General features: G+C 40.6%; 4 protein-coding genes across 7 annotated transcripts in view; 1 reads left to right on the top strand and 3 right to left on the bottom strand.

Annotated features, from left to right (window-relative positions):
• Positions 1–15,362, bottom strand: part of cpt1a2b (carnitine palmitoyltransferase 1A2b) — a 56,143-nt gene extending 40,781 nt beyond the window's left edge. The window contains exons 1-2 of the mRNA XM_082530025.1: positions 15,249–15,362; positions 7,438–7,580 (exon numbers count right to left, since the gene is read on the bottom strand). Coding sequence (XP_082386151.1) covers positions 7,438–7,578 — 141 coding nt within the window. The 5' untranslated portion in view covers positions 7,579–7,580; positions 15,249–15,362. The remainder of the gene's footprint in view (positions 1–7,437; positions 7,581–15,248) is intronic.
• A 1,009-nt stretch (positions 15,363–16,371) lies between these two features.
• LOC309705130 (uncharacterized protein) lies at positions 16,372–22,608 on the top strand. Of its 3 annotated transcripts, none has more exons than XM_082530742.1 (13): positions 16,372–16,831; positions 17,590–17,750; positions 18,439–18,859; positions 19,008–19,040; positions 19,137–19,226; positions 19,638–19,906; positions 20,019–20,121; positions 20,384–20,486; positions 20,566–20,618; positions 20,726–20,804; positions 21,025–21,521; positions 21,721–21,914; positions 22,023–22,608. In XM_082530742.1, the coding sequence occupies exons 3-13, from the start codon at positions 18,647–18,649 to the stop codon at positions 22,165–22,167; spliced, it is 1,779 nt and encodes a 592-aa protein (XP_082386868.1). In that variant the 5' UTR covers positions 16,372–16,831; positions 17,590–17,750; positions 18,439–18,646; the 3' UTR covers positions 22,168–22,608. The 3 variants fall into 3 exon arrangements, with proteins under 3 accessions (XP_082386868.1, XP_082386870.1, XP_082386869.1); XM_082530744.1 differs by lacking the exon at positions 16,372–16,831 and having other exon boundaries at positions 17,505–17,750; positions 18,439–18,464; positions 18,774–18,859; XM_082530743.1 differs by lacking the exon at positions 16,372–16,831 and having other exon boundaries at positions 17,506–17,750; positions 19,638–19,709; positions 19,818–19,906.
• A 1,851-nt stretch (positions 22,609–24,459) lies between these two features.
• LOC309705605 (uncharacterized protein) lies at positions 24,460–28,706 on the bottom strand (the record flags this gene model as incomplete). Its single annotated transcript, XM_082531517.1, has 7 exons — positions 28,489–28,706; positions 26,825–27,734; positions 26,460–26,556; positions 25,976–26,086; positions 25,361–25,527; positions 24,738–25,054; positions 24,460–24,470 (listed from the first exon to the last, which is right to left on the bottom strand). The coding sequence occupies exons 2-7, from the start codon at positions 27,061–27,063 to the stop codon at positions 24,460–24,462; spliced, it is 942 nt and encodes a 313-aa protein (XP_082387643.1). The 5' UTR covers positions 27,064–27,734; positions 28,489–28,706.
• Positions 28,707–36,261: 7,555 nt separating this feature from the next.
• LOC309705129 (serine/threonine-protein kinase BRSK1-like) lies at positions 36,262–70,806 on the bottom strand. Of its 2 annotated transcripts, none has more exons than XM_082530740.1 (20): positions 69,395–70,806; positions 68,921–69,015; positions 65,532–65,617; positions 65,184–65,324; positions 63,515–63,631; positions 63,101–63,134; positions 62,954–63,022; positions 61,646–61,792; positions 56,943–56,974; positions 56,109–56,273; positions 53,985–54,082; positions 53,674–53,824; positions 53,487–53,547; positions 51,587–52,193; positions 51,292–51,340; positions 48,819–48,942; positions 48,593–48,694; positions 43,085–43,193; positions 39,400–39,489; positions 36,262–39,307 (listed from the first exon to the last, which is right to left on the bottom strand). In XM_082530740.1, the coding sequence occupies exons 1-20, from the start codon at positions 69,480–69,482 to the stop codon at positions 39,093–39,095; spliced, it is 2,580 nt and encodes an 859-aa protein (XP_082386866.1). In that variant the 5' UTR covers positions 69,483–70,806; the 3' UTR covers positions 36,262–39,092. The 2 variants fall into 2 exon arrangements, with proteins under 2 accessions (XP_082386866.1, XP_082386867.1); XM_082530741.1 differs by having other exon boundaries at positions 51,587–51,857.
• Positions 70,807–71,652: the final 846 nt, after the last annotated feature.

Raw genomic sequence — 71,652 nt, 5'->3', positions numbered from 1 at the left:
CAGTGAAAAGTAATAATTTTGAAAAACAGACATTATGACAGGACAATTAACAACATTTAACCTGTTTGTTTGCATTACTGATGAAGCTCAACACACACAGGCCTTCTCTGGATTTTGGTTGCTGAACAAAAGCTTAAAACTGAATCAGTCGATATCATTACAGCGGTGGTGCTGCCAGCAGGGAAGCTGCAAACTCTGCAACATCAAACCCAACATGGTTGAACGGCGTTTCTCCCGTTTCTGCTTTCCTTTTCGTTTTCATTTATTGGCTGATATAAACGCCAATACCAATATATCTGCAAATAGCTAACATTGATAGATGTTTTGGCCCAGCTGATAAATCCATCAGGCACAAATCAGTAGAGATACTGGATCGGATATCGGAGAGAAATAAAAAATGTAATCCGATCCATTAAATATCAAAAAAGCACCTCACAAAACTTTCGACACGGCGTAACTCAGCTCGTAGCACGTCGGAGCAGTGTGCTCACGTGATAGAGCGGCTGTGGCATGCAAGACCTGTTGTCTGGTTGAGTATTTGTAGCCTCGCTACCAACCCGGCATTTCATCTCCGAGGAAGTGATCCCAGAGAGAAGTAAAGCAAGTGTGTAAGTTCATCTCTGAATGTTTGTAAAGCATTCCCGCGCTAAGCTTAACAACCGATATATGGAGCGACTGCCTCTTCTTGCTGCTACTTCAATCATGAAACTTATCAATGATCAGCTGATCAGCTTTTTTGTCACGAGTCCATCTCTCTTGTTTGTTTTTGGCCCACTTTGCACCAGAAAGAGGAAACCAGCGGCTGAACAACAGCAGCACGTTTAAGCTTGATCAGCTGTTGTTAGAATGTATTTAATATTACTTTCTACTCCAGGATCTTTTTCTACGTAGCTGACGCTGGTAACTGTGCAGGGGCGGATCTAGCAAAGTTTAGCCAGGGGGGCTGATAGGGCATGAACAGGGAAAAGGGGGCACAAAGACATACTTTTCTTTCTTATTCTCATTTAAAATGTCGAGCTTTTAATAAATAATTATCTGAATCTTACACCCAAAGTTTTAATCTGATGTGAAATGTATAGAAGTCCATTACTGTATATAGTAACTGTTAAGTCTAAGGCTACGTTCACACTGCAGGCGAAAGCGCATCAAATCTGATTTTTTTGACCCTATGCGACCGTGGCTCAGGGGTTTGGGAATCGCATCTGTAACCGGAAGGTCGCGGTTCGATCCCCGGGCTCTCTGTCCTGGTCGTTGTGTCCTTGGGCAAGATACTTTACCCTAGAGTCTGCCCCAGGGCAGCTGTGGCTACAACTGTAGCTGCCTCCACCAGTGTGTGAATGTTAGAGTGAATGAATAGTGGCATTGTAAAGCGCTTTGGGTGCCTTGAAAAGCGTTATATAAATGCAATCCATTATTATTATTATTCATATCCGATCATGCTATGACAGTGTGAACGGCGCAAATCCGATATTTTCAAATCCGATCTGGGTCACTTTCGTATGTGGTACTGAATCCGATACATATCCGATGTTTTAGAAAGCGACGGTTTGAACGGTCATGTCGCATTAAATCCATTTTTTACGTCACCGACACAAGACTGAAGCCAATTATCAGCGCTGGAGAAGACATCATGAACGCTTCCTGGCCATCCAGTGTAGATGTTAGTGAAACTGTTGGGAAGACAACGTAAACATTTTATTTGTACTGTATAATCTGCAGAGTCTGACAGAAATCTGCAGCTATCCTTTGAAGCAGCGCTCCTCTAAAACATCAATAAGGGTCATTATTAGGTTATTTACATTATTATGTAAATAACAAAATAACTTAAAGCAAAAATTGGGAAACGTGAAGTCCGAAGTCTTTATATTAACGGCCATCAGTCAAACAATATAGTTTGTTCTGGGTCTAAACAGAGCGCGTTGTGTGTGACGTCTTCTTTTGCGCATGCGGCCGCTTTGAGCGTTCACACTAGAGCGCGTTTGCTGTCGCATTTTATTTGTAGTGTGAACGAGCAGACAAAAAAAAATCGGATTTGATCAAAAAATCGGAATTGAGCATCAAGACCTGCAGTGTGAACGTAGCCTCATATACCCTAGTAAGCTATAGTACTTTTTCCTTTGGGAACCATCTGTGCAGTCTGCAATTCTGTTGAAGAAAGATGTTGACTCCACCGTAATTGTCGGGCTATAAGCCGCTACTTTTTGCACAAGCTTTGAACCCTGCGGCTTTTAGTCAGGTGCGGCTTTTCTATGGATTGTCCATGATTTTTGTCATATCGTAAGATTTGTTCCGCTGTTGTACAGCACTACATTGCCTGGCGGAAGGGCATGTGATCAGACACACAGTATCGGGGTTCAAGAGTGGTGTGTTGGTCACATGTCCATCCGCCAGGAAACATAGTGCCATACAAGTAGCGCGAAAAACAAACTTCAAAGCAGCGCTACGCGTTCAGCGGGAGACGTGGATGACGAGCGGCGATAAACTTGCGAAAAGCAAGTTATGCTCAACTCCACCGGTGGATTCTGACAGCGTGGAAAAGTGTGCAAACATCCACGATCACCAACGGATTTCGAAGGGCTGGACTGCTGCATGATGGAGAGGAGGACACCGCCACGGCCCTTCAGAGGGTGTTTGACTCTGACTCTGACAACGAGGATTTCTTTGGTTGGTTTTGAAAGTGACAACGAAGGAGAGAAGCGGAGAGTGGATGACGTATCCACCCTGAGCCTGTTCGTTTCCGACACTGGAGGAGAGGACTTTGGTGGTTTTAGTGCAGGAAGAAGAGAAAGATGGTGGTGAAGGACTGACTTTTCTTCTTGTTGAAGCCGTGTCACTGCACCTGAGCCTAAAAGGTAGTCTGAATCTATTTTTCTGGTGTGCTGTAGGTTACTGTTATGTACTACATTTGTTACTCATTTATGAAGCACAGTACATGTTTCGTACTTGTAATTACCGCTACTTGTACATATACCTAAAAAGTTATGCAAATATGTACCCATAACTTGTTTTTCACAATATTAATAAAAGTGATTTCTCCAAACAGCCGTCTCTTTCTTGACAATTCCCTTTGTGCATATTCTCTTACATATGATGAGTCAACATTGAAACACCTGCGGCTTTTAGTCAGGTGCGGCTAATGTATGTACAAAACAGGATTTTCCCCTGATTTTAGCTTGTGCGGCTAATATTCAGGTGCGCTTCGTAGTCCGGGAAATACGGTACTTAATTATTCTTGAAAAATAATTTATTTTTTTGCATTTTTTTTTAACTGCATCAAATTAAAGTTGATTACGTTGATTAAGCATCATGAGGTGGGGGTGGTTCCCTGTTTTTTTTGTTTTGCTGGGAGTTTGCAACCCTATTAGTTAGGTTGCTTACTCTTTAAAATACCAGAATAGGGAGGATGGAGCAGGTTTAAGTTTTTTAGATTGATCAGTGATGAACTATGAAATATTTTGGGTGCAGTGTATTTTTTGCATACAGGTATAAAAGAATAGCTTAAGTGTTTTTTTAAACTTCAGTTTGAACTTATACAAAATGCAGCAAGATGTTTAAAAAAAAACTGTTTTATTGATTAAAAAACACTATATCGGATTCAGATCGGGATCGGCCGGTATCCAAATTTATGATATCGGTATCGAACATAAAAAAGTGGTATTGTGCCATCTCTAGGTGATTTAACCACGATCACAGTGACAGCATGTGCCTATGGAGCGCCAGGACTGCAATAATGAATTAATTAAATACACCATTAAATAATTAATTAAATGTGGCAATAATTAATTAAAATTGGAATTAATTCATTAAATAAATAGTTATGACACATGTAATTAATTAATTATTGACACATTTAATTAATTAATTATTGACACATTTAATTAATCATTTAATGATATATTTAGTTATTTCATTTTGGCAGTCCTGGCGCCTGGCTCTCATCATGAAATAATTTTATCTGTCAGCCTCACCCATCAAACTCAGGGGGCGGGGTTAACGCTGATCGAGTCAAAACCATTGCTTTGGCCTGGTGGCCATTGTTTCTAGCACACAACAGAAAGCTAACAGAACTGAGCTTTGAAAAACCCTGTTTGTGTGTTACCAAATACCGTTTTAATATTTTTTTAGCCGAGAATGTAGTGGTTTAATCTTCATGTGTCTGGTCGGTTTGTCAAGATACAGCCTCTTTGCAAAAGTGTTTCGATGATTTCGGAGATGTCGTCCCAGTCTCACGGCAAAGCGTGGGATAGACCCGCTCGCCACGCAAGCAATCCCACCGACAAAGCGCAGGCCCCGGTACACAGCTGTAGTAACCCCCGCTGACTTCTTTTACTGAGGTTATATTTATCGGTGTTTTATTTCCTGATGTTCTTATGTGTCCTACGTGTTTCAGTCGCCAATTCTGAATTATAACTAACATTAAAAACATGTTTAAGGAGGAGAGAGAGCAAATAAACCTGTTTAACATCTGATCTTTGGGTTTTTGTTCAGTAATCAGCGTGACCTGTGTATAAAAGAGATAACGTTGGTGTTTCCGTCATGTAGTAACTGCTGGCTTTAACTGTACAAAGGTTGTTCGACACTGTGAAACACATACAGACTTCATGATGTTCGGCTAATATTTTTATTGTGAATATTAATCATGCTGACCTCGCTCTGTACACCACGCAGCGAGGTCAGCATATCCACGATATCCTCAGCTCCATGAGTTAACACAGAGTTTCCCAGCTGACTATCTAACTTCCAACTATTCCAGAGACGTGAAAATATACAGCATAAAGAAAAGTGTAAGAGACTCAGCAGCAGATTAGAATAACATTTATACATTTAATAAATCACCAAATGAATCCAAGAAACGAGCAAACCTGTTCCGACAGTTTGAGTTTGTATTCCCTCAGCTGCAGACTCGCTGCTGTTTAAATGTTTGAAAAGGAAGATTAGATATAAAAAACGTCAAACATAGACTCAGTCTGCCTTCACATTTGATATGAGGCCAGCACGTATAGTGGCTGTGTCCTGTTTTAAGATCATACATGTAAAATTGTTGTCTGACCTCCGTCGATCCAGCCGCTCAGAGTCCGTGGTTACCATGGTTACTGCATAAGCAGCTATAATGTTAACAGCTGGCACTGAGGAAACCTACCGGCAGCATGGGTGTTTATGTTTTTCATTGCAAAAGAACCGTCTGAATGGTCAACTGAAGTTAACTTGGATAAATTATAGTTAAGGAGTATCACAGATAACGCCTACGTGAGCTGTGCGACTGTTCACCACTACACTGAAATCAGCAGGCTATTACTGAAATACACGTGCTATATCATAAACTATGATATAAATAGGGAGGTCCTATTAACATGTTTAGTTTTACAGGACACCTTCCTGCCTTTAGTCTCCTTCATGAGCAGTATTAGTTTTCTTCTAACATCCAGAAGTCTGCACCATGTGTTTCATAGTTTGTAACAAGCCTTTGACAGGTAAACATAACATGACCGAAAAAGCAAAAAAAAAAAAAAGAGAGAGAGAGAGTGTTGACATAAGAAGAGAAAATGCTCTCAATTATGGAGACAGGCAAATGGTTCATTTATGTTTGATGTGTGGTTCACATTTGTGTGGCTGTTAATAAAGTCAGTGCGCTCTAGGGAGCGTATGCGTTCATCAAAATGGCCGAAGGCTGATGTGTGTTTATTCCTCCCTAAATATTGTCGGTGAAGTTTGCCATGCACGTCAGATTTTCCTGTGCATTTTTATACCTCTGCCAACAGAGAGAGAGAAAAAAATCACATTCTAACAGACAGCTGGTGCTTAGAATACAGTTGAATAACTATTAAAAAACAGATGATATAATATTTCTGTCCAGGTTGCAGACTTCATGATGAACATGCTGTTGCAAACTCTGCTCCTCTCGGTGGAAATGTGCCTTCTCTTTGTATAAAAACATTTTAAAAGTCAGTTTAATCTCAGAATTCACTGTTAAATCCAAAACACACCAGATAAAGAAAAACGAATAGTTCAGTCTAACACATGTGCCAGTGAACCATTAAACGTCTGTGAAACTATGCAGTTATGAAACGTAACTTTAACCTCAGCCAAACCGATTTGCTCAGTTGTAAATAAAACAGCGAAGTAAACGTGACCCGACAGACAGAACCTGAGTGAATGAAGTCCTAAAGCTAAAACTCAGCTGAGGTTTCAAAGCTGTGTGCCGGTGATTGGACATCAGCCGCTGATGAAGCTGTTCGCCTATAAAGTGCTCTGTAAGGAAACAAGCTCCAGCAGCTCTGCGCTCGGGGAAAACACTATATTTACTTATCTTGTGCAGAAAAATGCGCTGACATTGCTTTATATTGAGCACCGGCTGCCCAGTTAAACTGTGACTATCACCAGGTAACGTAGGCGTGTTTCTTGAATTAGCAGCAGGTGTTAAACAGCTGACAGATGAGGAGGAGGATGCATGCAGGTAAACTGAGGGTCTGTTGAGCTGATCGCTGGTTTCGTGAGAAAAATGTCAGCTCGTTCTTTATGTTACAGAAGCACAGAGACACAAGACCAGGCGGAAAGAGACGATCGTTCGGTGAAAATGAGAATCTGCGAATGCAACATGTGGAACACGGAGAGTGGAATATGTAAACAAACCGGTTAACGTAACCCCCTGGGTGCACTCTGCATGCTAACTGTTAGCAGAGCTAGTGAAATCTCTGAAAACATCTGAGCACTTTTGCAAACATGTTCTATGTTGACAACCTGACCAGACATACGTCGCGACATTCGCGGCTAAAACACTGTTAAAAGTGTAGCTGGTGACAGAAAAACGGGGTATTTTAAAACTACACCACCACCATTGCTGCTTGTGATTTGATCTGCATTCTGGGATACCTGGCTGCCCCAAGTCTACACAAGCAATCGATTATCTAGGATCGACCTGTTTGGACTTACTTTGCACGGCAACCAATCAAATGTTAGAGAAGCTGCATGGGCAGCGTTAACCCCGCCTCCTGAGTTTGATGGGTGAGGCTGACAGATAAAATTATTTCATGACGAGAGCCAGGCGCCAGGACTGCCAAAATGAAATAAATAAATATATCATTAAATAATTAATTAAATGTGTCAATAATTAATTAATTACATGTGTCATAACTATTTATTTAATTAATTAATTCCAATTTTAATTAACTATTGCCACATTTAATTAATTATTTAATGGTGTATTTAATTAATTCATTATGGCAGTCCTGGCGTTCTATATGTGCCACCCATTCCACCTGGAGTCTCCTCCAAGCATTAAACATTTATGGGATTCTCATACCTTTGTCCCCCCCCCACTAGTACAATTTTGCATTTTGAACATTCTAATGAAATAAATGCTTTAAATGAACAGTAAACAACTTTTTTTTTTAAAATAAATCGTACACAGCCTGATTAGTCTGGGGTTGTGATGCTCACCCTCACGCGGCTGACTCGCTTCTTCCAGGATCGTACTCCAGACAGGTAGATCTGGTTCAGCGCCTGGTAGGACAGCTGCAGATCGATGCCCTCTGGTGTTATGGTGAACTGGAATGCCACTGCCTGGTGGGCCTCTGCCATTTCTATGGAAACACAAGCACAAATGTGAACACCAAGAGGAAGCGGTGTTTTGTTTACTTCTTATCTGATCCAAAACTAAACTCGATCTCTGCAGCCAGGAAACCATCATGACTTTGACTGTGATTGTGGAGAAGAATGTGAGCGATTTCAGATAAGATTTCATAACCTGTAAATTTTTGGCTTGCTTTATGAATGAACAGCCAATTTGATAAGCCTCAACGTAGCTCTCTGCACGATATTGTTACACTAATTTAATGAATCATTGGAATGTCGTTGTCTCACGGCAGCCCCATGCACACAGAGTACATGCTGCTTGCTGTTTGACTAAACCTGCAGTTGCACAGTCTGTTTCAACACTGAACTGTGTAAACAGCAGCCACCACGCCGACACGTCTCATCCTCAGTGAGCTCCACGCAACACATTTAATAACTTCAGTGGCATTTCTGGAACAAGCTAGATTTTGGCTTGTATAATTGCATATAACTCATCCTTTTTCCTATCAGACTTAAATTTCTGACCAGGATTTGGCAAGTCTGAGCAAATACCATCGTGCCTTCAGCAGCAGACAGATAGACCAGGTTTAACTGGAGGAACACGAGTCTGACAGGCAGTTTCACTGGAGGACTGACTAAATACTCTGAGTCACCGCTGCTCCTTGTTAGCGGAACATTGAATGACATCACTGGTTTCTCTGATGTTTTTTTGGAGTAAGGGTTCCGTTGAGGGGCAGGAGAAGAGCCTAGAGGGGCCACATGCAGACTAACAAAGTTTCAAGTAAAAGATGGTGATCCAACACCCATGAAGTTACAGAAAGCAGGCAACACACAATCTTTGAAGTCACGTTGCAGGGAGCGTGTTTGTGTTATTGCTTCCTCTTCTCGCTGCGCAGCCAAGCAACTGATTGCCACACATTTCTCACTTCCAACAACTATTTCTCTGCTGGTGTGTGTGAACGTGGGAGGGGTGGATGTGGACAAGCAGACACTGTCTCACAATGAACGCAGTTGCTGAAACTTTGCCCGAGGACACAGAACTGTTGTGTTCTCGGGAGGACGGATGAATGATCTGGATTCCTCCATAACCATAACTTGTGAACCCAAACAAGGTTTAACTGCCTTGTTTAAAAGCCCCACAGTGCTGGATTTCATTAGTACAGAGGTTCAGTCTTGCTTAAATAATAACTTGTGAGAAAAAAATAAATATTGGTAGGTGCTTTAATCTTCAACTGACAATATTTTGTATGTGTATTTGCTGACTAACTTAATAACTTGTCCGATATCGGTTTGTAGCAGCTAGTGTTGGGCGATATGGAAAAAATATTTATCACGATATGAATTATTTTATATCACGATAACGATATATATCACAATATACCACCTGACCTGTGGTCATATGGAAAGTATGCAGTCTGTAAACAGCGAGCGCAGAGGGTGGAGTCATTGTTAATGAAATGGATGGTTATGCTCATGTAGGACTGCGCATCTCTGCTCGTCCATAGGTCAGTCGTCAAAGCATAATGCACAACACTGCAAACATCCTTCTCTTCTTTGGCCCGGCATGCGTCATATAAGCGAGGCAACTCGACTTTACTGAAGTGCTTATGACCGGGCATAACGTACCTCAGATCAAGGACTTTGACGAGGTCATGAAAGCTGTCCTTCTCAACTACATAAACAGGGGCCATGAATTTACAAATGTAATGCGAGACGGCTCCTGTGGTTTGTTTATGGCGCTTGGACGTTTTCTCATAAGAGCCTTGTGTGAAAGACTGCTATATCTTCGGCTGGCTATAGTTTTTCTTTTCCCAACTTGCTGCAAAAAAACAGCATGTGCATCAAAATAAACGATTTCCAACAGTGTAATTTGAGTTCTAAGCATCCCAGAAATGATACAGAAACGCATAAAGTCAAACATAACTTTTAAAAACACCAGTATAGGCTTATAAGGCCCTGAAGGTAAAAAAAACAAACAAACAAAAAACTACATTTTCCGCGAAAATGACGTCACTTCCGGTTCCGGGCAGGTAATGGCGGACATGCGATAGTTCGCGCTGACCAACAACAACACTTCCAACATAGGAAGTGTTATGAAAAGTTGTTCGGCAAAGCGTGTTTCTGGAATATTATGTTTTTGTTGCTGCAAGTGCTTTTTATGCAATTTTTGCAAAGCTATATGTGGAAGGAAACCGTGACCGAGGACAAGCTGGTAGCATAAGATTTAAATGGTCTGTATTTGTATAGCGCTTTTCTAGTCCCTAAGGACCCCAAAGCACTTTACACATTCAGTCATCCACCCATTCATTCACACACTGGTGATGGCAGCTACATTGTAGCCACAGCCACCCTGGGGCGCACTGACAGAGGCGAGGCTGCCGGACACTGGCGCCACCGGGCCCTCTGACCACCACCAGTAGGCAACGGGTGAAGAGTATTGCCCAAGGACACAACGACCGAGACTGTCCAAGCCGGGGCTCGAACCGGCAACCTTCCAATTACAAGGCGAACTCCACAATCGCCCCAAGATGTAAGTACAACTCCTCCGGTTTCATATGCAAAAAAAATTATTGCCCTAGCTTACATGGTTCCAGTTATACAGGGATTTAAAAATAATTAGGCAAAACGGAGCGTGCCCACTCCGACCGGTTAATGACATATTTTATGTAATAATTTATAAAATTAGGTTAGAAACGATAGAAGACAAATGGCACGATAGACACTTTTCTATCGTCCACACGATATATATCGTCATATCGCCCAGCTCTAAATGGTAATGGTAAATGGCCTGTATTTATATAGCGCTTTACTAGTCCCTAAGGACCCCAAAGCGCTTTACATATCCAGTCATCCACCCATTCATTCACACACTGGTGATGGCAGCTACATTGTAGCCACAGCCACCCTGGGGCGCACTGACAGAGGCGAGGCTGCCGGACACTGGCGCCACCGGGCCCTCTGACCACCACCAGTAGGCAACAGGTGAAGTGTCTTGCCCAAGGACACAACGACCGAGACTGTCCAAGCCAGGGCTCGAACCGGCAACCTTCCGATTACAAGGCGAACTCCTAACTCTTGAGCCAGCTCTAGTAGCAGCTCAGCAGTTCTGGGTCTTCTTTAGTCACCATTTGTCTTTCATGATACTTCAAATGTGAAAAGTCTGGACCGCAAGCCATTCAGCAGCCGGACTAATTTACTAAAATGCCATGCTGTTGTAATAAGTGCAGTGCGTGGTTTAGAAATGTTTTGCTGAAATATGCCAGGCTTTCCCTGTAAATTATGTCATTTGGATGGAAGCAGATGTGCAAGCTGCAAATCACAAATTTTTTTTTTGTGAGCATTCATTTTGTCAGTTCAAACATTTGATGCATTTTCTCTGTTCAACTCCAAATAAAATATGGGTGCATGAAATTTGCAAATCTTTGCAGTCTGTTTTCATTTACATTTTACCCAGTGCACCAACTGTTTTATAACCTTGCACTGTTTTTGTAGTTACACTGTTAAACTGCTTTACTGTCAAGCAGTTACACACTTCACTTGGAATTTCCAGGAAAAACATCACTTGGGATGCTTTTGTGCTTATATTTGACTTATGCTGTGTCACTATAATGCTGCTGCCGGCAACTTGTGGCAATATATTTATACTCTAAACTAGAGATGGACCGATCCGATATTACGTATCGGTCCGAAACTAGCGTAAATCACTGGATCGGATATTGGAGAGAAACAAAAAAATGTAATCCGATCCATTAAATATCAAAAAAGCACCTCACAAAACTTGCGACACAGCATAACTCGGCTCATAACCGTAGCACGTCGGACCAGTGAAAAGGGAAAAGGGGGCACAAAGACATACTTTTCTTTCTTATTCTCATTTAAAATGTCGAGCTTTTAATAAATAATTATCTGAATCTTACACCCAAAGTTTTAATCTGATGTAAAATGTATAGAAGTCCATTACTGTATATAGTAACTATTAGGTCTAATATACACTAGTAAGCTATAGTACTTTTTCCTTTGGGAGGGAACCATCTGTGCAGTCTGCAGTTCTGTTGAAGAAAGATGTTGAATCTATTTAATATTTCTTGAAAAATAATTTATTTCTGTGCTTTTTTTACACACTGCATCAAATTACAGTTGATTACGTCAATTAAGCATCATGAGGTGGAGGGTGGGTGGTTCCCTATTTTATTTTTATTTTTTTTGCTGGGAGTTTTAAAGCCCTATTAGTTAGGTTGCTTACTCTTTAAAATACCAGAATAGGGAGGATGGAGCAGGTTTAAGTTTATTAGGTTGATCAGTTTTGCTGAACTATGAAATATTTTGGCTGCAGTGCATTTTTTTTTTTTTTAAACATACAGGTATAAAAGAATAGCTTTAGTGGGGGTTTTTTAAACTTGAGTATGAACTTATACAAAAAGCAGCAAGATATTTAAAAAAAACTGTTTTATTGATTAAAAAACACTATATTGGATTCATATCGGTATCGGCAGATATCCGAATTTATGATATCGGTATCGGACATAAAAAAGTGGTATCGTGCCATCTATACTCTAAACGAGGTAGTGTGTCATCAGCAGTGTTGGGTAAGTTACTTTAAAATAGTAACTTAGTTACATTACTAGTTACTTCTCTCAAAAGTAACTCAGTTACTTCAAGTTACTCGTTACTTTCAAAGTAACTAGTTACTAGGGAAAGTAACTTTGGTTTTACTCAGAATTCTCTTGTTAATGTGTTGCTTCCATAACTTTGCCAGTCTTCTAGCTTGCTTACTTGCCACAAGTGCACTGTGCCACCTACCAATAGAAAGGATATGATAACGTGCATATTTCCACGAGAGAAATCCCACGCCTGGACCGTCATTGACTGCTGCCATGATTCTAGCCTACGTCACAGAGTCATGTGCGCCTTTTACATCCAACACAAAAACTGCAGTCGTGGTGCTTTCGATTGTACTCAGAACTCAGAAATTCTGCCTTCTGAATAGGAAGATGTAGGTAACACCAGACTGCAGATGAGCTGCATACAGGGCTGGACTGGGACAGAAAATTGGCCCGGGCATTTTGACTAGAAACTGGCCCACCATTATAGGAAAAATCATAAAGCCTTTGAATGAAAACAAACACTGTTGTGACAGTGATGTTCACTGTTTTGATGGTATATATATATGCATCAATCTATCAATCGTTTGTTGTAAGATTCAGATAATTATTTTTTAAAAGCTAGACATTTTAAATGAGAATAAGAAAGTAAAGTATTTCTTTGTGCCCCCCATTCCCTGTTAATGCCCTACATGCCCCCTTGGCCACACTTTGCTAGATCCGCACCTGCACAGTTACCAGCTGTCAGCTACCTAAAAAAGGATCCTGGGGTTATTTGTCTCTCAGAAACAGTTCACTTCCCTTCAACTCATTCATGTCACCTAAAAGGTAAACCTGTTTCTCCATCACCTGCTCAGCTCTGATGATCCAGTAAGGACATCTCCTGGTTTCATCTTCATGTTTCCCTCTCACCAGATAACCAAACCATATCATGACCAGCAGCTTTTTTTTTTTTTACAGCTGTGGCTCCAGCAAACATCAGCTGATACTAGAAATTAATATTAAATAAATTCTAACAACAGCTGATCAAGCTTAAACGTGCTGCTGTTGTTTAGCGCGACATCCGCTGGTTTCCTCTTTCGGCGCAAAGTGGGCGATAAACAAACAAGAGAGAAAAGCCGATCAGCTGATCATTGATCAGTTTTCATGATTGAAGTAGAAACGGGAGAGGGAGGGGGGAGAATGAGAGAAGAAGAGGCAGCTGTGCAGCGTAAAGACAGAATAACTCCAGCTTTGTGCCTTTTTCATTGTAGCTGAATTACGGGACAAACTGTTCCTTTTCACCTCAATAAGAAATAAGTAATATTTTCTCTGAATACCAGACGGGACGGCTGGCAACTCTAATAACTTATGAACAAATTAAGGTTCAACATCATTAACTTCATAGCACCACCCAGCTGTGTAGAAACTCCGTCATGCTAGCTAGCACGCAGTACGGAAAAAGTCAGAATAACGAAAATAAACTCAACCTAAGCTTGGTTTATATCTGACCCAGAGAGACTGCAGGTCAGAACTTCTTACCTGAAGTTCAGTTCACACTTGGACCGGCGGCCGCCTCGGGTCTCTTTTCCTTCTGCGTCCCTTTTCCTTCATCCACCTGCTGCCTCCACCACTTGCTAATGTTACTGAATCTGTGGAAACTCCGCGATGCCACCACACGAAGTAACGAGTAACGACCCTATCTAAATCCCAGTAACGAGTAACGCGTTCCTGATTTTGGCATAATAACTAGTTACCGTGCTCGTTACCACAATAATAACGTAGTTACTGTAACGCGTTACTTAATAACGCGTTAGTCCCAACACTGGTCATCAGTGAAAGCCACGACAGATGTTTTCCACCACTTATGTTTAAACTAAACAACTACACTTCTCCCCCCACCTATGTAACCAGAAACAGGTGAAACGGACACTTGACCTTTCACTGGCTTTGCACACTTCGACTAGCTACAAGCCATTGCACCTTTTCTAAATGACCTCTGTAAATTCCTATAGGATTCCAGTCCTGTGTGAATGAGACGTCGACAGATGTTTTTTTCTTTCTATCGGGTTTGTTTTTCTTTACTCGAAGAGTTTAAATTATTGGTGGAGACAATTCAATAATCGCTGGATATTAGTGGGGACATGTCCCTTCCGTCCATGCCAAATCTACGCCCTTGTGTTCTAGTAGCGTTAGTAAAACTACGAAATGGACTGTCTTGCTGAAGCATCTGAACAACGTAGACAAGCTGGTTTTTCCTGCCGTTGGCGCGCGTGCACACGAGGAGGCGCGCGAGCACACGAAAGCATTAACATACACTACCTTAATGTAACGTATAGCCAGTAGGAAAGCTGTTTCTAGCTTTTTAACACGGAAGTTAAACTAGCACACACCAAACACGGGTGCTTTAAACAGTGGTTTTAAACTCTTACCAGTCTACTTAACTACTATCTTAATTATCTTGCCCACCGATCTTTCAGACTGAGAGTTAGATGCCATAATTAGCTTCGTCAAACTTTGTTTTGGAATGTCTTGCATATTCTTGTTTGTATGTTTCTATATTTACACCCGCCCATGGCACAAGGTCAAGTCCAATGAGTCAGTTCTGTTTGGTGTAAGGGCTTGTCCCAACTCACCAAATCAATACAAGGGAATAATGATAGCAGATTTGAGTATCGGGGAACTTTCCCACCACCAACCCGTCCTGGATACGGCTAAGCTCCTTCCATTCTTGGTAAAGAAAATGCCAACAGTGCAGCCATCCTGCTCACTCGCCATCACTTTGTTTTGTAGTCGCTTCTAAGTGTGGAGCGTGAGCTACCAAACAAAAACAGCTGCCACTAAAACCCCACACCGAGATCACTTGTGTGAACTACACCGTGTTAGTTAGCATATATATATACTGCAAGTGCACATTACTCCCATTTCACTTCAACTTCACAGTGGTCCATTCATGCTCGACACCAGCTTCCACCCCGCGAGATTCACAAAAGCCAAGAGCGCGGAAAATGTCCAGAATAGTTTAAACTGAGAAGTTAGATTTTTCTTTTAAGGTCGCAGTTCAAACAGTGGTCTTCAAAGTTAATCTAAACGTACCTCTGCAGTTTCTCCGTGTGAAGTTTAATACGCAGACGCTGGTACGAACCGCACCTCTTCCAGCAACAGAGTGCACGCCACAGATTGAAAACCCCCAACCGCTCCGCCGTCTGACAGAGATCGTCTCTATGTACAAAGATGCTGCACTCTCACACGCTCATGGGCCTTAATGTGTACGCATAATGGGCATATGGCAAATAACATGAAATTGACACAAAGTTATAAAAATACATAGAAATGAAGTGTGTGTGTGTGTGTGTGTGTGTGGGGGGGGTATTTATGTCACTTTGACATAAATACATCAAAGGCAAATGTATTTATGTCAGAGTGAGACGTCTTTGCTGTAAATTTCTCCTCAAAAAACTACTGTCAGTGTAGGAAAACCCGCCCACTTGTGATTATAATACGCTCCTTTTTCTCATTAATTATAGCTTCTGAATTACATGAACGGGACCCTGGTAAGCAACATCTAGAAAACAAAAAGAAAAGAGTGCGAGACAGTCTTAGTTTGCCTTTATTTTATTTTTATTTTATTTTATTTTATCCCTCTACTGCATGACTTTTTAATTTTGGGGGAAAAAATATTTCTCCCTATTTTGGGGGAGCTTTAGGGTCCCTAATAATATATCAATCATAAATTTGACACCCAGCCCCCCCAAACAGATATTGGTTTGTTGCTTCAAGGCAACACTGTGCGACAAGGGTACTAAAATGCCAAGTTATTCTATAATAAGTTGTATTAGTACAACAAGGATAAACAAATAAATACACAACAAATAAACAATGTAAACATTTCACAGAACAATAAAACACCAAAATGTCCAACATTTGACCCTAACCCCATGCACGCGCACGCACACACACACAAACAGACACCCACACACACACGTTGTGTTTCCATCACTTTTGGGAAATTACATTAACTGACCGTAATTGTCGGGCTATAAGCCGCTACTTTTTGCACAAGCTTTGAACCCTGCGGCTTTTAGTCAGGTGCGGCTTTTCTATGGATTGTCCGTGAGCGGATTTGTTTTGTTTGTTCCGCTGTTGTACGGCACTACGTTGCCTGGCGGAAGGATCGGGGTTCAAGAGTGGTGTGTTGGTCACATGTCCATCCGCCAGGAAACATAGTGCCATACAAGTAGCGCGAAAAACAAACTTCAAAGCAGCGCTACGCGTTCAGCGGGAGACGTGGATGACGAGCGGCGATAAACTTGCGAAAAGCAAGTTATGCTCAACTCCACCGGTGGAATCTGACAGCGTGGAAAAGTGTGAAAACATCCACGATCACCAACGGATTTCGAAGGGCTGGACTGCTGCATGATGGAGAGGAGGACACCGCCACGGCCCTTCAGAGGGTGTTTGACTCTGACTCTGACAACGAGGATTTCTTTGGTTGGTTTTGAAAGTGACAACGAAGGAGAGAAGCGGAGAGTGGATGACGAATCCACCCTGAGCCTGTTCGTTTCCGACACTGGAGGAGAGGACTTTGGTGGTTTTAGTGCAGGAAGAAGAGAAAGATGGTGGTGAAGGACTGACTTTTCTTCTTGTTGAAGCCGTGTCACTGCACCTGAGCCTAAAAGGTAGGCCGAATCTATTTTTCTGGTGTGCTGTAGGTTACTGTTATGTACTACATTTGTTACTCATTTATGAAGCACAGTACATGTTTCGTACTTGTAATTACCGCTACTTGTACATATACCTAAAAAGTTATGCAAATATGTACCCATAACTTGTTTTTCAAAATATTAATAAAAGTGATTTCTCCAAACAGCCATCTCTTTCTTGACAATTCGCTTTGTGCATATTCTCTTACATATGATGAGTCAACATTGAAACACCTGCGGCTTTTAGTCAGGTGCGGCTAATGTATGTACAAAACAGGATTTTCCCCTGATTTTAGCTTGTTCGGCTAATATTCAGGTGCGCTCTGTAGTCCGGGAAATACAGTACATTCATTTCCTGGAGACTTATCCTGACTCTACCCATCACAAGTCCCTGCCTGAACCTTACCCTAACCCTGACTCAAGCCTTCACCGTAAAATTGAATGATTTACCTTGCAATTTGTCCCCATAAAGTAGGCGAGACCTCACAATGTGAGTGTGTAAACAAATTTGTGTCCCTACACCAATAAGTAATACACACACACACACACACACACACACAAACACACACACACACACACACACAAACACACACACACACAGCACACACACACAGCAAAATTGGTATGGCCCGGATCAGGCCCACACAATGTGCTTACACATGGCCCACATACGGACGATCTGATTTCCTCGTGTCAGCATTGTTCCCACATCATCATAATTAATGTTGTTCCAGGTTCAACATTGCAAGTGACCAATCACCTTCTTGTGACGTCATTCCTTTGCGACTTCGAAATACCCGCCTTCGATTATTTCGAAATACAAGTGAAGAAGCGAAAAACCGCCGCCTGTCCGCCGAATTTGAAGTCAATTTAGGATACTTTCCTTTAATAAACGGTAAGCATTATACATATGTTCCTCACTTGGCTTGCTGTTTGTTTGCTAGCGATAGGCTACTTGACAACAGCATTAGCTAACCAGTGTTCTCTAGACCAGCGTTCCCCAACTTTTTGGGTGTTTCGTGGCCCGGGGGTTGGGTCAGGCAAAATTGCAGTAGCTTCCCTGATCATTTTACAAACATAAGTGAAGAGAATCTGGACTAAAAGGCCTAGACTTATGGTTGTGTGCTGAATCTATGACTCAAACTATCACCTGGAAACATAATTAACTGGTCCATAGCTGTGAAACTGGACATGAGTTCTTGATTCTATGGAGATTAACAGTAATCCAGAAATTTACAAATTTGTCCTGGTACATCGCGTAAATGTTGTCCCTGGGACATCGCGTAAATGTTGTCCCTGGGACATCGCGTAAATGTTGTCCCTGGGACATCGTGTAAATGTTGTCCCTGGGACATCGTGTAATTGTTGTCCCTGGGACATCGTGTAAATGTTGACCCAGGGACATCGTGTAGATGTTGTCCCTGGGACATCGTGTAAATGTTGTCCCTGGGACATCGTGTAGATGTTGTCCCTGGGACATCGTGTGATAGCTTGTAAATAATGGAATGAAAATTATTGATTGTTATTAACTTGTGAAAAAGAAGTGTAACAAATCCACATGTTATGTTCTTACACCCTTACAGAAACTGTGACTCCTTCACAATGTCAGGTAAATGTCAACTCATGTTGAATAATCAACCAATCAAGCCTTTTATTATCACATGCAATGTTACACGTACAACTGCAATGAAAATTTCACCCCCTTCTGACCATACATATATTGCTTAAACATCACATTGGGAAGACAGGTCGGAAACAGTTAGGAAGGTCAGAAAACAATTTAATTAATAGATGAGGGGAGAGGAGGAGAAAAAAGAACTACAACCAGACAAAGCTCCTAGAAGACTGAAATGGATGATGGTTGCAGCATGCAAAAAGAAAATGATATCTGTTGACTACAGCATATGCTTTCTCACAGATTACCTTGTGGGAGTAGCTGGACCAAACTCTATTGGTATTTCAAGTTTGAAATCCCTGTTTGACCAGACTAACATTTCAGATGAGGTACCTCTTGACATAAAAATCCTTTTATGTTGTCATAAAACTAATGTTAAATTCTGCTTTAAATACACTTTATTGTACAATTTACTTAATGAATCGTATTCCTTAGTTCTGTTTTTATTTATATGTATTTATTTATTTGTTTTATAAGGTAATAGATGGCCTAATCTATTTGCAGTGTGAGGTATGTTGAAAAGCTTGTTTGATCATAATGACATAGCATGTTTACGTTTTTTGTAATGTATTTGAAAACATAGGTGTATTTATGTTATTTTTATAGAATTTCCCTCACATTTATCCAATACCAAGCCAAATCACTGGAAAAATTTTGGATGGGTCCACAAGAGCACAAAGTGCATACTTTTTGAAGGTATGACTTGGACTGTGGTAACTATGTTCTTATCACAAAGGGTTTATAAGTTGCCACTATAAACAAACAGCATTTTCCAAAATTGAAGCCTTGTCAGAAGAACCTGAAAAATACCTTTCTGAAACCTTTTCTGTGTAAAGACTTGTTCAAAAGCAATGCACACAGATTAAAACATTTCTGTCTTGGCCAACTGATAAAGAACACCAAAAATTGAGTGGTGCGTGTTGAGTCTGTGGTCTTGATTTGTTTTGTACACACTATAGAAATTAATTAATGTAAACAAAAAATGACACTTTCTATATGTTTGTGTATCTGCAGAATTAATTACAAGTCTCACCTGACAAGCTTTTGCAGTTTTGCAGTGTCATTCTTGACAGAAAAACATACTTGTCACATTATTTTTATTTCCAGAAAAACATCTTTCAGATGTATGAGAAATTGATTGGAGCCTGTCTGGAAAACGGCAGCCACTGGACCTTGTTTGTAAGTTGCACAGATTTTGCACTCTCTCTAGTGCATGATACTTTTCAGTGTCCCTCATTAGGAAAGCTCAAGGCCCAAGCCTACCATATCCATCTTTTTACAAAACAGTTTTGTGACATACCCAAGAGGACCATAGTCTATATGAATTCATTTGGCGAGTCGGAGGTCAGAAAAAGTGCGGTGTTGAAAAACTGGAGGTAATTAATTAACATATTTAACATAACATATTTAATTTAATTGAAATCATTACCGAACGTGGTTATTGATTTCTCTATATGCTTTTTATTTGTAATAACTGCGATCTCTCAGCTCATTTGCTTCAGCAAGAGGCTGCGCTGGAGAGTGGACCTTGTCACATGTGAGCCACCCACATCAACACAATGGGAACTCATGTGGAGTGCATGTCATAATGGTACTGAAAACTATAGCTTTAACCTATATAAGTAATGTTTACATTTTTGCCTATTCAGTTTTTAAAGCCTTAGAGGCAGGATGGTAAAATCTCAAATTTTTTTGTAGATTGAACCATTTCAGCAGTAATGCTTCGCTTTGGTTGCTCTGTTTTTGTTTTTTTTTCTCGGGGGGGGGGGGGGGGTTAAAAACAAACAAACATTTCTTTGTTAATCTAATTCTTTTTGTTCTTTCTTTTTTTTTTCTTCTTCGTCAATTATTAGTTTGCCCAATCTCTCATTGACGGTAAAACACATGTGGAGGAGTACAACACTGAAATCACAAAGCTCAGGTCCCGACTTTGCCACTACTTATTTTCCTCAATAGGTAAAGATAAAATTAGCTGCCTTCTTTTTCTCTAACATTGGAAAATGTAACTTGTACTTAAACAAATTATATTTTGCAGATCGAACTAGGAAGTGCAGTCAGTGCTGGTGTGTGATTGCAGCCAAAGACCGGGTACACTATGACATGTCCTTAGCCATATAGATTGTTTATTTAATGGACTTTGTTCATTTGCTTTTTGTTTGTTTATTTCTTCTTCTTCTTTTTTTTTTAATTCACAGGTGCAGTGCCAGAAATGTGGTGCATACAAGCACATGCGTTGTTCAAAGTCTGTTTGTGGCATCTGTATCTTCTGTGAGAGTAAGTCACAATATAACTAAACAATGTCCAAAAATGTTTAAAGTGAAAAAAATTTCGTAATTTTGCCTTTGCACACCAGGACTGTGTAATTAAAGTGGACGTTTCAAGATCCAGTTTTTACACAAAACTATTTTAGACATAACTGTGTCGTATTGTGGGGATTTCTCTTCACAATTAAATTGATATAGTGCTGTTTATATCATTCTTCTTTATGTAACAGCACAGTGCAGCACAGCAGAGGGAAAGGAGTTGTGCAGCATAGTGGGTGGCTATACAGGAGGAGCAATAGAAATAGCCAGTGAAGAATGTCATCAGGGAAAGCATCAGGCAGCGAATGACAAAGGAAAAGTTCCTAAGGGAGAGAACATCTGCAGCAAATCGACAAGTAACAGTGAGATAGGAGGACTGACAGTCAGAGATGAAGGTACACAGACTGAAAGAGATGAAGGTACACAGACTGAAGACAAAGAAAAAGAAACAGAAGTATACGGCACAAGTCTGAGTACAGATAATGCTGCTGCTGATGATGTTGACAGGATCGATGCAGATGCAGAATTTCAAACTGATTCAGAAGGAACTAGTACAGTTTACAGAGTGCATGGTCGCTTATCTGTACCAAGCTCAAAAAAGAAAACCTACACAATAACAGAAGACGAGATCAAGCGCAGAATCAACGCAGAGAACACGTCAGTTCATGTTTTCAGAGGTTTGATTGGGGTAGGTATACATTTCGTGATTTTGATGTCACCTGAAATAAATCCGGGTTACTCGTATCAATGAAGTGACAATGTGGCTGGAAATTGTGCATTTGCTGCAACATATACACAATTACACCATGTAAACAAAAGCATTTAACTTTGTGCGCGTGTGTGTGTCTCTCTCTGCTCTTTTGGTGTTTGCACTTTTTCTTTTTTAGGGCCGTAAAGCCAAACTGCCCGCAATGATTCTTGACAGGCCTAAGAAGGCCAAAACTAAAGTAACAGTGTTTAGTGTTCTGAGTGAAGAGGAGGCTGGGGAGCTAGCCCTCGGGTTTGCCGGAAGATTGGCCTGCGATGTCACAACAGACATGGTCTGTAAAGGCATCGACCATTCAAGTGCTGATATGACAAAGTAAGTTAGTAAAACAATATGAAAGTTGTATCTTTTTTGGTATTATTTGTCATTTCCCCGTATTTGGGTTATTGGTGTAACATTGTTAATCTTACTTTCTAATAACAGACAGACTCTTCTCAAAATCCAACACAATCTTAAACATGAGCTGACTGATTCCTCAACCTTCAGTTTGCTGACACACACCTTTGGCCCCGCTGCACTGGATTCTGTCATTTCATTCCTGTGTGAAAAACTTGATCTTGTCTCTTAAATAATGAAACCTTTTGTGACTTTTGTTTGTTCTGTAAATCAGAATCTTGAAAATTGTTCATTGTTGTTCTAAGTTTGTGTTAACTATTTGGCAAAAATGATTGGTTCCTAATCCAAACAGCATAATGACTGTTCTAACACATATCTTAAAAATGCTACAAAGAAAGAAAATTATCACATATGTTTCAATATGAATGTAATTGTGTCACACTCGGTTTGTAGTAGCTTTCCTGTTTTATTTTGAGTTTTGGTATGTTTACACTGTTATTTTTATTTCCCGTGTGTTCGTCTTCCCTTATTAGTTTTACTGTATTTAATTAGTCTGATTTAATAACTTATAATTATTTACTTTCCAGTGTGTATATATGCTCCTCGTTTGGATTATTGTTTGTTTGAGTTCTGCCTGTCTTTTCTATTAAAGATTTGGACTTTTGGACTATTAGTGGACCTCGTAGGTTTTTATTCTGTTCAATTGGTAATTGACTGGGTTTAATTTAGTGGCCTGGAAAACAGGCCGGAGGGGTCTGGTCATTTTAACCCCCTAAGACCCGAAATCTTCCATGGCATGCATTTTTAATTTCTCTTTGATATTTGGGCCGATTGGAACCCGATGAATGTAAAAAGAAAGAATTACCAGGTTTTGTTTTTTTTTTTTACCTAATTTTTGTTTCTGAGAAAAATGAGAGCCACATATGAGGACATTCATTTGAAATTTCGATAGAACAGTTGCAGTATAATGTCCTCATAACTGTATATCAGGCACTTGTTGATCAAGATTTAGTATTTTGGTCTAAATAACCCAAAATGTGATGCCCACATGTGTGGACGCCAGGCTGGAGTAAAGTGTTAGAGCTATTTATACCTATGTAAACTTTTATACACTGGTTTTTACCTGTCTTGTTTCAGAAAGGTTTAAAAGGGTAATGTCCACAGTTTATTTGTTTATTTATTTGTTTGAATTCAACATATTTTATTAAAGTAATTGAGCTTGAACACAGAAAAAACTGAATCAAATAATCATAAAATCAAATCACTTGCACTATACTGAAGTCTAATCTACTCTGAGCTAATGCCGGTTTCCAACACTAATGATCGGGTGAAGGAGAGAGATGAGGGTGTGCACGGCCACTGGTGCTCTTATCCCTGTTCTTTGTGATACAATCCAACAGGAAAGCAGTCAAACCCTTGGACATTAGCCAAGTTAACGTTCACAAATATATACACACAGAGGAACTCTGAGCCCCAATGTCAGCATTAGCACAAGCATGCCACTTCATACCAAATCTCAGTGTGAGGTCAGGTGTTAGTCTCATTCCATTATTCTGGCTATATTTTCTTACTCATTACTATTAAACTTATACTTAAGACTAACTATTAACAAAATCACACCCCAATAACTCTGTTATTACACTTTGTATTTAATCATAAAACGGCTGGATGTTGAAACCTTTTACTTCTATTTTGTATGAGCCAGGATTCTCAACAGCTGATACTCTATGTCCAAAAAGTGACAGGTATCGTTTTATGGAGCAAAAAACTTAAGAGCGCATATTTTATAAATAATACCAACAATTACAAATGCAGACCTTTAATAGTAATAAGTAATCCTTTATCTATAATGCATAGCAATATAAAAATAGTAACATATGAAAATATTACAATGGGCACAGATGAATTTGTATCAAAAACAGCAACCAAGCCAAAGTAATGAATAACACACATAAATAACAACTGCTTGAGAGAGCAAACAATTTCTTTTCATCTGTTCCTTGGCAGAAAGTTAAGACAGCTTTAGTTTCAATAAACAGAAGTAATGGATGCAGTCCCTTTGAAATGTCACACAAAAGTCTACTTGTGCATATACTTAGCTTTAACTCTTCTCTTTTTTGTTTTGTATTCCAAAAGGTTTTCATTTTCTCCAGAGGATGTCTCTCTTTCAGTGGTTATCGACTGTTCACATTCATTTTCACAGACTGTTTGAATGTCGATGCTGGCCGAACGTTTCTTGCTAGAATACAATGGCCTAATTTTGCGTGCATTATCTGTCGTCTTTATTTCGTACTGGCATATACTTTTGCCTACTTGTTTTGTTTTTAAGACATTTGTATGCAGTTCATCTATCATTGCAGTAATACCCTCTGGAATGAATGCCCACTGTTTAACTGTGTCTAAAACAGCATTTAGTTTTCCAACCGCATCTTCTGTGCATTTTTTGTCTGTGCTTTCAACTACAGGAGTGTCATTCAAAGTTGATAGAGGACTTTTCAGAGAGTTTTTCATTTGTTTAAAATGGCTACAAGCCACCTTCAGGCAAGCACATGTGTTATAGTGAGAGAACGTACAACAAGTGCACTGAAGTGTTTCAGCCGATGCAAAAAAACACAGATTTCCAAACAAACTTGGCATTTTTATCACTTTCAAGTCCTCACAGTGTACAAAGTAATGCCTTTCTTTCACTGCAATTCTTGCCAAGGTCTGTTTCCATGTTTGGATAGATGTCATTGTCAGCCTCTGCTAATTTTGCAAGTAACACTAGATGCTTGCAAAGAAGTCCTCGTAAGCCATATGTACAGTTGCAGTAGGACTCAACAGGGCAGACATCATACACCATGTCTTCTCTAGACTCAGATGGGACTTGATATGCATTAACTCCATGGCTGTTCTGGACTGTAATTTTAAGAGCCCAACCACTTTCCATCAGTCTTGAAGCAGAGTCTGAAACTTGAGACAAGGTGTCAGCAAACCTGTTTTTCATGCGGCCCACATCTTGCAGGGTTTTTATGACTGAGAAGTAGTCGTCGGCCTTCCCTAGGAGCACTTCAATCAGATCATCCAGACGCCTATTCTTGTAGCCAGATAAAAACTGGCATTTCAGGCGGTGGAAAAATCTGAAAAACAGTTATTTGAAATGATTAGTAACTGTAATTGAAGGAATTTAAAGTTTTAATCAAGACTGTATTATTTTTTAAAAAATTGGAATACCTATTGCACACGTCTTTTATAAAGGAATGCTCTGTGCCGGTTTAGCTGATTTAGGCAAATCCACCTACTCACGCTGCTAGAATTTAAAGGATTTGCCTAAAACCTGTTCTGGCAATGACATGACGAACCTACTCAGTTTAGCCTCTTGGATTAAAGCATAATATCTTTTTTTCAGCAATACAATTGAATGAGGTCAAAATAATAAATCATACCTTTCAATCACATTGTTTGTTTCAGAACGAGCGTGACTGAACCGACGGCCGTAGTCACACCACATGTGGCCAATGCCTTCCCAGTGCTTCTGAAAATACTGGCACACCAAAGGGTATTGCTTAAATGTCTGGCAGAACTCTGCTGATGTGGCTTTAAAGTCGTCCTCCTAAGAGAATTGGATGCAACAGAATATATTTCAATCCATTTAACAGACCTATTGAAATCTTTAATATTATGTATTGAAGCCCTTTTCCTTTTATTGAATAACATTAAGAATTTTAAGTTATTAATAATATGTCGTGTTTTTGTATTAAGAAGCAATTATTTCTTCCCTTACAATGGCTAAGAAGGAACACTAAACCTATAAGCATATTTGGTTTCAGCATCTGTCTGTGAAAGAATCCCACTCACAAGTTCTACTGCACAGTGGGTGACACAATGATGTTCTGCACAGCTTAAGTACTTGTTTTGATAAGCAAGATAAGAAGCCAGTTTTAGAAATTGTTTCAAAAATCTATTTTGTATCTCTCTGTAACTTTTTTTAGCAACTGAAAGTTATTATGCTCTTAGTGTAATCAAGAAATCAAAATGTGAAATAGACAAATTACACTTACAGATGTGCAAGCTTTCAGCTTACAAAAGAAAGAAATGATTTCATTTCTCTTTTGGGTGTTAGAAAGCCCATGGACCCCGGACTCTGATTTTGAAAGCCATCGATTAACAGCCTGTGAATGTAAGAGAAAAAAAGTTAATCTGGAGAGAGAGACAGAGGAGCAGCTGTACAAAAAGCATAAAAGAAAGCTGACGTCCAAAAATAACTTTGTCACTCACTGGACAAGAGGACCTGTGCATTACAGAAATCAACCAGGCAAACATATTTTTAAATGTCAAAAAGAGCTTTGGGAAGCAGCCACCAGAAGATGAGTGCACTGTGGTCTTAAATGGATGGACATAGTCACTCAACATTTTATCCCTTTATATTCATTAACCTGAGTAGGTGAATATCACAATGAGGCAAATCATAACAACAGGACCCTGTTGTAAAAATGTGTTTCAGGTGCATCTTAGACAACGTGAAAAGAAAACAATGTGGTTTACCTGCAAGACATGGTACCAGCATAGAAGGATAGCTGACTCTGGAAAAACCTTCTGCAAAGCATTTATTTCCGCAAAGTCTTTGTCAACCATAAATGCTCTACAGAAAAAAAGAAAACACTAAATGAGATTAAACAGTATGAAAATGTTTTTGCTATCTCAAAGCACCACTTCAATGCCAAATTAAACATTTCAACTCACAAGTAGATATATAAAATACTGCATACAGCCTATAGGAATAACTTTAACAACTGGAAAGGAAAGTTTTTTGCAGCCCATGCTGCAGCTATAGCATTAGATTCTGGCATGTTATAACTTTTTTGAAAAGGAATTATTTCAAAATTAATAGCTGTCAATGTATTATTTACCTCGGGGAAGTTGGGAAATGCTCACAAACTATTCCAAGAACAGTTTCCAGGGTTTTCTGACTTTCGTTGCTGACAATAGCATAGGCCACAGGGACTCCATGCCCATGATCATCTCTTACAACAAGTGTGAATAAGGGAAATGAATACTGGTTAACGCAGTGCGTGGTGTCAACAAATACTAACTGTTTTGCATAGTTCTCCATGTTTGATTTCATTACAGGTGTCTGCAAAACAATCATTAGTTCTTGGTCAGATGTGTATGGTTGATAGAAGAGAACATGTTCTTGATGTTTTCCATTAAGTAAGGTATGTACACTTTAACTGTCTCCACAGTTAAAGTGCTTCTTCCTCATCATGCAGGTTCTAACACTGTCAATGTCACGTGGTGTGACAAAATGCTCTCTGTTGTGAAGATCTCTGTGTCCATGTTCTTTGGCCCATTTATGACATTTGGTTAGTACGATGGCTGGCTTAGTTCCAAGGGAAAGCAGTTCCTCAATCTTCCTCCTCAAATCACTGGAAATATTGTTGAAATGTGCGTCTTTTGGGTCCGAAGGATCATGCCCATCATGCTTATCATATGTACGCTGCACGATGACTGTGTGGTCTTTCCAACATTTGAGTACTTTAAATGAAACATAGGCCTTACAGCCCACTGCTCTGTAGCTGTTTCGACTTTTTTCCCCAGCTCTGATGCAGTTGAATTTGTAATAGTCTCTTTTCCTGTCTTTACCTGAGGCAACATTTAAACATTTATAATGTCCATGAAGGGTTAATGAGTTCAATTTTTCTAACACAACACTGAATGGGTCCTCCTGGCATTGTGACACATGCACACAAAGTTGTGTGTCTTTTCCAGTTCTTTTTTTTTCGTCATTCAGAACACTTCTTCTAATTATGTCGTCCATTTCTGGTGGAAAAATAACGAAGGTTTAATTAGTCAATATTCATTAATTCATTTTAACTTGTTTTGGGGTTTTTTGCAATACAATGTAAATATTAAATATAATATTAAAAAAATATATATATATATATATATATATATATATATATATATAAAATAATATAAAACAAACAGGGGCTAAAAGAAGCTAAACTTTCATATGGTATGTCTCTGGCAACTTTAACATGATGTCCCAGGGACAACATCTACACGATGTCCCAGGGCAACTTCTACATGATGTCCCAGGGACAACATTTACGCGATGTCCCAGGGCAACTTCTACATGATGTCCCAGGGACAACATTTACGCGATGTCCCAGGGACAACATTTACGCGATGTCCCAGGGACAACATTTACGCGATGTCCCAGGACAAATTTGTAAATTTCTGGATTACTGTTAATCTCCATAGAATCAAGAACTCATGTCCAGTTTCACAGCTATGGACCAATTAATTATGTTTCCAGGTGATAGTTTGATTCATAGATTCAGCACACAACCATAAGTCTAGGCCTTTTAGTCCAGATTCTCTTCACTTATGTTTGTAAAATGATCAGGGAAGCTACTGCAATTTTGCCTGACCCAACCCCCGGGCCACGAAACACCCAAAAAGTTGGGGAACGCTGGTCTAGAGAACACTGGTTAGCTAATGCTGTTGTCAAGTAGCCTATCGCTAGCAAACAAACAGCAAGCCAAGTGAGGAACATATGTATAATGCTTACCGTTTATTAAAGGAAAGTATCCTAAATTGACTTCAAATTCGGCGGACAGGCGGCGGTTTTTCGCTTCTTCACTTGTATTTCGAAATAATCGAAGGCGGGTATTTCGAAGTCGCAAAGGAATGACGTCACAAGAAGGTGATTGGTCACTTGCAATATTGAACCTGGAACAACATTAATTATGATGATGTGGGAACAATGCTGACACGAGGAAATCAGATCGTCCGCCCACATACCGCAAAGAATGACGGCCCTTTGGTCGCCCAGACCTGGTTTGCCAGAGGTGGCCCACACATGGGCCAGCACAAGGCCAGTTTCAGACACACTGGTGTTCCTGTGCTAGCCCATGTGCGGATTAGCTCTGGCAAACCTGATCTGGGCCACCAAAGGGCCGTCATTCATTGCGGTGGGCCATCTGTAGGTGGTGTGCTGCCACGGACCAGTTGTAGACACACTGCTGGCCTTGTGCTGGCCCAGAAAAGTTTCAGCTCTGGCCCCAGATGTCAGCCTAATGTGTACCTTAATCAAGCCATGTAATAACAACATGTGTCAGAACATGCAAAACAGTGCAAAAGTAACATGCCGAAACTCTGTTCATGCCAGAAGTCAGCCGGCTGCTGTCAGCTGGCTTGATACCAGATCCAGACCAGACCTGCTTGCTATGTGGGCACTAACACACACAGACACAGGAACTTTACCAACTGACCCCTGACCCCTGAGCTCCTAAGTGTCCCGCAAACCTCATTCAGGGATCCACTCCTCTACTTCAATGTCACTCCCTGAAAGCTCACTGTCCTCACTTTCTGAGGACAGAAAGTGCACATTCCCATTTACATCCACGTCCTGTAATTATGAGTAGATTTTAAAGTAAAAAATATTGACTATGATCATATAAATGCACACAAACACATCTCTACACACATATGCAAATGCATTATATTGCCTGAAAAAAATTGGGCTGACTGCGCAGTGTTGCCATGACAGTTTTACTGTATAAATAAAAAAAAAAGTAGAACAAACAATCAAATATGCTTCTTAACATATTCATGCACATACAAGTATTTTTTTAATATACATTTATTTTACTATAAACATGTAAAATAGTGATCTTTATCTTGCCTCCTAATGGAGATGTCCCTCGTGTAGTGCAGCTTGCAGAAAGGGGTCCTCCCCCCCCCCCCCCCCCAAATGAAAGTCACACCACCTTCAACTCATCATTTTATTGGAAAGAGATGTGTCTGGTAGCACTATTTGAAAAAAAAACAAGTGGTTTTTTTTTTTTTGAAGGGCTAGTGTAAGGCATGAAAATGTGGCTTGTTGCCTCAGAGCAACGCTATGCTGTAGATGGTTATGTTTTGTTTTTTCGAAACATTTGGTTGCTTCCATTTACATCCAATTTTTTGTTCCCAAAAACAGAAAATAGATTAAAAAAATATGTGTGTGTGCGTGTGTTATTGATTAAATAACATTTTAAGTAACACGGTCCAAAGCTCGTTAGGTTAATTGGTGACAGAAAAATTCTGTCTTGGCTGACCTGTGGGGCATGGCAAAGTAGCAGAAGAGAAAGCGACAGGGCCAAGAAGCAGGCTGCATTTATTGTATGAGCATCAGTATGGCTAAACATTTAAACAGCTGCAGAGAGACCAGCAGAAGGGAAAGAAAATGCAGTGAGGGTTGGAGAAATACCACTGAGGCAGAGAGGGCTGGTGGACAGGATACTAGTTGGCAGAGCGACTGATGCCTACTTCTCAAAGATACAGGTTGATAAGGCCCGTGGCAATGGTTAACCTATCTTATCCAAAGATAAGATGTAGTCTGAGCAGGTGAAAGAAGAGTAGGTGTGCAGGAAAGTGGGGCTCAGACACCGGAGCAGAAGGTGGGAGAGTTTATTGCTGGAGAATTAGCTGGTCTAACATCATTCAGGAAGGCTCCAGTTGGGTTGGGTTCCTTGTGGAAGCCGTCTATGATCTCCTTTCAAGTCCAGCAAACCTACACGTCCTCCTGTCCTCTGTGCTAAACAGCTGAGTTCAGTATTGAGGCACAAGTGAAACTTGCAGACCCTACAGACCAAGTTTGACCTCAACATGTTCCCCTACCTGTTGCAGTAGCTGCAGGTCTGGCTGATGATATAGACAGGTGGTTGGGTCGTGGTACAATTGTAAGGAGCAGAAGAGTTGGAGTTACCTGAAAATGCTGAGCTCCTTCAGGAGCAAGACAAGTGGATTCTGGTTGTTAGAATCCAAGAACACCTGATTCCTGAAGATTTTTAGTGACATGGCATCCACAACAACAGCTTTACAGTGTCACATGTAGATGAGCGCATCATCTGTGAGGCTGACATCAACTGTGCATGCAAACATTTGTATAATCCACCTGTTGGACTTCTTGGAGTTACAGTAGAGCATCAGTATGCTGCTTTTTTTTTTACTGTTTGACATGGTAACTTACCTATTTCTTCATCTTGGTGTCACTGCAGAGCTGGTGGCCTGCAGACAGTGGGGGTTGAGGATATAGTGCTGGCCAGGATGGAGACAAGATGGCAGCTGGTACCCGTGGCTTTTTGTTCAGGTATCAGGGGGAAAATGTGGGGCTCTAGTGCCCTTGTTTAGAACCACATCGTGAATGAGGCAGTCCTCAAAGGCACTGGCAAACAATTTGAATCCTCATTTGTCTTTGTTGCATTTCTATACCACCTTGACCTCATCCACTGACTGCTTGGAGATCTGTGGCTCACTCCTGAAGGCAGTAATCATTAAGCTGAAAAGTCTTGAAGAATAGATCAGTGTCTGGTGTTCTGAGTATTGTCGTTGTCTTCCTTTATCAGCCTGAAACGTCGCAGACAAAGACTTGGCATGACGTTCCTGAGATGAGGGCTCCTGCTCCCCATTGCCCAGTAGTGATGAATGGAGGACAGCTCAGCAATCCCCATGTGTATCAGGATCATCACAAAGTTCATCATCTCATCTTCAACAGTGGCAGAGGTAGTTTGGATGTCCTTTAAAGCAGCGGTGCCTAACCCCCGGTCCATGAAAATATTGTCCATGGCGCAAAAAATGTTTGGGACCGCTGCTTTAAAGGTTTCAGTAAGTTGGCCTGGTACCTGCTATCATGTTTAAATGGTGAGCACTGGTACTCAGCCAGGGCTGGGTTTTCCTGATCAGGTTTAGTTGGCTGTCCGTTGGCTTCTTCTTCTTCTTCTTCTTCTTGGTGGGCCTCTTGGCTTGTGATGCTGGCTAGTTATCATCCTTGTCACTGCATTGTTATCCACAAGCACCTCAAGTGCATACTCCACACACTTTCTCTTGGCAGAGTGGTCCATGTCACATAGGCCTGGAGTGTTGACATCGTGGGTTGGTGGGATAAAGTTGGGCTCTTCACATTTTCATCTTCTTCCTCCGTACCCTCACATTAAATGGGCAGAATGGGACAACGACATTCTCCATCATTCCGTAAAAGAGTTGATTAGGCTGCTATGTAACTAAAGAGATAATGTAGTTGAGTCAACATCAAGGCCACTTTTAACTATTTGTGAAGGTAAAGAGAATAAGGTCCAAGGTCCAACAGACCAAACCCACACAGATTTCATTATTAGTTTTCATAATTTCTATAAATGTGTTATCTTCTGACGGGAGTCCCTTGGGTTGAAGAACAACCCTTCAACCATATGATATTTGACTTTTAATAATTTGCCACTGTTATACATATGAAGTCCTAACCTTCAGTGTTATTACTGTAGGGCTGTAGTTTGAAATGGTCCAGGCCACTGGTGATTAGTCAGCTATCATGACTTCATTGTGAGAAGCTTGAAGTTTGCAGATTGGCTGGGAGAACTCTACGTGGTTCGACGTCCTCATGGAAAGGCATGGGGAAGCCATTTTTGGATTTCCCGTTTCACCAAGTTACCAAATACAGTAACCTCTACTGGGAGAAAAAGAGCTTACATCATGTTTGATATTTTGTCACCAAAATGATGGACTGAGGAACACCATCAAGTGCAGAGTGTATTAAAGGGCGTCTTGCGATATACGTGATTTGTGCTGTTGAGTTGCATTAACTGAGGAAAGGAAGGAAATGACAGGAACTAATAACTATGATACTGATTTCGATACAATTTCAAGTAAAGATAATTACTCGGCATTTTAATGAGTTGAATGCTTTGAAACAAATCACAGACACACACATACATATATCCATTGTTGTTTATTGGTCAGTATTTTTCACAGGCAATAATAATCATTGTCATAATAGTGCACTTTTCCTCTTTTGTAATTATACTACAGACATTTCTCTTTGTCATTAATTGGGTGAGCTGTTTTCTCGACCCCACCCTCTCCTACGCTCCACCTCCGCCCTCCATTTATTTCTCACATCATGAATTTCTCCAGAGTGAAACATTCTTTTTCTTCTGTGTGGAGTGTGGGTCACAAGATGGGAGTTGGGAGTGGGGCTTGAGTGGCGGAGCAAGGGCGGACATGGAGGAGGGACATGATAGGAGATTATAGTCGTACAACTTTAACTGCAGAAGAAGAATGAGCAATAATGATGAGAGGAAGAATTGTATGGTGACTACAGTGTCAATAAAACATAGTGAACGCTACATAGATATGGATGGCATACAATGGAGACAGGCACACAGCGTATACAAATGTATACAGCATCTTTGTCGAAGTATACTGGGTATAAAATGTATACAAGAGGGGTGGTTATATACGGAGGTGAGATATGTGCATGTGGTGAGGGATAGGATGGGTGGAGCAGGAGTCCAGGAATACAAAGGGGAGGAATGGGAGGAGGAAAATGTAGAAAATCTTAAGTGAATAGGTGGAGGATAAAGGAGGAAATGAGTGAGGGGGGAGATTTCTTTCAATAAGGGAGTTTTGCGCAATCAAGCCAAGCGCCCTGTTGTGTCTTTGAATGGATTAAAATGCAGTGTTTGCTCAGTGGAGCAAAATTTAGAAGGTTCCTTTCCTCTTCTTATTTCAATCCTTTAGCTCTTTTTCTCTTCTAAGTGGATGAAAGATGAACCTTTGTTTTAATAAAAAGATCTAACACTACCTTTTGTGTATTTGAGTGTGCAACTTTAACACTCGCCAAACTCTGACCTGTCAGGTGTGTGGATCTCACTGCTGGGTTTTCCCACAGGTGTACATTATGAGAATGGGAATGGAAAAAAATAAAATTTTTGAAGACAGCACAAGTGATTGTATCCACTAAAAGGGAAAGATGTCAAAACGTCATGAGGGGCTCTGCTGTGAAAACTTTCATTTTGCAGCTTCTTCTTTTAAACTATTTATAGGCAGCTGAAGCAGAATTTGTAAAAGCAACCAGGAATATAGCAAAAAAAAGAAGGAGAAAAAAAAGATGTAATGACAAACACGCCTGAAGGTCAGTGAGGAATGAAGCTGGTTTGCATGAAACTACACAAAATGTTTTACAAGGAGTGCACATGACTGCTCTGTAAACTGTTAGCATTGTAATACTTGGCAGTGTTTGAGCTAAATGTCAATGTTAGCATGCCAAGCAAGTAACGTCCTCTGGGGCTCAAATATGAAGCCAAAGTAGAAGCCCAAAAACTACAGTACCTCAAATGTCCACATCAGTCCCATCGATTTCCATATTAAAATGCAGAATAAACTCATTTACACGGTGGTACAAAAATAAATAAATATTTGTTTTCTTGTTAGCTAATATCCCAGGGGGTGACACTTTATATAACTTGCCCTTACATAATTTCTTAATAATAACATTAAGAATGAATAGGGCTGTTTTGCGACTGGGTTAGGCCTGTAGCCTTTTGCTAGCTATCACCTCAGCTAACTGGAGACACTGTACTGGTATTCTAGAGCAGTTTAACGCAATTATTTGATAAATAACATGGCTTGGCTTTTGTTCAGAGTGAAATTATATTTTATTAGACTGTTAGTAATAATTAAGAAGTAACTGTGTGCAGTGTACCCACAACAGTTACACACAGTCTGTAAATGCACCATGCTAACCAAACATGCCAATTCTTAACTGATAGCTAACTGTTAGCTCAGCAATAGTCATTGGTAGCTCTGAAACAGTAAGATTGTAATTGCTATGTGTATATATTGTTAATATGCAAATGTTCAGCAGGTATAATGCTCACCAAGTTCTTTTTTTTAGATGGGCCTAATAGCATGCTAACATTTACCAGTTAGTTCTAAACACAAAGTGCAGAAAACCACCTAGAATACATGAATTTGGTGCCAAATTACTAAGCCAATTTAGTGGACAAACTGGAATTTTCCCACTCAAATCAATTCAATAATTAAGATAATGATGCTCCTTTTATCCACAAAGACACATATCTAACTGGGCTGAAAAGGACCTTTAATTTGAAAGGCCTTAGCGTGTGTGTTGTACATAGAGACACACAGAAACACGGACTTCTTTGTTACAACAAGTAATTACATAACATTCCAGCAGATTATCATCCTGCTGTCTTTTCGTTTGAGGTCTCAATTAAGAAAAAAAAATTGAACTGAACAAACACCTAAAAGAGGCAAAGACTCAGCACTGAAGGTATTTTATGTGTGTGAAATCTTGGTCTCGCATTATAAAATGGACATCTCTAATGGCAAAAATAATAACAAAATAAATCTAAAGTGCAGAATCACAACATAAAGCTTAAAGGGCTGTTTTGCAGCATTAAAATGTTAGAATTTTAAACAAAAAAACTTTGGACTAATTGTTTAGTTTTTGTCTGCAGTACCAGACATCTAACTAACACTTCCCTGTCTTTATAACCACCTATATCCATTATTGAAAATAATCCAGGAATGCAAATAAATACATACACAAATACATAAATACATTAATAAATTAATAAATAAAATTTTTCAATAAATAGACAAACAAACTATTTCTGCCCTCTTAAATAGTTTCAAAAACGTTTCTTGACATTCACATGGTTGGTGCTATCTTGGTGTTAGACTCTAAAACTTAAAAAACTTAAAAAAAACAAAACATACCCATACGCAAAAGCTGGATCAGAGTATAAAAATGAAATACAGTAGAAACCAAAAAAAGCATCTTTCATTCCTTAGATGTGGCTTCATTTTCCTTGCCAGGCAGTTTGTGTACAGAGTCTTTATGACTACAGACACAAAGCAGTTATTTGTAACCTGCCAGTTTTGCATTGTTATCAAAGGAAATGCAGCTGAGGATGGGTTTCTGTTGCCCAGCTGTTGGGCAAAAAAGCAAACAAACACCTGGGTGTCCTGTTTAAAAAGACTTCTTCCACATTTACCTTTAAGAGGACCTATTATGATTTGTATGTCTAGTGTTAAGATATATTAATGCAAACATATTAATGCAATGAACATATGTAAATGTAATGCCAGTGAGCCAAAGGATTTCAGTCAACTCACAGTACAAGCTGACATCAACCAGAATGAGTTTCTTTTCTTCATCTGCTACAGTCATAATTCAGTCAGTACAGTTTACAAGCTCTGGGTCCTGCCCCTCTGCAGGCTTCCAGAAACAAGACAATTGGAAGAAAGTGGGCTTGTAGGGAGGGTCTAAAACAGGGGTGGGCAACTCCAGGCCTTGAGGGCAGGTTTTAGATGTGTCCTTGAACCAACACAGCTGATTTAAATGGCTAGATTAGCTCCTCAACATGTCCCGAAGTTCTCCAGAGGCCTGGTAACGAACTAATCATGTGATTCAGGTGTGTTGACCCAAGGTGAGATCCAAAACCTGCAGGACACCGGCCCTCGAGGCCTGGAATTGCTCACCCCTGGTCTAAAACGACTGAAGGGTTACAGGTAGGATTTTTAAAAGATTAAAGAAATTATATTTTAAAAACTGTAAATCATGCAATGATGCTCTAGTGTTCCAAAGTAGAAATATCATGGTCTGGAAATGAGCATAGAAGTTCCCTGCAAGTCATTTCTTAATTGTCTTTTCTATTGAGGGAGAGGTTTGAATTTTTCTCAGTACAATATTCACATGCACATATATCTGCTGCTCGGTAGAATCAGCGCCCTACCCTGCATATAAAGGTTTAGCAAATATTGAGCTGTAGCTCATTGTATTCTAAATTTATCAAAATGAAATTGTCATATTTGTCCAGCATGTGCTGGCTTGTGTGTAACTTTTAAGAAAGAAATATCAGGAATTTTACAAACCACTTATTAAAAAGAACTACAAAAAGGAAATTACATATCTGCTAATTTCAATGATTCTGTTTCAATCTATTTAGGTAACACAGAAAAGGTAGCTAAACTATAAAGCTAGCAGTGTGTACAGCCATCCAAGAATACTGCATGAATGCTAAAATCTGAATAAGGGTGGATAATGTTTTTCCATCGTGTCATCGCTGTCTGAAAACAGCACTGTTCATGCGAAATGGATAAGATAACTGAGTTATTTGCAGCTTTCAGAATTCGGAACTTCATAAATAAAAAAAATAAAAAACAGTAGATATACGACTCATTTTTCTAAACCAAATTACTTGACTGCCATCTGGTTGCAGTAAAAAGACATGTCAAGCCTAAACTCCTATTGTGTGCGGGATCTCTACGTAAGTAGCCATTTCCAGAATTTATGCCAGCGGGATGGTCAGATGGTGATGTGTAGTCACATTTCAAGGGAGATATACATCAGGTTACATTACAGATTGTAGCACAGTGCTTCAGTAAAGCCTTGATGGATGCTCAATCATCCAAGGAAATCATCCAAAGGAAAGTTAAGCTAAGTTAAACGATTTGCTGATAGTGTGTTTCAAAGTTTAAAGGCTGGCAGTTTCACCAAAATTTTAATGACGATCTGTGTAGGTTCTCACTCATCACCAAGTCATCATTAAGACATGCTACCAACAATCAGAAATTGAAGACAAATTTACTCACAACACTTTTGGGTAGCTGGAGCTGTTTGATTCAAGTTGGCCTTTATAAAGACACGAAAAACAAAAATGGAGAGGATGTGTAGATACATAAACAATCTCTTAGGACCTAATAAGTTCTAAAAATATGTTACTGTAACTTAAGTCAAGCTATCAGGTGAATATTTGTGGGTTTCCAATGTGACCGTATCCTGACGCTGGTTGGACTAACACAGACTTGTGTTAGAGCAAGGACAAAAAAGGAAAAACAGAGAAATGCTGAGAAGCTTAGATAAGACAATCAGCATTTGACAGGTCCACATACTTGCAAGGCCTTCATGTGCAACTGCTGTTTGTGGAAAAGGAGACTGGTTATTTTTAACGCTAAAGCTTCATACTAGCTTTGTCTGAACGCTGGCGTGCACTTTGCCAGGGAACAAAGATTTTGTCACTTCTTTGTTGGAGATCCACTTATGGAAGGTAAAGCTTGATTTAGACTTCTGCAGGAAATCTACATCCTAACTTACGCAGTAACCAGAAACAACCAGAAGGTTGCAGCGTAGGGTTAAAATGGGGTTCCGATTAGGGCGCAAGTTTAAGACGTCATAGCCAGTATGTAGAACAGAACTACGGTGAACAATAAAACCATGTGTATATGGCATGTGAATGTTATATGAGACAAACCTCTTTTAACAAAATATTTCTCCAAGATTGCTTTGGAGGCTTTTCACAACTTGTTCTTCTTTTCTACTACTGAACGGATACTGCTCGACCTCCTGTGTTTATGTATCCACCTTTTTCTCCCCTAGCATTGCCTGTGGTGTGTCCTAGTGTCCTTAAAATGGGGCTAAATCTAACTGGATATCCACTTTTTCTTCTCCTTCATTAAAGGCAATATGGTATCATAGCTTTAAATAAGTGTAATTCAGAAATGACTGTGGGACTTCTCATACACTCAAGCAAGTTGTGTTTGTTGATTAAGATATTCACTTTGCTGTAGGGTTATGTTACATAGCTACATCAGATCCATTGTCAGCACAGCATTAAGTTGGCTAATAATTTAAGAATTAAATCCATTTTCACAACCGAGTCTAAAACAGGACTCTCCCTATAGCTCTTGTTACTTTCATTCCTTAACGCAGCCTTCAATTAGAAACTGATGAGACGAGAGCAGAGATGGTTTCCTGTCATGTTAGGTGATGCTGAAAAGACTTGCTGATTCATGAGACAGCCAGGAAATGAGGAATGAGAATGCCTTGATGCGCTCCGTCACTGACCAACATCTTCACGAGCCACTCTGACTGACGGGTGGGAACTTGATTGTTGAGTTTGAACAATGTGTTGCATGTGATTGGTCAGTGGGAACTTCATGTGCTTTTTTTTTCGATCCATAGGAACAGGTGAACTAAATTTCTTCTATTTTCATAGTAAAGTGGAGCTTTTTGGACATCATTTGTTTTTAGGCTTGTCCCACCAGGGTGAAGCTATCCTTTAGGGCTAATTAGAGATCAGCTCCAGTAGTCTCCAAAAATATACATTTCTGAGAAAACGAGCCATTTCAGGGGGAAATCTTCATTAAATCCCTAGATCAGCTTCAAGGAAAATCTTCTCCCTTTTTCCATCCCATTGCTTAGGACTAAAAGTATGAAGCAAGGCAGGAAGTAAGGAAATAGGAAAGGAAAGAATGTGGAAAGGACTAAAGAGAGGAAGAGAAAAGGGCCCGGCATAGGGCCCTCACTTCTCTTCCACAACATTCTTTTCAAGGGTGAGCCTGTGTCCCGTTGGACGGCGAGAGTCTGGCCTTGTCTTTCCCCGACCCTCGTCTTTGTAAGACGGCTCCGCTGCTGCTTCCGCTACTGCTCCCCCCGTCTGCCGCATGCTCCCCCTCTCCCCGCTCCGATCCGCTTTCAGATCTCCTGGAGTTCTGACGTGTAGGAGTGCTGGGCTGGCGGGAAAGCTGACCGTTCTTCTCATCTAAACGGCAAGAGGTAAAGTTAGGGAGAGATGAAGTAAAGCTAACAAGCTACTACTCCGTGTGCTGTTGGTGGTGTGTTGGTGCTACTCACCAACCAATGCCTGCACAGAAGGCTGATCATGAGTACTCAGTAACTGAGCTTGAATGGTTTCCACTACCCTTTTGAATCTGCGGCTCGGACCTGAATAGAGGAAAAAAATCAGTATGTCACTTATGAGTTAGTATTTTAGGTAAAAGGACAGTAGTCTAAAAGTCCAATTTCTACTGGGTTTATCCACAGACAGCATAAAAAGTGGAAACAGCTTCTGAGTCAGAACAATAAAGCCGATGTGAAAGCACCTTAAACCTGCACCAGATGACAATATCTCTGGTTGGAAAGCGACTTCCTATCCTTTGGAAGGAATTGAAAAACAGCTTTCTGAACTCGACCTTCGTGAACACTTACCTGCTGAGTTTATGGGTTCAGTAACTCATTTTGGGTCATGTTTGGCCCACCCAAACCTTTAATCAAAACTCTGATCATCACACATGGAGAATATGAAGTATTTCTTTGTATTTTCAGTAATACAGTTTGATCTTCTGATCATTTACTTGTTGAACTGCGCCATTACATGCTTGACCGTTCTTTCCTATGAGGAGATATCCAAGATGAAAAACAGGTCAAAAACAGGAGTGTTGGTAGCAAGAACCAAATGGATGAATTTGTTTTATTAGATGAGTTTCTCCTGTAAGGCTTTCCTAGTATATCTAAGCTAAATACCAAAACCTAGATGAGAATACCTTTATCCCTTTTTATTTATCCAAAACAATAATTAAAAAAAGAAAAGACAAATCCTCCAAGTATCAATAAGTTCTTAATATGCAGACCCACATGGAATACCTTCATTGCCCACTAGAGGGGCTCAGCTATTAAGTAAATTCTTGGCATATCTCAGCATGATGTGTGTGACAAGTGGAGGACAAAAGAAGAGGCAGCAGGCCTAAAAGCTATCTATAGCAGATGAACAGTATGTGAAAGTCATGACCTTAAGAAACAGGAAGAAATCCAGCAAAGACCTGGCACAGGACCTGAGAGCTGAACTGCCCTTCAGTTGATCATCAGAAATGATCTCAGTGGAAGGGAAACAGGGCTGAGGTTGGCCAAATTACACAGGAAGTATCTTGATGCATGCTCAGTCATCCAGGTAAGTAAATCTCCAAAAGTTGATTCTGTTCATCTGGACGTAGCATTTTGTGGGAAAAACTTCTTCAGTCTCAGCTGACTGCAGGTTTCCGATCTTATAAACAGTACATTTGCATAATGACTGAAACCAGCCGACTGAAAGAACAATGGGCTGGGAGGTCAGTTCCTTAATCTTAATTATGCAAATTCTCATGACCACTGACCAAAACCCACTGATCAAAGCCCACTGATCAATGGCCATGAGTCCCATTCACAGAGAGTTGGGGAATGGCTGCAATCACAGCATTGTAAGATGGTGACAGATGTACCCTTAGGCCCCTCCTCGATTCAGAGATGGTCTTTCCCTTTTCACGTAAATGGCCTCCTTGACTCCGCCCTCAAACCAGCGTTCCTCCCTGTCCAGGATGTTACATCCTCATCATTGAAAGAGTGTCCACTGGCCTGTAGGTGTAAAGACTGCAGAGTCCTGGCCTGACGAGGTAGCTCTTCTGTGTTGTGCCATCCGCTTCGCCAGAGGTTGTTTGGTTTCCCCGATGTATAAATCCTGACAATCCTCCTGGCACTTAACAGCGTACACTATGTTACTCTGTTTGTGTCGGGGGACCCGATCTTTGGGGTGGACCAATTTTTGGCGCAGCGTGTTTTGGGGTTTAAAAGCCACAGAGACCCGGTGTTTAGAAAAAATGTGTCTCAACTCAGCTTTCTTTAGGAGCCTTTCCTGCTTTGAAAAAGTCCAGCTGGGATAACCACATTTACTCAGGGCCTTCCTGATGTTCTTCTGCCTCCCTGGCTGCTGTGTCAGTGGGGCTGGTGTTCGCTCTGTGTTGTAGCGTCCTGATGACACCCAGTTTGTGCTCCAGTGGATGATGAGAGTCAAACCTTAAATACTGATCCGTATGTGTAGGTTTACGGTACACGTCAGCTTTTAGATGTCCCCCATTACTGATGGAAATCTCACAGTCTAAGAAGGCTAACCTGCCACTTTTCATATCCTCCCTGGTGAATTTGATGGGTCGGTCCACTGAGTTAATGTGATCCGTGAAATGTGAAACGTCCTGAGATTTGATTTTCACCCAGGTGTCATCCACATATCTGAACCAATGGCTTGGTGGTGTTCCAGGGTAGCATAGCAAAGCCCTCTTTTCCACTTCTTCCATGTACAAATTGGCCACGATGGGTGAAACTGGGGAGCCCATGGCACACCCATGTTTCTGCCTGTGGAACTGACCCCTGTATGTGAAGTAGGTGGAATGAAGACACAGTTCCAAAAGCAAACACACTTGGTCGATGCTGAGAGTGGTCCTGTTGCTGAGGTTGGTGTCATCCTGTAATCTCTTACGGACTACTACTACTGTTTATAATATTTGGGGAAACCTGCAGTCAGCTGAGACTGAAGAAGTCACTTGGATGAGTGACGAAACGTTTCTCCCACAAAACGCTACGTCCAGATGAACAACATTCAACAATCAACATTTGGAGATACACAGGAACTGGACTGAAAGTCAGTACTAACACGTCTTTGTCAACATGTGCTGAGAAGGTTAGCAGAAAGGTACAACAGTGACAGTACTATCTGGAAAGTGTCTGATTAGATGTCTAATGGCTTCATTTTTCAGCATGACAATAATACTAAACACACTTCCAATCCAGTAAAAACATAACCTGGATAGAAAAACGCACAATGGAACACAATCGGTTATGGATTGGCCTCCCCAGAGCCGCGTGGGATCATCTTGACAGAGGACAGAACAAAAGGCAGCCAACATCCAAAGAAGAGCTTTGAATGTCCTTCAAGAACCTTGGAGAACTATTCCTGAGGACTACTTAATAAAGAAATAAGGAGAAAACATGCCTGAGAGTTCAAAGTATGTTGAAGAATAAAGGTGGTCCTACCAAATACCGTCTGTCAAGCTCAACTGCACATCACTGCACACATCTTCTGATTTCCACAGCAAAATCTAAAGACTTTAGTTAGCACTGTATTTTCCTCTGTTAGCTGATAAATCAGGTGCTGTTATTGGCTCAAACATGATGATGTCAGACCCAGTTTAAGTGTTTGTGATCGTTTCAGTAATTTTCTCTATCTTGTATTTGTCACCTTTAGGAATGCAGTCAACCATCCTCACAGTGGATTCAAACAGATTGTGAAGGAATGAAATAACACATGCATATAACAGAGAGTAATACAGTTTCATTAGTGTCAGCCTTGCTGTTTCTTGCTCCGAACGCTGTAGATCTTCTAGGAAAACAAGCTGGGCTTTTATTGTGAAGCAGCTGCAACAAAAATAGTGTATTTTCCAATGTGTTCATCACTGACAGTGACTTCTCATCTAATACTATAAATCTTAAACTATAAAACGAGACGTTTTTCCTCCATTGGTTGAATATTAAATTTGTTTTAGACGTATCACATGGCTAATTTCCCCCCTTTTCCCCTTGTTTAACCAAACCTTAACTCACAGAGGTTCTGCTTTAATCTGCTGAATGGGTGAGGTTGCAGAAACTGAAGTATGCCCCTGACACAGTGCAGCATTCATTTGCATCTGTCTGGTAACTCCTCACATGTGGAAGCGTTAGGACTCTGGTCTCCTACCTGATATTAAAGTGAAGGTCACGCTGTAAATGCCCAGCTCTCGTCTCCCTTCTCTCTCTGCTCGTTCCCTCTCTCGCTCCCTCTCTCCCTCAGAGAAAGCGATGTCCACCTACGGGAGGAAAAGGACTCTGTAAATCAAAGCGCCCACGTAATTGCTGCATTTTTGAAAACGCTCACTTTCTTTGTCATTGGAAATTTTCAAATTCTACACATAGTGACACCAGATTACCTCGGCTAAAGAGTTTGTAAAATAAACCGAGCAACCTTCAGCCGTACTCCATGGAAGATTAGACTATAACATTTTTTTTATTAATTTTAATTATTATTTTCAATTAAAATACAGGCAGACAAAGACTTTCAGTGGTTTACCACTTTACATATGAATAACATTTCTGATCTGTACACTGTGTAAGGCAGTATTTGTGTGTTATCAAAATAATAGGTCCGACTCAGCTGGGTTTGTGTTAAATAAAACCAAATTTAGTGCCTGCTTCATTCAGCACTATCAGCTGCTTGTGGGCCACACGGGTCCCTGAGGGTAATCACCTGCTACAGCTCCATGACAAATACATACCGTTACTTAGAACATGAAGGTGACATTACTGTACTGTAGTACATTTGATGCTTTTCTTTATATGATCTTCAGTATATTATAAGACCTCTTCGAGTACACTGCAGCTCCCAGTTCTTTGATAAAAGCCTGAATAATGAACGCCATTACCAGGTGTGTTGACCCAGGGTGATATCTAAAACCTGCAGGACACCGGCTCTCGAGGCCTGGAGTTCAACACCCCTGCTCTAGAGCTTGGTTTAGACTTCTTGTTGGTCTGATTGTCTTTACTTGTTTTCATCTGTGGCTTGTTCCCCAGTTGTCTCCACTCATACAGGGAGTGCAGAATTATTAGGCAAATGAGTATTTTGTCCACATCATCCTCTTCATGCATGTTGTCTTACTCCAAGCTGTATAGGCTCGAAAGCCTACTACCAATTAAGCATATTAGGCGATGTGCATCTCTGTAATGAGAAGGGGTGTGGTCTAATGACATCAACACCCTATATCAGGTGTGCATAATTATTAGGCAACGTCCTTTCCTTTGGCAAAATGGGTCAAAAGAAGGACTTGACAGGCTCAGAAAAGTCAAAAATAGTGAGATATCTTGCAGAGGGATGCAGCAGTCTCAAAATTGCAAAGCTTCTGAAGCGTGATCATCGAACAATCAAGCGTTTCATTCAAAATAGTCAACAGGGTCGCAAGAAGCGTGTGGAAAAACCAAGGCGCCAAATAACTGCCCATGAACTGAGAAAAGTCAAGCGTGCAGCTGCCAAGATGCCACTTGCCACCAGTTTGGCCATATTTCAGAGCTGCAACATCACTGGAGTGCCCAAAAGCACAAGGTGTGCAATACTCAGAGACATGGCCAAGGTAAGAAAGGCTGAAAGACGACCACCACTGAACAAGACACACAAGCTGAAACGTCAAGACTGGGCCAAGAAATATCTCAAGACTGGTTTTTCTAAGGTTTTATGGACTGATGAAATGAGAGTGAGTCTTGATGGGCCAGATGGATGGGCCCGTGGCTGGATTGGTAAAGGGCAGAGAGCTCCAGTCCCACTCAGACGCCAGCAAGGTGGAGGTGGAGTACTGGTTTGGGCTGGTATCATCAAAGATGAGCTTGTGGGGCCTTTTCGGGTTGAGGATGGAGTCAAGCTCAACTCCCAGTCCTACTGCCAGTTTCTGGAAGACACCTTCTTCAAGCAGTGGTACAGGAAGAAGTCTGCATCCTTCAAGAAAAACATGATTTTCATGCAGGACAATGCTCCATCACACGCGTCCAAGTACTCCACAGCGTGGCTGGCAAGAAAGGGTATAAAAGAAGAAAAACTAATGACATGGCCTCCTTGTTCACCTGATCTGAACCCCATTGAGAACCTGTGGTCCATCATCAAATGTGAGATTTACAAGGAGGGAAAACAGTACACCTCTCTGAACAGTGTCTGGGAGGCTGTGGTTGCTGCTGCACGCAATGTTGATGGTGAACAGATCAAAACACTGACAGAATCCATGGATGGCAGGCTTTTGAGTGTCCTTGCAAAGAAAGGTGGCTATATTGGTCGCTGATTTGTTTTTGTTTTGTTTTTGAATGTCAGAAATGTATATTTGTGAATGTGGAGATGTTATATTGGTGTCACTGGTAAAAATAAATAATTGAAATGGGTATATATTTGTTTTTTGTTAAGTTGCCTAATAATTATGCACAGTAATAGTCACCTGCACACACAGATATCCCCCTAAAATAGCTAAAACTAAAAACAAACTAAAAACTACTTCCAAAAACATTCAGCTTTGATATTAATGAGTTTTTTGGGTTCATTGAGAACATGGTTGTTGTTCAATAATAACATTATTCCTCAGAAATACAACTTGCCTAATAATTCTGCACTCCCTGTAGTCCCGTCTACCCTATTTCCTTTGATGAAGCATCTGTGTATCTCTCCTAGTGTATTCTCTGTAAATGACGATTTTTTTTATTTCTTTTTTTAAAATTTTTTGGATATCTGTTTCTTGCTTTTTGTTATTTTCTCTGCCTTGACTCCAGCATTTGGGTCCTTTGTTCTATAAATTGGCTAGCTAGCTAGTTTCACTCGTTTTAACAAGTCGGCATCGCATCTTACTTCGTCTGTCACATAAGGCCTCCACTTCAAAATAGGTTAATTTTGCTCTGTTTTGGTTCATTCATAGAGCCAAATATTTGTCCTTTGTTCACATTTACATTTTAGTTTTACATCTACTTAGTTTACAGGGGTGTCCAAAATCATAGCATCAGGCTGCTTTTGTAGACCGATTACATCACAGTGACGCGACGAAGGCTGTCCAAATTCGAAGACTCCTCCAAATGCGTCCTTCATTTCCCCATTTTTGAAGGATGGGTCGGTGTATCCTTCGTGGCCCAACCTATCCCAGAATGCATAGCGCAGCCAATTCCAGTTTCCAACAATGGCGGCAGCTACAGTGGGGCAAAAAAGTATTTAGTCAGCCACCGATTGTGCAAGTTCCCCCACTTAAAATGATGACAGAGGTCAGTAATTTGCACCAGAGGTACACTTCAACTGTGAGAGACAGAATGTGAAAAAAAAATCCATGAATCCACATGGTAGGATTTGTAAAGAATTTATTCATAAATTAGGGTGGAAAATAAGTATTTGGTCACCTCAAACAAGGAAAATCTCTGGCTCTCAGAGACCTGTAACGTCTTCTGTAAGAAGCTTTTCTGTCCCCCACTCGTTACCTGTATGAATGGCACCTGTTTGAACTCATCATCTGTATAAAAGACACCTGTCCACAGTCTCAAACAGTCAGACTCCAAACTCCGCCATGGCCAAGACCAAAGAGCTTTCGAAGGACACCAGGAAAAGTATTGTAGACCTGCACCAGACTGGGAAGAGTGAATCTACAATAGGCAAGCAGCTTGGTGTGAAAAAATCAACTGTGGGAGCAATCATCAGAAAATGGAAGACATACAAGACCACTGATAATCTCCCTCGATCTGGGGCTCCACGCAAGATCTCATCCCGTGGGGTCAGAATGATCATGAGAACGGTGAGCAAAGATCCCAGAACCACACGGGGGGACCTGGTGAATGACCTGCAGAGAGCTGGGACCAAAGTAACAAAGGTCACCATCAGTAACACACTACAACGGCAGGGAATCAAATCCCGCAGTGCCAGACGTGTTCCGCTGCTGAAGCCAGTGCATGTCCAGGCCCGTCTGAAGTTTGCCAGAGAGCACATGGATGATACAGCAGAGGATTGGGAGAATGTCATGTGGTCAGATGAAACCAAAGTAGAACTTTTTGGTATAAACTCAACTCATCGTGTTTGGAGGAAGAAGAATACTGAGTTGCATCCCAAGAACACCATACCTACTGTGAAGCATGGGGGTGGAAACATCATGCTATGGGGCTGTTTTTCTGCCAAGGGGACAGGACGACTGATCCGTGTTAAGGACAGAATGAATGGGGCCATGTATCGTGAGATTTTGAGCCAAAACCTCCTTCCATCAGTGAGAACTTTGAAGATGAAACGAGGCTGGGTCTTCCAACATGACAATGATCCAAAACACACCGCCCGGGAAACAAAGGAGTGGCTCCGTAAGAAGCATTTGAAAGTCCTGGAGTGGCCTAGCCAGTCTCCAGACCTCAACCCCATAGAAAATCTGTGGCGGGAGTTGAAAGTCCGTGTTGCTCGGCGACAGCCCCAAAACATCACTGCTCTCGAGAAGATCTGCATGGAGGAATGGGCCAAAATACCAGCTACTGTGTGTGCAAACCTGGTAAAGACCTATAGTAAACGTTTGACCTCTGTTATTGCCAACAAAGGTTATGTTACAAAGTATTGAGTTGTATTTTTGTTATTGACCAAATACTTATTTTCCACCCTGATTTACCAATAAATTCTTTACAAATCCTACCATGTGGATTCATGGATTTTTCTTTCACATTCTGTCTCTCACAGTTGAAGTGTACCTCTGGTGCAAATTACTGACCTCTGTCATCATTTTAGGTGGGGGAACTTGCACAATCGGTGGCTGACTAAATACTTTTTTGCCCCACTGTACTTAGTTTTAATATTACTCTTATTATTCTTTCTGGGTCACAAAATAAACTTTTAAGATATTTTCAGGCAAGAATGTAGCTGTGTAAACTTCAAATATCTGCTCTGTTTATCAAGACACCACATATTTGCATATAATGCTCCGACAGTTTCGGAGACGTCTGTTACCCACCAGCTTGATAGCTAGCCAGGGCGAGTAAAGCGAACTCCCGGCACATCGTTTCAAACCCCCCACGGGGGTAAACTCTGGGTAAACAGGATATATGAGTCACTTAGATAACTTAAAAATGTCATTGTTTGGCTTTTTTCAGTGTTTTATTTGTTCATGAGTAAATCGGTTTGGCTGTGATTAAAGTTATAGTTTTCACACAGCTGAATAAATGTCAAACGGAAAACTGACTAAACAGAAGTGTGAGATGGTCGAGGATTTCCGCCAGTGTCCTGTTTCTTATATTTTAGATAGCAAGGAGCAGACGGCTGAGTTTATTAAACTCCGAGACAGTGGTGATGCAAAACTGAAGACTAGACCCATTTCACAGCCGCTCACTTACGGCCTACCCGGCCTTCGGAGGACCCGGTCCACGTAGACCATGAAGGCCGGGTCCTCAGAAGGATGCAGCCTATGAATTTGGACAACCCCTACATCTACCATCTAGACCACTCACTGTACATTTACATCCCTCAAAGCTTCTTTTGAAAAAAGTGTTAAACAAAGATCCACAAATGGGGTTTTAAGTACTTTTATAACCCTCAATTCTTTTAAGGAAGGAGTATTTCCACCAAAAGGTTTTAGAACTTCAAAGCGTTCATCAAAAGTGCTTATTCCTTACAAGACTGACTGACAACATGCAAAACACTTCTGTTAGAGCTGAGGAGGTAATAAGAACGGAGTAATACTTGGAATTTGACAGGTTTCTGGAAGACAGAAGGACCACCAGAGGACTTGTATTCTGCCCGGAAACTATTCTGAGACACCACACTGTGGCAGAGGGATGGGATCTGCAGAAGACAAAGAAAAAAGTGATGCCAAGTTATGACGATCGAATCTCAAATTTGTGCGTTTAACACCGCCGTGGGAATCGTACTAATATGTCGAAGCTTATCTAAGTTTGTCTGCACTCACGGAGAGAAAAGCTTGGACGATGTCAGCCTTGATAGAGCTGAGCGGCTTGTCTCTGATCAAGACAAAGATCTGCTCCTCTTTCTCCAGCGTGATGAAGTTACCAAACCAGGACCGCTTCACCAGCCTGCAAATTAATCAGATTAGTTTCAGTCACACGTTTTATACAGTACAAATAGAAAAATAATGGCTCACTCATCCATAAGCACTGACACAGCACAGAGATTAAAGGTTAAATTCACTAAAAATGGACAAGAAAGCACAACTACAACCAAGTCAGTCGATAACACAGTAATATCACACGTCACAGTGGAGCGCTAAGCAACATGTATTTTCATCCTTGATGTGTCAGCCCACAGTAACAGAGTTGTTTTTTGGCTTTTGGGTGAAGCACAGTAAAAGTGGTAAAAAGTTACCTGGTTATTTAGTGAAAGATGACTGTTTACTGTCATTTACTCTTTTTCAGATATGTTGCTGCTGAGTGTTTTAGGCTGAACTGCAAATCAAAGTCTAACAGTGTCTAAAACCATATAACAAGCTCCACATGTTCTCTCTTTCTAATATGATAATGTAAGTCAGGCATCTCTACGGTGGCCTGAGAGGTCAAATGCACTGCAGCTTAAGAAAACACCAGCAAATGTTGGTGTTTTTGGACAGGAAATAACGTGACTGAAACCAGAGCATGTAAAGGAGTCCTCTGAGAGAGTGCCGTGAGGGACAAAAAGATGAGATTCATTTAATACTGTAGATAAATGTTTGCTATCAGCTGTTTGCCATAAGCTTGTCACTTCTGCAGCTGGTCCATGACGTTACCGTCTCTCCAAAAAACACTCGCTCGAGTGTTTGTTGTGTTTTGAGTGCTTTTGTAGCATTTTTCTATGTGTTGGTGTTTTGTTTTTTAATTTGAAGTGCTTTTGACCTTTGAGGGCCATCGTACATCCCCCCCAGTAGAGGTGTGCCATATTGTAAATTCTGGTATTGATCCAATACCAAATACTTACATGGCCTAAACCGAGGCCGATACCAACAGCGATATGTTCAACCAATAAGTGCAGCTTATGTAGTGGAGGGCAGTGTGTCATGACTTACGAGATAAATCTTCACCACTAAATCTCTGTGATTTTTACTTTGAACATTAAAAAAGTTCAGACAACAAAAAAACCCTGTTCAGCCTTTCATGAAGTTTGAAACAAGCTTTGTTGGAGACCTGGAATGTCAATGTGTCTTTCTCTAAACGACTTTGGGTCAGCTGTAGGCTACGAATAAAATCAACAAAGGTTACAATGTTTTTCATTTTCAAAAAAAGAATTCAGTCGGCTACATACTGAACACAGAGGATAGAAACAAAGTATCGATCTTGTCGCGCCAGTATTGGTCCAATACTGATACCAGTGCTGATATTCAGGCTATTAATATTTTCGATCTGCCCACCTCCTCCCCAGAGTGTGTGTTTGAATCTTAAACTTAAGATACTGGAGCAAACTTACTCTCTGCTGTGTTATAATAAACTAGCCCTTTAGCCCTGTTCTAAATGACTTATTTCAGTGTGAAGCATGGTGTGAACATGATGCTTCAAACTCTCAGTTTCTGAATGTTTATCTGCAAACAGCAGCTTTAACTTGTGTCTTAAACCAATGTCTATGGTGATTTTGGTAAAATCGTGACTTTTATCTTGGAAAATGGCTTGCAAGTGACGGCTAATTAACAAGGAGTTAACGTGCCATACCTGTTCTGTTGTCTGACAGCAGAAACAGAAAAATTATATACATGAGAAGAGCTTTAATGGAAAGTTGGCTGTATTAAAACACAGTAAATGCGAAGAGAGATAGTAGCACAAAAGCAAACAGCGCTAAAGAGGTGAAAGCCAGCTGAGTGTAGTTTGCACTGAAGCACAAAAGGCAAAAGAAAAGATGAAAAAAGCAGAGCAACCAACAACCAATACACAGTTCCTGCATATTGGTTTCAAATCGGTCTTAAAACTGTTGGCTGTGCCTCAGCATTACACTTTCAACACATCTGTGTGCTGTGGGGGACAGTCAGTGCTGATGTTGACTGTAGCAGCATTAGATGCTACGTGCTAACACAAACCGGTTCTTTAGAAATAAATAAACATTGTTGTATTCACCCTGGCAGCCAACAAATGTTTGATATTTGTTTTTTGGCTGTGACAGTTTAGAGCTAGCAGGAATGGCTCCATTCATTCTGAATGTAAGAGATCAACATCTAAAAATTGCTGCTCATTCGGTTACGACATCAGAAATGACTGCAAACTTGAATTGTTGATTCAGAGACAAGCCCACTGATCTATAGAAGGAAAGGAACAAAGTGAGAGGATGATCTGATCGGTGATGGGGGATGGGCTTTTCTCTTACTTTGTGGGTCTTTAGACATGTAAGTGAAAGAAGGAGGATTTTGCAAAACACAGTGCGCCCCTTTGAGTTGTAGGAAAGAAAACTGATTGAATGTGTGTACTTACTCTGGGCTGGATTCTGGCGTTAAGCTGGACATATCCTCTGATGTAGGAACTGGAGTCAGAGAGAGGGAAAGAAAAGGTCAGTAATTCTTGATGACAGGCTCAAATGTAATTGCTGTAATTACATATTATTAGAAAATAAGATGTTACTTAACACTGCCCCAGGCATCAGGCTGGAACACGTGCTACTTTCTTAGTAACAATAGATTCTATCTTGGATTCATCTCTTCATAAGATTCATTTGCTCTTGGCTAAAAGACTATTTTCTTTAATTGTGTGTCTTAAACTCCTTATTCACCTTGTAGTTTGCGCCTGTGGAAGCGCGGAGAGCCCAGAAGGTTGTTCTTGAATGAGTTGAGCCTGGATCTCCAGTGAGCAGAGCCCGAGGCAGCCATCCCACCACTGCCCCCCGGGCTGGAGGGCGGGGTCAGCGACAGCGAGGCAGCTCCGTCCGCTCTGGAGGAAGAAGACGAGGAGGAAGAGGAGGGAGGGGTGGTGGAGGAAGGGTGTTGGAGTTGGTGCACAGGCGTGCCCAGCGGGGTGGGCAGCGGCGAGCCTTGCGGTGTGACCTGCGACACAGGGGGAGGGGTGGCAGAGGAGTTAGAGGACGAGTGGACGTTCTTGGACTTGAAGACAGATGGTGACGGGAAGTTGAAGAAGCGTGGAATGGGGGAGAGTATAGGGGAGGGCGAAGGGGAAGGGGAGCGTGGTGTCTGGAGTGGGAGGGACTTCATGGTGTGAAGCTGGGGCCGTTCTGCGGGGCCTTTTGAGGGCAAGGTCTGGGTTTTTGGGTCAGGCGCCGGGCGGGTAGGTCGAGGGGTGGTGGCACTTCCTGGTTTGGGGTCTTTGGAGGAGGAAGCGGAGGTGGAGGTGACTTCTGATTGGCTGAAAGTGAAGACCGGACTCTGATTGGTAGACAGAGAGAGATGGAAACAGGTACAGACAGATGTGAGAGGAAGAAATGGTCATGAAATATGATTCATGGATATGATTTATCAGCGAACCTCATCGAGATGCAACAACGAACGATGGAATTAATTACTTCTACTTCTATCATAAATGTGTATCTGTCAGACACTTTTTACCCATGTCAGCATGAGAACAGAGATCTTTGCATGAGGCAGCATGACATGGCAATGCATATGACTCAGGATGTAACGATATGATGGCGAGGCATGAGAAGCGATGACAGCTTGTGATATATATGAAAAAGTCACAATACAGGAAATTTGTTTTTGTCAAGACGTGAACTGATGATGCATGTACTAAAGCAACTGACAACACACACACACAGACACACTATTTGTGTTTTACTGGTACCACGCTACAACACACTACCTTGCAGAAAAGCACGTGAGAATGATATTTAATGATATATTAATAATACTAATAACTACCAAAATGTAAGTTTTCCATGAAATTATACATTAAATAAACATTCCGTTGATAAATTCCTAAATGATTAATTATTGGACCTGTGATTTTGTATATTGCAGTTACATTTTATTAAATGTATTTTGGGCAAAGAATAATGTTTTTGTATGTGTTTGTGTGTCTTTAAATAACCATCTGAATCCAAACACAGCCTCACACTACTGTTACTTTAGAAATTCAGTTTTTAGCAAAAGATATGGAAATGGAAACATTCCTGCTGTGGAAGAATCCACACTTTGTCTGCTAGTTGATATTTCCAGCAGCTCATTATGTACAGTCTTTGTGTCCAGCTAAGCTAACTTTCTGGCTCTACTAGCTTTATGCTAATGGTTTATCGTTTAAAAAGTTAACTCTTCGTTGTAGTGCTCATAAACAATAACAGCAAATCTGCGGAGCGCTACATTAGCATATGTAGCTAATACAATAAAACTGAGAAACTGTGCACCTGTTAGCAAGTTACACTGTATCAAATCTGAGAGAGTAATGAAGATGAGCTGTAGCTTAGTGTCCTTACAAAAACAATAACTGTATAAAGACTCTGTCACATGGGTGCACATTACAAATGAACTGTAACAGTCTGTGCCACTCCTATACTTTTACACAATCATGTTGTCAAATAATATAAAATACAGCATATGTATTCTGAATAGATATAGGTTGGTTATATGGACTATGTTTAAAACATTTAAAACAACTAAACAGAAAAATTGCCTAAACCTAGCCACCGAGATCCACACAGAAACAATATAGGGTGAAGTTCTTACCCTGGGACTGCTAAGAGGACTGGAGGACAGACCTGTGGAGGCCCCACTGACTGAACGAGACCTTTCAAAGACAGCAGAAAGTAACACATGCGCTCAATCATCAAAAAAATATTCTGGCAGTTTGTAGCTCTAATCTCTTCCAAAGCTGAACACTTTGTTCTCACTTGTAGTTTTAAACAGTTAGTACCTCTGGCTGTATGCATTAGTGTCCAGGGCCCTGCGAGGCGGGGTGGGAGAAACCTGTTCTGTGACACTGAGGACCTCTAAACTCTTCCTCTCCGGACGACTGCGGCCATAACGATTCAGCATGGGGGAGTCAACACGCTTCCTGGGTGGGTCTGCGAGACAAAAATATTTGTGAATTAATTGAAATGGAAATGCAAGAAATAATTAAAAACATCTCTGGACATTTTCAAGAATAAATAGTAGCATGAACGAAGGTCAACATATACATTTAGAGCTTTACATCTTATTTTTTTATGGTCAGGACGATCTCACCTATGTCATTCCTTGGTGGCAGATCCTCGTCCTCACAGCTGGGGTATCGCTCTTTCCTGTCCAACAGGAGGTAGTAGATCATCTTTTCCTGGTTCTCCCTGCAGAAACAAGCGTAGTAAAGCAGGAATTAAATGCTGGGGGGAAAAATGTAACAGCCAAAAGGTCAGTCTTTGGTCATCATAAAGACTTTACAAAGATGTTAAAAAAGACGTGCAAGGCGATGATGTCTTTGTTTGCTTTCATGGATTGCTAGTTAAAGTTCTACAGGACCTGAAGTGTTTTTGCAGGATTGTGTGCTAGTGGTCATTAAAAAGAAATTACTTTTTTAACCTACCTGTATCTATGTCTAGCTAGCTGGCTAGGTAGCAAACTATATAACTGAGAGAAAGTGGTCATCTTTTGCTAAATCTAATATCTATATGTGAAAAAAAAACCATGTATTAGAGTAACTTGGTCATACAGTAAGTACATTTTGATGCATAATGTCTAAATAAAGTAGACACACTACTAGCTAACTTTTTTTGCTTGCTTTGGGTCACTTCCTGATTGGGGAAAGTAAGTATTCATTGTTCATGTCAACAAAGTTCAGTGTCAACTCTAAACCTGCCTTTGTGAATTATTTGAAGGTGAGGCAACAAATTAACAAGTTATTACAAACATTAGCAGTTTTGGAAGTCATGTTGCTGCCACACGGATCAGCTAGCTGCTAGCGCCTCTGCTACAGTGGTTGCTAACCCTGTCTGCATGCTTGTAGTATGAAAAACTGCTCCTCCTGCTGTGGCAAGTAAAAGAGCCAGGATATAATAAGGATAAGAATACGAATTATTTTGCACTGCAGACATGTTTCATAAAGCTAAGGACTGCACAGCTGGATAATTATATATGCGTCTAAGAGGATTTTCTGATGGTTTCTCTATATAAATAATTGCACTTTGCTCCTTTTCACTTTTACTCTTATTGTTATTTTGTGGCTTTTCCCCCTAAAATTATTAATACTTGCAACTGAAATATAATAAATCAGAAAAAAAGTTTAGAGATCAGATTAAGGACTCTTTCAAATCACGTCACCTTTAATTCTCCTCCAACTGTAACCAAAGCCGTCCTGCCCACCTGCTATTCAAACCCTTCCAAGGGGCAGCCAATCAGAAGAAAGTTGGCAACAGAAAGGGAGCTTAAATGGCTAAAATAAAGAACAAATGATTCACACTATGTGCAGAGCCACTCCACTCATAGCGGCGACCTTCGAAGGACATTTGAAAATGTACTTTTTGAATTTTCTTAAGTGAATATTCAGGAAATAGATTAACTGTCCAGGCTACCAATTCTTGTTTCTGTTACTCTATATCACAGACATTAAACTGTCATATATCCCATGATGTTGCAATTGTTGCAGGTTTTAAGAGAATTTAAAGGAGCTTTTTATCCCTGAAAATTTCATGTGGCTAACTTGTTTAAGTCATAAGGTCAAATCTGACATGTGTTACATTTATTAAATATACATCCAAAAACATCTCAGTTGATTCAGAGGGTGATTGGTTTTATACAGTAGTATCCAGCTCCTTTCCTCAGGCTGAGTTCACTTCACAAAGAACAAAGTTTTTTAATAACTTTTTTAATGACTCTTTTATGTATGTATTGTTTTTATTACTGCCATGAAGAGACTAAATACAATTTTATTTTGGAGCCTCGTGTGGTGGGTGAACATCCACGTTAATTCTGCAGACGGAGAGGACGGACAGAGAGGAAAATGCGAGAGGCATTGTTTGCATTGTTGCTCTTGTTCCTGCCATGTCAGGCAGTTCATGATGTAAGTAACTGGCTGGCCACAATGAGACAAAGAGATAATGAGAAAAAGAGAAATTAAATCAGCAACACAGAGTCGTGTTTTCTGTTTTTACTTGCTCAGTATGTATACAAGCACACTTACATTTAAAAACTGCACTTAGCGCCTGTGCAAGAGCTGAGATGCCAGCGGCTGTGATGTTGTAAACTCAGGAATCAGGAGGAATAACGGAGAAACAGGCATGTGGACGTAAATCTGATTTGTGAGTTGAACCGTGGTTGGCACAGATTCGGCAATATCTCGGATGTAAAAGTGGACATTTCTGTGTTGTATTTACTCACTCCTCACTTGTAAGGTCCTGTGTGAGTTTAACCCGATCTCTGAAGCACCCTAGGGAGTACATGCTTTCCAGGACATCAGGGTCAAGCTCAGTTAAGGACAGTATCCTCTTCATACACACTCGGCGAGGGGGAGGCTGCTCTGGACAGGGCTCGTTCCGACCGCCCCTGGCACAAAAACAAAAAGTCAGTCTATTTAGGCTGTGTAATTAAAAATGCTTTCTCTGAAGAAAGTTTAGCATGTGGTGCAGTGAACACCGCCACATCAGCCACAGGCTTTCATGTTTAAGTATAAATAGATCTGGTTTAAGCATGACTATTGAAAGAGATAGTAGAGGTAGTATTGTTTCACTTACACCCTGACAGAAAATAAAAATGTGAGAATAACTGAAAAGCTTAATTTTGCTTTCCAAAATCCAGGCCGGGAGCTACTCTTGGTCTCCAAGACTGCAGGACTGAAGAGAGAAATCCCAAAATAGATCACAGGATTCACTCACCTACTTGTAGTTAACGCTCACTGATGGTGTACTTTATGTATGAGACACGGTATTTCAGTACCAGCATGACTTAAAAGCTTTATATTTAAGAATTGGAATTAGGAAAGACATCTTATGATTCCATAAAATGCTATTTGACTTTGTTAAATTTAACAAGGGGAAATTCTGCAGAGATTTCTTACGCTGCCTTTGAAACAGTTCCTTTGAAGGATCATAGTAAGCTGGTATGTATAAAAAGTCAGCAGGGGTGGAGGTGCATTGAATAGAGAGGGGAAAATGTAAAATGCAAAAAAAAAGCCAGACGGACAAAAGAACAAAATAAAAAGTTAAATATACTTACAGGTACCAGGGGTGTTTCTGTATTGCTTCAAGCTGTATTGAAAAAACACAAGCCAATATTAAAGCACATTAAAGCATATTAAAGAGAATTATTGTGACTTATTTACATGTATAATCACATCTCAACTCTGGGTTCTGGGAAAAATGTCAGCGTTTTTAAGGAAAGCACATCTGTTTATGTTTGATATAACATAAGATGATCACGTTTATGATAATGATTGAGTGATTAATCGTAAATTACCTATAATTTTGAATAAAAATTTTAGTAGATTTACATTTTCAGTAACTCCACCCATGTTCTAATGTCATATTGTGTTACCTGATGTGAGCTTATCATGCTAAAATGATGATTGTTAATAGAAATACCATTATTCTAATTATGTTAGCACAGCTGAAATACGTGCGCTATTTTAAGAAGCAGTATGTTTAGCGTCTGTGTGTCATTTGTCTCATTTGACCAGTTTCGTGTTATATCGGACCATTTGCTTCATTAAAAAAAACAAAAAACATCTCAAAATGAACCCAGACTTCTGACTCAAACCCATATTTTACAACTACAAGTCCAAAAATAGTTGTGAAGTTGTATCAAATGTACATAAAAACAGAACAGAATGATTTGCAAATCTCACAAACTCACAGTTTTTTCACAAAATAGAAACCACTGCTTCTTGTTTGCTATTGCATTCGAGCTGTTCAACACTCAGCAGCCTAATTTTTTAATTACACGATGTTTTCCATTGGTGAAAAAAAGACATTGTCTGGATGGAAGCATATGTTGCTCTAAAACGTGTACTGATGCCCCCTCAGTTCAGAAACTCTCATCTTTGGTCCCTCACCTTTTTAGTCCAGGAGATGCAGGTCCATGTTTTTCAAAAGGACTTTCAAATTTCAGTTAATCCGACCACAGAAAAGTTTTCCACTTTGCCTCAGTCCATTTTAAATGAGCTTTGCCCAGAGAAGACAGTAGCATTAACCTGCATTTGGGTGTGGCGTCGTGTGTTCACAGACAGTGATTTCTGGAATTGTTCCTGAGCCCATGCAGCGATTTACAGGACAGAATCGTGTCTGTTTGTTGCAGATTCGTGAACCCCTACCCATGTTTTCTTCTGAGTCTTTCTAAGATGTTCTTTTTACACGCAGTTGTATTACTGACCTGTTGCCGGTTAACCTTATTAGTTGCAAAATGTTCCTCCAGCTGTTTCTTTTAGTACCACTTACTTTTATCGCCTTTTGTTGCCCCATCCTAACTTTTTAAAGACATGTTACAACGGTGATCTAAAAGAAGCCATTTTTCTTACAGGGAAGGTAATGAAACAATGTGAAGCCCATCTTATTAGTGGAAATATTTCAATCTCTACAGGAGTGGACATAAAACCCAGGTCAAACCATGCAATGCCCAGAAGGACCCACGAGCTACATCTCAGGACTGTTTAAAAAGAACATGCCACTACAGCATTGGTTTGCAAAGGTATATCTGAATAAACCACAAAGCCATAGTCCAGACCACAACCTCACTGAGATGCATAAATGACTGCTCACAAACCTCACTGCACTGAAGCGACATTGTAAGGGAGAGCGGACAGAAAATTCCTCCACAGTGATGATGATGAGTGATTGATGAAGTTGACTTGAGGTTATTGCTACCAAAGGTGGTTCCACACGCTGCTAATGTACTCTGTTTTTCACAGCTCTATTTATTAGGCGTTAGCTACTCTTTCTAGCTAGCTAAGATTTGCAGATTTGACAGGCTAACATGATGGTAAACATGCTAACTATTTTTATCTTCATTATATCAACATGTCAGCAAGGTCATTATAGTTATATGAGCTAACTGGTGGAGCATTTAGCCAGTAAAGGGCCACAGATTCTAGTTTTCACAACATGGTAAAAAGTTTCCCTGCAGCAGTCCTACATGCCCTCGTACATTAGATTCTCTGCATTAGGACTGCATATAAGTAGAAGCCATCCCATCGGTCCTGTGCAGCATCTCTTGGGGCTAGAATAATGAAGCAGCTGCAGTTCTGCAAGTGTATAAAAGGAGAAAGTGGGCCTACTGTGTAAGCACTGCATTTATACATCTGCAGAGAGGAAACTTGCAAGCATCTGCACACAGCTAGGGATTTGCATTGGTGAACTTGCTTACAAAGGACTGCAGACAGGAGCCTTTCCAACCGCCTCCTGTTATAAATTAAATGTGATGAAACACTAAAGATGTGTTGCTTTATTTGCTCTTAACTACTACTAAACTGGTGTGGAATCTGTCTCCTTGTGCAGTGGGTGGTTTCCATGGAGGCAACGAGGAAGCGGATAGAGACAGAGAGAGTGAGGGAGAGACAGTCTGACCTGGTTTCAGGCTCCATTAATCAACAGCTCATCAGACAAACTCACAGCTTTGATTAAATCTGCTGTAGTAGACTAACTAACCAGACTTTTCCTCCTCTCTGTCCTTATTTTACAGCCCTCTGTGACACACATTGTCACAGTTGTCCCCATCTACCTGCCTGTTAAGCATGAATTAATTTCCACACGATTGCTTTATCTCAGCTTCATTTTATAACCTGAGTTCAATGGAACTTCATCTAGCTGCCCAGAGCATTCACTCATTTCTTTATTCGTTCACTTACTCACCCTACCAGTCTTTTCTTTTTCAAGAATCTGACCTGTAGTTAGAAAAGGTTTTGAGTTCCTGGATTCATTTAAAAACTACAAACTTGCGTCTAAGAATAGAAACAACAAATAGTGGTAGTTCTGTCATTGCTGACTCTACTTCTGTCTTTTAGCAAAACCTTACGGCCATGCCTCTGCTCACTCCTTCTACCCTCCTCGTTTCTCTCCTTCATCCTCCCTCTGTAAGGTCTCGTGTCAGGTTTAATGTCTGTCACATCTTGAAGCAAACCCAGAGGCCGGGTCTTTTCTTTTCCCCTCATCCACCCTTTTAAATGTCCAGGCCACGTGCTGTAAAAAATCCGATAATCCCCACCCTCCTTTGCTACTTTTACGACACCTGAAAGGCTTTTACATTTGATGCAATTTACAAGGATTATGGAAGCAGATCTAACATTAAAATTAGTTTTCGAAACAGCATGATGTTGATTTTAAATAGAGGAAGACAAAAACAGGCCTTTCATTTTAATGGTGCTACAGTTTATCTGGCTGAAATGTTACTGACAAATCATACAAATTGCAGGTACTTAGCTAGTTCAGTTAACACTACATTCCACAGTTCAGTGAAACAGCATCTCCACCTTTATTTTTCGAAATTTTAAAAATGGGAAACGTGAACAGACTGGTAACACACACAATACTGTTCCATAACTCATGTAGGAGAAAAAGAATTGTAGTTTAGTGTTAAGATAGTTACCAAGTACATTTTGATAGATAAGTACATTTTGAGATTACACTGATTTTTACCAATTATTAGGCTACTGCACGTGTTCATATTTCCAACCAATGAAGGAGCTTGCAAAGAAAAGCGTCTGGACTTCTTTGAGTTGCTTGAAGACGTTTCACCTCTCATCTGAGAAGCTTCTTCAGTTCTAAGGTCAAATGGTGGAGAGTCCCAGATTTAAGCCCTGTGGGAGTGTCCCCCGCCCCAAGAGGGTGAAGAGGTGAAACGGCTTCAAGCAACTCCAAGAACTCCAGAAGCTTTTCTTTCCAAGCTCCTTAGACTACGATGACTTGGATGACTGAGAACCTTCGCAGACATATTTCCAACCATCCATTCCACTTATCCTTGCTAAGTTGCGCTGGAGCCTATGCTAGCTACCATGGGCCGAGAGGCAAGGTACACCTTGGACATGGTGTTAGTCTGTCAGAGGGCTAACAAATAGAGACAGACAACCAATCGCACTGATGGGCAATTTAGCATTACCGATTAACTTCACCCCACTAACTGCATGTCTTTGGACTGTGGGTGGAAGCCAAATTACCCGTAGAGAACCCACACAAACACAGCGAGAACATGCAATCTCCACACAGAAACGCCCCAGCCAGATGGTGGAATCAAATCATGAACCTTTTGCTGTGAGGCAACAATGCTAATCACCACACCACCATGCTGCCTATGTGTTCATATTTCAATAAATATAATTTATTTCAATGTCATGAGGCAAACAACTCACAGAATGGGTAATAATTTATGGCTTTGACTCTTAGCTGGTAACACTGGCTAGGACCTCCTACTGCGACAAGCAGGACCAACCTGCTATCTGTGCAGGCGGTATTCTTAAGGAAGTAAAGCCCAGTTAATACTGTTAGTAGGAAGCTAGCTTGCAGATATGCTAATGAATGTCGGTCAGATGAGCAAGTCCAACAATGTCTTTATCTGGAACAATCCATAGCCTGACAAGTTAGCTTAAAGTCAGCCATAATTACAAAATGTTTAGTTGTGTTCGTTGTAGACAAAATGAATCAAATTAGAGTACACTTTTTGATTTGTATAGTCATGCCTAATCTTGTGGGTTGAAGCTCCTTTATTCTCCTTCCGACAGATTTTAACAGGAAAACGAAAAGAATTCAGAGAGAGCTCTTCATCTTTGCTTCCAACGTGATGTTGGATAACCTCTTCAATGTCACTGTAGTTACATATCTTGTGCGTTGCTGCATTATTATTATATAATCAACGAAAACTAAAACATGGGCTCAGAAAAGCTAGGTAAATCACCATCAGCTAATGTTGGTAATAGTGACATGTTCCCTTCTTACCGTTAGTCTCTTGTCAGAGTTGACTTCTATCATTCCTTTGAGCAAAGCTTGGCAGTCAGGAGGTATAAAGTGTGGCATGTGGAATACTCCACTTTTCACTTTCTCTAGAAGCTGCCGCAGGTTGTCATGATCAAAAGGCAAGGCACCCTGGAAAGTGACGGCAGACGATGGAGAGAGAAAGGATGAGATTAAGAAGTACTGGTGGTTTAATCAAAAAGAAGAACTGCTCACCAGTCTGCAGCTGGCAACTTTGTGTCAAAATTGTTTTCCCAGTCAACCCTAACCATTTAAAGTCTTTATGTACAGATATCAGAATTGCTTTTTTGGTCCAACTCTTCTATCCAAATTGAGATGTATCTCATCTAATAATAGCTGGTGACATTCAGAGTAAGTACCAGCTCCACACGTTACACCTTACGATATCCTGAGGACTAAGGACATGAACATGTGAAGCTGTGGACACCACTGATAACCAAGGCTGCTTCAAGTCCACCTTAAGGAGGATTAGTTTGTGCAATGTGGTATAGTGTCTTGCAGACAAGTCCCAAAAAACTGGAAAGCACTTAGACATGTGCATGGCACCTTGCATTTATGATGTGACAATTGACATCACTCAGACCCAAGTGGACCCTCGATTGCCGTGTCGAACTGATAAGCTCTAAGTCATCATCTGTAACGAACCCAGTCCAACCCTAACTCTAAATCCATCCCAGGGCAATCTTCGTGTTAAGTAGTTCTCTCTTGTCTTGGCAATCAGGAAACAAAGAAAAATAATAAATAAATAACTCTAACACATTTCAAAAACTATTCAGATTTTTTCCAGAATGATCCATTTGGCCTTTCTCCAAGATATAAAGTTAGGACAAATCACCCAGGGTGACCTCAGGGGTAAAAGCACATGGCAGACCTCAGCCAAGATCTTGGAAATCAGATCATTGTTATTAACCCACATCAAATATTATCCATTGTTTAGCATTTATTGTGAAAGGACTGTGGAAAAGCTGGGAGGGAGAGCAGGGGGAAGACCTGCAGTATATGGCCTCAGGGCAGATTCCACCTGGACCTCTTTAATAACCTTACAGCATATGGTCCCCAGCTTTCTTTCTTTCTTTTCGTCAAAGAAGCACTTTTTGTTCATCTCTCAACCACAAGGTTCAGTTTTGGGTTACGTGGTTACAGCTAATAACTGAGAGCTCAAAGAGTAAATGTTCTAAATAGACATAAGTCGTACAATCATACAAAAAAGAAAAGAGTACACACTATAAGAAAGAGATATAAAAACCCCAGAAGCTGAGAGAATCTTCTTACCACGAGGAGAGCAAACAGAATGACTCCACAACTCCAAACGTCCGCCCTACGACCATCGTACTTCTCACCCTGAAACACCACAGTGGGTTAATGTTACACATGCAAACACACACAAAAGACATCATTCATTTAAAGTAGGTAACTCACCCTTATGACCTCTGGGCAAGCATAGTGGGGAGATCTGAAAGGAAAGAATTATTTTATTCACCAAGATATCAAAAACGCTTTCATGGATGTTGATTGTGTTGTGATCTGAGAGTACAAAAACTGAGAACACCTGCTTTTTAATCCACGGACTGAAAAGGTGAATCCAGGTAAAACCTACAATCTGTTGCTAATTTTATCATTTAAATCCACACTCCTCCCAATGGGCTGAGCGTTTGAGCTCTTGGTGAATGCTGCCATTGATTATGTAAAAAGCACAATGGATGTTTTATGGGTTGCTTAAATTCATTAAAATACTAAGATACTGCACACATGCTATCTGTTTTATTCATTACAATAAAACTGATAAGACAACTGAACCACAAAATCTTCTTTGTGGTCTTTGCCCATACTCACCCACAGCTGGTTTCCAGCAGACTATCCCCAACTTGTAGCGAGGCCATGCCAAAGTCTGCTATCCTGATGTTGTTCTTCTCATCCAGGAGAAGATTCTCTGGCTTAAGGTCTCTGTGACTGAACATACAAACACTCAATGAAAGCACTGAAGTATTTTTTCCAAGCCGTAAGTAGAAAGAAGAAAGGTACTTATTTGTATATTTGGTTGACTAGTTTGACGTGAACATTCATAGCACAGTGTTTATTAAAGGTTAGGCTTCTGGAAGAGAAAGCCTCCATGTGGTTACATGGAGGCTTTCTCTTCTTCTAATAGGGAACTGGTTTCAATCAGACCAATTATATAAGCAGGTGACATGGCACTCAGATAATGCTAAAAAAATCAACCTGTGTTAGAATTCAAACACAGATGGTGATTGTCATGACTATGCCTCCAAAGAGCCAATCAGCAGTGAAACATGTAAGCCAATCAAGTTGCATATGTGTCACGTTCAGTGTACGTTACCCACACATTACTAACAGTCACCAAAATTTGTATCCACAGTGCAATTTTGTTTGAGTCACCACTAAATATGAAATGAGGAATTTGAAAAATCGCTGTTATCTAACAGCCACAATCAGCAATTTATTAACAAACAAAAATTCTTCATTAGAAGTATATGATGGGCCTAAAAAAAATCACATACAGCTAGCGTATAGGTTTGGAAAACCTTGGGGCTCAATCTGCATTTGGTAATAATTCCACCAGAGACAATTCCTCATTCAAGTGGACTGATTATGCTCTTTTCCAAATCCTCATTTTTATTGAAGAACTCTACTAGAGTAGCTTTCCACAACTGATGATTTAAAATAATCCTTTCCTTAAAGCTAGCCTCTCTTTAAGACAATTTTTCTGCCCCTCAAACAACAAAATAGGAAGTGGGCGGTGCCCGATATGACCATATTAGGCATCTTTCCCTCTTACTGAAATCATGAAGACACAAGAGTAGAAAAAATGATCTGAAACTATTAGTGTTTTGAGTCATAGGCACTATAGATACATTAGCTGACCTGAGTTTTTGAAGGTTTAATGGCTAATATGAGCACCTACCACTGTTTAAAGGGTCCCTTTAAACTTCTAACATAGTCTCATTTGTGCTTTCTTGGCTAGGACACTCATCTAAAAGAGTTTTAATCCTCTACCTTTTTTCTTTGTTAAATAAAAATAAGTGAAATAAATTTAAATACGAATATTCAATAATATTTATTTTAATTCGCCAAATTCTATTATAAAAAGACGATGAGAAGCTAGAATGTGGCTAAATGAATAATGAATTATCTCTCATTTATTCCATCTTGGGAGCCAGTGGGCTAAACCAGCTGCTTGAATATGAAATAGATAAAACAAACCCAGGTCTAATTATTATTCATAACAACCTGTAAGGCCCAGGCGGCAAATATCTGCAGAATCAGTATTTTTGCTTGCAGTTTATCTGATAATATTCATACTGTTCCTTGAGTAGGAGTTTGTAAGCACTGCTTTTACTTGTAGATCTTTAAATTGTCATACTGCTACTTTAACTAAGTAAAGGATCAGAAAAACTGAGAATGATTTAGTTCTTAAAGCCATTAAAGAAAAGTCATCAACAGGCAAACGACAAATGAGAAAGGTTTCCTGTAGCTTCTCACTGACCATATGGAGTGACTATGGCAGAAGTCCAGGGCAGAGATGATTTGTCTGAAGAACTTCCTGGCCTCTTTGGGGGTGAGCCTACCCTTCTTCACCAGGTAATCAAATAACTCTCCGCCAGATACATGCTCCAACACAAGGTACCTGGGTCACAGACAAGAAATAAGTAACATAAAAAACAAAAGGTTTATCTCTGCAGTATATCTTCTATGCCATGTGCTTATTTATCTCGCTTTTGTCTTACAGAACATTCTTCCCTTTTTAATTCAGTGTTGTTTCTGCTCTAGCAGAGATCCAGAAGCAGATTATTTTATGTCAGCAGAAAGGAGAAAGACACAGAGATGTACTCACAGGTATTTGTTATTTTCATAGACATCATGCAGCTTCAGAACATGAGGGTGCTCTATTAGTTTAAGAATAGCTATTTCTCTCTCCACCTGCACAGACGGAGGGAGGGAGAGGTGTAGAGAAAGGTTAAGAGAGAGGGAGAGAGAAAAGAGCAAGTTAGAAATGATAGAAATGGAAATGTCAGACAGAAGAGGAAGGGAAATATGATGTAAGACAGCAAGAGGGAGGACACAAGCATATAAAAAAAGTTGGGTAAAAATTCAGAATAGGCAGACTTGTTTTTCAACTTCTTTTCAATAGTGTGCTACATTTAGTGCAGAATAATCAGAAATAGTAACAAAGTAGAGATGCAATACACAAATTATAATTTAGAACAAAAAGTTCTGAAATTGAAATTGTTAAGAAATCATGAATCAAATGTGCCCTGTTCTAATACCATTATTTACTTTGCGCAAGCTAGTAAGCAGGTCAAAGCCGTAGTAAGCTAGCTCCATTATGCTAGTTACTAATCAAAATGCTAGTTTAAAGCCTGTGTCTTATCTAAACTTTCATGAAGATAAAGACTTGGCATGTACAGAGTGTGACTGTGAATTTCTGGGCCACTATCCAAGTTAAAAATAACAGTTTGGCACAGCCGCTTCTCTTTTGTTTTGTTTGTTTGTCTTTTAACTTTTAATTATAGAAAAATAACCAAACCTTTTAAAAGTATTTTAGCTCTTCACCACACCATCTCTGAACATTTTAACTAGTGCAAAATTGATGTGTCACCGTACATAAACGTGTACCGCTGCAGTAAATATCATCTTACTTTGACAATACGCAGATATCGTTCACGAAGGCCCGTATTAGCTTATAGAGCTATTCTGACAAATTATTAGTGCATCCCCTTTTAGAGCCTGTGTTTTGTTTTGTTTTTTTTTTACTCCTGCTTTATGGATGAATAACATTTACAACTCATAGCTAACAAACCTCCAAAGAAATACATAATTACGTAATTTTGCTGCTAACATTTTAGCCTTTTTTAGCAAGCAGCTTCTTAGCTAGCAGGGCTACTATGGTTGAGTCATTTTGTCTCTCAGAGACCATAGTTCAAATTCCACACAGAATTAATAATTGATGTTAATGATGTTTGGTTAGCATCTGAAAACCAAAATAACTTTCTAGGTTTATGAACTAAAACACGGTTTGGATTCAAATATGGCTGCCACTTTTTCAAAGCTCTGTCAAGGTGACGTATCCCTTTTGAAGAGTCCAAACAGCACAGCTTAAGGCATAAAATCTACTTCCTATTGTAGCACATTACCTGTGTTTAAATGAACCAAAATATTTCTTTTCGGTGACTGTTTCACATTTTGCCTTGAGACCAGGCCGTGTCAGTTGATTCCAGGAGCAGTTTTCTGTAAAACTTATATAGTCACACTTTTTTTTATTAATCTTTGATCAGTCAAATATGATGAAACCAAAGAAAAAAGCTAGTTTTTCTGTCTAAAGGCCATTCTCAAGATTTATCTGACTAAATTCAGTACTTGTACTTCCTTAGACAGGGGCAGACAGCCCTCATATTAGCTATTGCTAAACTTTTTATGCTTATTGCTTATGTTTTATTACAATACATGAAAATATGGATGCCTATTTTTTAAAAGAAATGTAATTTTAAGTGTTCCTTTTAAATATTTATTCATTCATTCAGCTCTAGTAGCTGTCCACAGCATGACCTATTATAGAGCAGAACACGTGGCAGAGAACTAGGCGCAGCATTGATTTTCCTTCCACACTGGAAGATTGATTGCTGGACAGTAAATTCATGTCATGTCTACTGTCTTTTAAATAAACTTTACAGCTGAAAAATATAGTCTGAAATGCCCTAAAAGTTTAAACAAAGACCTTTGTGAGGCCATTTAAGGACTACTTGTTGTCTATGTAAAACACATCTATGAAAAACTGCTTGGTTTAATTGAATACAACAGGACTGTGACGCAAGAAATATATTTTAAGACAGCATAAAACTAAACATATATGAAAAAGTCTGTAGCCACACAGTGATATCTTTATATTTTGGTAGGAAATTGGGAAATATGAGCAGCAATTTATTGAAACATTCAAAAATGTACAGCAATACAGTATATGACGTAAAAAAAATATTGGTCATACTAAATATAAGTCAGCATTTAGTATGACCACATTTATTCTTCACCATAGTCTGAACTCTCTGAGGCCATTTTCTTGTCATTTCTTAAACTAGTCTTCAGGAATAGTCCTCAAGGCTTCTTGAAGGACATCAAAAAAATCTTCTTTGGAAACTGGCTGCCTTTTGTTGTCTGTCAGCATGATTCCACTCTGCTTCAATACAAGTGAGGTCAACTTTCAGATATTGTTCAAGTTTCAAAGAGAGCCACCTAGACTTCTTTTGCGTTTCTGAGATGGTTCTCCTTCTTCAGGTCATTGACTGCAGATAGTTTTTAGGCCTGTCATTTCTTTTGTCCACCACTTGTTTTTAAAGACACACCACACATGACAAGATTTGCCATGTTTTGGAATCACTTTGTTGGTGCAAAAATTTATTTATTTTTGTCTGTCAAACTGTTCTTTGACATTTCATTTTGCATATTCAGCTAAAGAAATTGGTACAAATTATGTGTTTTTGCAGCACTAGCACTAACTCTTTGCTAAGTTGTCCGTTATGTGTGGACACAGCACTGGTTCATCCCTTGAATTTTGTGCCTTTTTAAGCTTGAGTGATTCAGGGCATTTGTCACAGTTATCAGACTATAGAAAGAAAACATTATTTTGTATTGTTCTGATAAAATAAACACACACATGGAAATGGGACAGGAGCAGGTTCGTGATGTTTAAGCCAAACATACCAGATGTGTGATATATATCTGCCTCACCATGAAATCTTGAGCTATCCGGTGTTTTTAGGATGCTGACATTTTTGCACATCTTAAAACATATGCTAGCACCGTGCTGCACGTCTAGCGCCTAAAGTGTGCCTTGTGCAACCTGCCAGTTCTAAAAAAGACATACCCTGTAAAGCTCCAAGCAATCAACCACATTAAAAACGCCAACATGAACAAGCTATTTAGATTTCAGTTCAGTCCAGTGTATTTCTGCTGCAGTTGCTTTCATCAGAGGGCTTAATTAGCAGAATGAAATCATCCCTATTGTTCGGTATACAGAAGCAGTGCCCACACACACTCGGCAGCTCCAAGTTCCAACACACTGCCGGGCTTTTCTTGACAAAAATAAAGACTCATTTTCTGCTGCTATTTCTGCAGAGTGCAAGCTTAACATGATTTGAGCTTGGCAGCCACCATAATGACAGCCACAGTGCACGGCACAGCTAGAAAGACAGCTGGATAAGTAGATGAGGTGAATTTGGAGTGCTGTACCTTCATTAGAACCGATTCAGAGAGCTTCTCTCTGTTGACGATCTTTATGGCCACCTTCTGCCCTGTTATACAGTGGACACCCAACTTCACAAGTCCTGAGAAGCAAGACAGAGGGAGGAGAAGAGAGCATCTGAATATCGCAGATCATGATGCGGTGTGAATAACAGGAAGGAAGGGACGTCATGATTAATTCAAAAAGCTTTATTCTTCCAACTCAGCTTCAAAAAACTGATTTAGAGTTATCTCCATTCTCAGAAACCTCCTCAAAAATGTTTAGCCTTTGGGAGGCCCTTTAAGAAGGCCGTGGAGGGATAAAACTACAGGAGATGAGAAGACTTAGTGTACAGAATAAATACGGATTAAACCATGAGCTTCGATATTACAGAAATGTTAAAGTAGCTTTGCAGTGGGGTGTTACACCCCGGCGCACCTTGCAGACGCCCTGTTTTTTGCGTTACTCTGCAGGGTGCCTACCTGTCTGTCCCTTCCCGAGGGTCTTCTCCAGCCGGTAAGGCCCCACAAACTGACTGGACTGGCCCACCGTCAGCTCTTTGCTGCTCATCCTTCCCGAGATGAAATTCTATTCCAGATATAAGGCAAATCAAGATAGCGCTCGCTCCTGCTCCGTGCGTAATGCCGTAACGCACATTACAGGCGGCTATACGGCGGTGCAGAGAGGAGGAAAGGAGAAGAGAGGAGGTGCGGACTGGTCGTGATCTAAAGCCGGGCCTCGCAGGCTACTCCCATGCAATTGTTTGTCATGCGGTCAGGAGTGAGAACCGGTCCTGTTTCCACTCTGTAAATCCAGAGTCTTTCAAGTCAGTGTTACCAAAGCACAGGAAGCGGCATCATTCAAGGGAAAGGTAGGAAAAGATCAGAGATGAGGACGTGTGAGGTTTAGCCGGTACCAGAGATGGGAGATGTCCACAGAGGTGCGAACAGTCACATTAAACCCACCCCCCTGCTATAAATAACTGTAGTTTAAAGCTGATTGATCCTATATAGCTTATTCAGCTGGCCAAGAGTACAGCAGTAACGAAAAATCTCATTCAGACCTGGACAGGAAGGCTACATTTGCCACAGATTGATTTCTGTAAGAGCAGTCTCAAATATCCGAAGCCAGAATGCCCTGATCGATATCAGGGACCCCCGTTCTTCTGTTGCCGTCCAAAAAAACTGTTTTCATAATCCTCCCGAGCCCATACATTCCCCTCTTCCTGTCAAGTCGGGCCTCATTTGGTCACAATCTGCCTTTCTGTGTAGATGCGGCGTTGCCCAGATAACAATCTATTATCACAAACAGCATCAGCAAGAAGAATGGGTTTTCCAATATCCGGTGCACACTTTGGCTCGCCCCCTCCCCGGCCCTGCATCAGGAAATAGAGGAAGAGGGGGAAGAGCATCAAAAAGGCAAACAGCCTCGGGGGCAGACCGGGCCAGACGGCCGAAAGGCGTGCTGGCTCGGGACAGCTGCAGCGTGGAGAGGTGCGCTCGGTGCGCCGGGGGAAGGATCAGCGCTCAACCCGGTGATTAATCCCGCTTCTAGAAACAACAAGCATCCTCAGCTGGCCTGGTGGTAGCCGACTCCCCGCCTCTCCTCTTCCCCTGCTCCCTCTCCCCCTCCCTCTCTCTTCTTCTCTGTCTTTCCTTTCTTTCTCGCTGGCCGGTTTTGCTCATGATATCACCGCATCTCCTCCCTTAGCCGGCTGCTTCGTGCACAAGGAGCAGAAAAAAAACCGCTAAATAAGTAAAAACATTTTAGTTTCGAGTCTTTCAGGTAGTCCGAAGTTGGCCGCATCCATGGGAGTGTTTATCATTGACGGGATGTCCTCCTCTACTCTGCCGCTACCCGTTTTTTACCCCTCTTGTTTCCTCCACCTATTACACTCCTCCTCCTCCTTTTCATGGGTCAGCATCAGCATCCGGGTTCCATAGTTCCCGCCCCACCCCTCCCTGGTGCTACGCCTCTACCTCGTCCAACTCCCCACTCCCCCACCCCACCATCCAACTCCCCACCTCCCCCTCACCACCATCCAACTCCCCACCTCCCCCTCACCACCATCCAACTCCCTTCCTCCCCTCCCCACCCATCCTTTTAACTACTGCAAAGTTCCACAAAGTAAAGTAGAAGTTATAGCGCCAGTTATAATGCAGTCAGTCACGCAATCGATGTGCACATGTTCAGCACACAGAAAAATCTGTTTGGCAAAACTTTTGAACAACACATAGATGAAGAAAGTGTAAAAGTTCGATTGTATTGTTTCTTTGTTTTTCTGCAGGTTAGATGGCAGCTGCTGTCCAGGTTCTGGTTTTAGATTTTATTACTGTATATGACTGCAAAATTGGATGCACTGTAACAGGATCATTCCATATTAAATGAATCCAGTCTGCCAGTTGTTAACCCCTCAGAATCAGCTTTTTATTTTTCTTTTAATACCTGTCTCGGTTACAGGAAACACTGAAGTAAACGAGGTGGGCATCAAGAACATAATACTACCAGGGTAAAATTTGAAAGGATAACACTGAAAGCACTGAAGGCTCCAAAGTGAGTGTTAAAAATGAAAAAATGAGTGTACTGTATTCAACAAATGGAAGGAGTCACAGCCAGAAGACAAGTCTGGTGTCAAAGTGTAGATTAAAAGAAGAACTTTCATATACTATAACTTGGTTTGACCAGCCGCTTATACCTGTCCCACATGCTGTTATCCTTTAACATTTACCCAGAAAGCTCT

The sequence above is a fragment of the Aulonocara stuartgranti genome (assembly GCF_965226115.1).
Source record: "Aulonocara stuartgranti genome assembly, chromosome: 4".
NCBI lineage: Eukaryota > Metazoa > Chordata > Actinopteri > Cichliformes > Cichlidae > Aulonocara > Aulonocara stuartgranti.
Note: the sequence above shows the minus strand (reverse complement) of the source record. Positions and strands in the feature narration are given on the sequence as shown.

Coding starts and splice junctions, on each gene's coding strand:
- LOC309705129 (XM_082530740.1), bottom strand. CDS start 69,482: ATGAGCAGCAAAGAGCTGACGGTGGGCCAGTCCAGTCAGTTTGTGGGG. Junction 69,016..69,394: donor CCTCGGGAAGGGACAGACAG/GTAGGCACCCTG, acceptor CTTGCTTCTCAG/GACTTGTGAAGTTGGGTGTC. Junction 54,083..56,108: donor CAGGACCTTACAAGTGAGGA/GTGAGTAAATAC, acceptor TTGTTTCTGCAG/GGAGAACCAGGAAAAGATGA.
- LOC309705130 (XM_082530742.1), top strand. CDS start 18,647: ATGAGGGGAGAGGAGGAGAAAAAAGAACTACAACCAGACAAAGCTCCT. Junction 19,907..20,018: donor GCGGTGTTGAAAAACTGGAG/GTAATTAATTAA, acceptor GCGATCTCTCAG/CTCATTTGCTTCAGCAAGAG. Junction 20,805..21,024: donor CATCTGTATCTTCTGTGAGA/GTAAGTCACAAT, acceptor TTTATGTAACAG/CACAGTGCAGCACAGCAGAG.